This window comes from Heloderma suspectum, chromosome 2, assembly GCF_057233095.1.
Source record: "Heloderma suspectum isolate Gila_16-S chromosome 2, 16-S_ref, whole genome shotgun sequence".
Taxonomy (NCBI): domain Eukaryota; kingdom Metazoa; phylum Chordata; class Lepidosauria; order Squamata; family Helodermatidae; genus Heloderma; species Heloderma suspectum.
In genome coordinates this window covers 400,782,384-400,854,067 of record NC_139459.1, presented here as the reverse complement: position 1 = coordinate 400,854,067, position 71,684 = coordinate 400,782,384, and the positions used below count along the sequence as shown (strand labels likewise).

The following is a 71,684-nucleotide window of genomic DNA, read 5'->3' as shown; positions in this document are numbered from 1 at the left end:
AAGTATTTACGTAGCCTATCATGGCTAATGTACAGACGCCTTATGCATCCCTGCGGAGGCCGTGATAGGCTATGTAAATATTTACGTAGCCTATCATGGCAAAACAAGGGAATGCAAATGCCAGCCACCGTAGCCACCGACATTTGCGTTCCTGTGTTTTTGCTGTGATAGGCTAGGTTAATATTTACATAGCCTATCACGGTAAAAAAAAAAGGGGCGCAAATGGCATAGCGGCTGCCATTTGCACCCCTGTCTTTCGCCGTGATAGGCTATGTAAATATTTACATAGCCTATCACGGCCAAAAACATGAACGCAAATGGCGGCCACTGTAGCCACCGCCATTTGCATCCACAGGCTCCACACGCCTGCAAATGCACCCAGCTGGCGGCTGCACAGAGTTGCCACAGCACAGAGCCAGCCAGGTTAGGATTTCGGGGGGAGGGGCAGAGCGCCTCCCCCACACCACGAATCACCCCTGCGAAAAGGTAAGTGACTTTCGTACATCCCTAACTGGCATAATATGATCACATTGGCCATTTCCCATTAGCAGTCTAGCTGCCCTAGTTTGGATCAGCTGAAGTTCCTGGACCATTTGGAAAGGCAGCCCTACTACACATAAGGCATTGTGGTAATACAAATAAGAGGTTATCAGAGCATAGATAACTGTAGCTAAACTATCTCTGTCCAGATTAGGGGGGGATCTCCATGGCAACAGGTTTAGTTTGTTCTCCACTTTGTTGCGGTTTTTACTAGTGATGTACGAAAGGGACTTACCTGGTCCCGCAGCTTGCTTCGCAGTGGGGGGGAGGTGCTTCGGTTCTCCCCCCAAAGTTCAGGCCGGGGGGGGAGGCGCCCCGCCTCGCCCGGCCAAAATTCAGGCCTGGGAGAAGCGCCCCGTCTCCCCGGCCGCGAAAAAGTGAAAACAAACAAACAAACCCCCCTGATAGGCTACGTAACGATTTACGCAGCCTATCATGGCTAGATTCCCAAAGTCAGCTGTGATAGGCTACGTGAATCATTACATAGCCTATCATGGGTGACTTTGAAAAAAAAAAAAAGCACATATGCAAATGGCGGCGCCCATGGGCGCCGCCATTTACATTCCTTATTTGGTCCCGGTAGTTTACATAAAGATTTACGTAGACTATGGCGAAAATAAGGGAGGAGGTAAGTCCCATCCCGGGGGGGGGCGGGGGGGGCGGAGAATTTCACCGCCAATTTTGGGGGGCCGAATGCATTGGCATTCGGCCTCCCCAAGATTCGGGGAGAAATTCACGGCCATCCCTAGTTTTTACTGGAGTCAAATCTGCTCCATCTGGGGACACACGGGGCTTGAAAGCCTGGATTATCCCAGAGCTAGCCTGGGGCTCTTGGGAGGTCATGCAGCAGTTTACTGTGATTTTTTGGGGTGGCTACTGAGTGGGGTTTAGGGATGTACAAAATCCCCCTTACCTGGCTCCACCAGGTTCTGCTGGGGGGGGAGGCGCTCCGTCCCTCCCTCCGGAATCCTGGCCGGCCGGCTCCGCTCCGCGGGGATTCCACGGAGCCACCGGCCGGCTCCACCAGAAACCGGACATCTGGCCACTGGCTAGCAGGGACGCAAATGGTGACAGCTGTAGCCACCGCCGTTTGCGTCCCTGTAGTCAGCCATGACAGGCTACGTAAAGACCTACGTAGCCTATCATGTCTGGCTTAAAAAAACAAAACAAAAACGCGCATACGCAAATGGTGGCGGCTACGGCCACCGCCATTTGCGTTCCTTATTTTTGGCTGTCTTTGTCTATGTAAATATTTACGTAGACTAAGACGGCCAAAAATGAGGAATGCAAATGGCGGCGGCCGTAGCTGCCGCCATTTGCATACGCGTTTTTGGGGTGTTTTTTTTAAACCCAGGCATGATAGGCTACGTAAATCTTTATGTAGCCTGTCACGTCTTTTTTTTTTTTTAAACCCAGCCATGATAGGCTAAGTAAATCTTTATGTAGCCTATCATGTCGTTTTTGTTTGTTTGTTTGTTTTTACAAGACTGCAAATGGTGGCGGTGGCAGCCAGTCAGAAGACCAGCCGCCGAAGCCAACGCCCCCAAAAGACACCACCGGAGCTGCCACCGCCCGGAAGATCCGCCCCAGGTAAGTCTCATCCTGGAGGTGATCCACGGGGTGGGGGTGGGGGGCAGGCCATTCTGCCACGGAGTTCGGGGGGGCGAATGCACTGGCATTCGGCCTCACCAAGATCCGTGGTGGAATTGGAGGACAAACAAGTGAGATAAGGCTAGATAAAGCTATTCAGGCTGCTCAGCCAGGTCCCAACTGACAAGATGTTCTAAGGGGCACTGCGGATCTACATCAGAACTAGGGATTTGTCACTGTGGCCATCACTACAACTTGTGGTAGCAAATTCTGCAATTTAATTATGTGCTGTGTGAAGGACTTCCTTTTCATCTGTCCTGAATCTCCCAACATTAAGCTTCATGGAATGACCCAGGATTCTCGTATTATAGGAGAGGGAGCAAAACGTCTCCTATCCATGTTCTCCACACATAATTTTATGCTCCTCTATCATGCCTCCTCTTAGTCACATTTTTTTAAAGCTAAACAGCCTCAAACATTGCATTGTCTCCTTATAGGGATGTTGTTCCAGTACCATGATCATTTTTGCTGCCCCTTTCTGCCCTTTTCCCAACTCTAGGATATCCTGGTTGAGGTGTGGCCACCAGAACTGGACAGTGTTCCAAGTGTGGCCCCATCACAGATTTGCATAAGTGGAGGATGATCTTGGCAGCTTTATTTTCAATTCTCCTTCTAATTATACTCAGCATGGCATTTCCCCCTTTCCACAGCAGCTACACAAGGGGTTGACATTTCCATTGATACACACATCTGATGGCTCTTTGAAAAGTTGTGCATGACCCATTCCAGCACTCCAGTATAGGTATGCCCTGGTTTTGCTTTCAAATGGATTACAGTTATGGATCCTGGGACAAGGATATTGCCCCCAAGCACACAAACCATTCAGTGGGCACGACGGTTGTGCTTCTGGCTTGGGTCTAGGCTCGTAGTGGAATACGCATCATACTCCGTGGAACTGATAAGAATGCATTGTACTTTGGAGACATGACTAGTTGCATGTGTGGAAGGGTGCCCCTGGTGGGTTGATCAGGTACTGGAAGCAGCCAGATGCTGAGTTCAGCAGGGATGCCTTTCTCTAGGCATTGCGGGTGTCAGTGGCAGGCCGGGCTACACTGAGAACAGTGGGAATGGTGGCAAGACCCGTTCCGAAACTAAGGATGAGGTCATTGACTTCATGGGGGTCAGAAAGGACCAGGGTTTGATTTGCTTGGAAGAGAGATTGTGGGAGAACGAGAAACCTGCCATACATACCTAGGCTGGCTTTGTCCACCATGCATTCCATTTTGGTAAATACAAAACTTTGATAGTGACTGTTAGGTTGAGAGGAACCTGGGTTTTACCATGTTAACAATATGGCTGCTATTATTTTCATTTTACTTTTAGTGACAGTCACTTGTGCGTATTTAGGGACATTTGTAATGTGCCTCCTCCTAGCTAAAGCTTGTTATTCTCTGAGACTGTTGGGGGAATAAATATATATTCTTTAGTACCATATTTGTGTTGTCTAGGTTGAGAGAGGTTTCAGGGACCACTGCCCATACATTAAACCTTGAAGCCCTAAACACTTGGTAGAGGTTTGCAAATCTATCACGGAGTGGGGTCTATCCTTAAAGCTGTGGTATTCTCCCTTGATCTGGTGAATCTCAGAAGCACCCTTTCAAGTTTTGGAAATGAGCTAGTTAGATGGAGCAAGAAGAAGTTACTAGTCTCAGGATCAGATAGACTGATTATATGTATTGGCCCTTGGAACAAGGATACTCTATTCCCTGCCCCCCGGCTCCCCAGAATCCTCCCCTGACACACACAACCATGAACTAGAATTGGCTGTTGTGCTTCTGGCTTGGGTCATAAATCAGGGTTAGCATGGGGGAAGTTCTAGAATTGAATAAGGAGCTCTATGTTGTCTGGAAAGGCTTGTGGGGGGTCAAAGAACCAAGATCTGAATATATGCTTTCCTGTGTATATTATTTTCCCAAGCATTTTGCCAGAAAGTCCTGGAAGATCCTGTCCTTCCTCTTTGCCATTCAGGACATCAACCAAAACCCCAGGCTCTTACCCAACATCACGCTGGGCTACAACATCTATGACACCTATTTTGATGCAAAAATGACTTCGGATGCCTTGCTAGACCTGCTCTCTCCTGGGCAGGCGGATGTTCCCAACTACATCTGTGGAAGACGGAATCACCCATTGGCTGTTCTCGAAGAATCTGCCTCTGATATCTCCATCCAGATGTCAACCATGTTGGGCATTTACAAAATCCCACAGGTGGGAATAGAGAGGGTTGGGCCAAATGCAGTCCCTCCATAGAAGTGAAAATGTGGGCAGTGGATGTCCACAGTGAGTCTGGAGACATAAAGCCTATTCAGACAATCTGAAAGGATATTGTTTAAACATATGAGGAGAAGGTAATGTGGGGGGTAAGGAGTTGTCATGTGTGACCTGAGTGAGTAGGGAATCACTGAGCCCAGCAAAGTATCTTTCTTGCAATAGGTGGGACACCTCCCTCCATCACAATGACTAGTATCTCTCCTGTCATTATTAATAATTTTAGGGTAACACACATTTGAACTTGGCTCTGAAACAAAATAGACCATTCATTTCTTCCTTTCCTTGACAGGTCAGTTATGCTTTTATTTCTCGTCTTCTGAATGATAAGCATCAGTTCCCTTTTTTCTATCTGATGGTCCCCAAAGACCAAACCCCATACCAAGGGATTGTGGAACTGCTCCTGCATTTCAGATGGACGTGGGTCGGTCTCTTTTCTCCAGACACTGACAATGGAGAGAGGTTTATAAAGACACTGACGCCTGAGCTCACTGGAAATGGTGTTTGTGTGGTTTTCAGTCAAAGCATCACAGGACTGAATACGAACCAAATGGAGTTCCCTCTTGTTTCATACAGCCAATGGAGACTAGTTAATGTATATGTTTATTGTGCAGAGACGAGGTCCTTCTCCGATGGGATATTCATTATACAACTATATATTGAGTATGATATAGAACCCATTCCAGGGAAAATCTGGATTGCAACCTCTCTGTGGGACCTCACTATGGAGTTGAAAATTAATCATCTACCTTCTGAGCACAACCATGGGATTTTTTCCTTCTTGATTCAGACAAATGAAAGGCCGAAATATGATGATTTGCCAGGTTTTTCCAGTCATACCTTTCATTTTCTGTTGAAATCCTTTAAGAATTCCTATTCAAAGCATGCATTTTCTGTGAAAAGCTGGGCAAGATTATTACAGAAGGAGAACCTGGTAGCCCTGCCCAAAGAGGACATGAAGAGAATCCTGTCTCGAGACAGCTACATCGTTTACAACACTGTCCAGGCTGTGGCCCGTGCCTTGGATGCTGCTCATGCATCCAGATCCAAGAGGAGGGTGGTGGAGGGTGGAGGCAAGCTGGATGTTCAAAGGCTTCAGCCATGGCAGGTAGCTCCTTTCCTATTACAGATATCCCTGCTGAACATGATGACCAATTGTACAATTCCAGAATAGTTGTCTTGGAATTACACTCTGAGAAAACGCCCAATGTACTAATGAGGTGAAATGTTGTGTATGAATGCAGCCAACCCAGTGGATAAACTCTGTGTGCTGGTCCCACTTATTGCCCCCTTGCACTGTGCCTTACAGGGCACAGCCCAGCTGGCCATAGCCCTCAGCACTTGCCCAAGTCTTCTCTGTCTGCATTGCCCCATTCCTCTGCTCCCCCACTGGAGTCAGCCATCCTACTGGCTCTGTCTAAGCCTTCCTGTCTTTCTCTCTGGGCCATTACTTCGGCACCTTCCTGGCTTCAGTGTGGCATCTTCCTCCATCCCTCGACCAAGCTCCCTCTATTTCTTGTAGGAGTCTCTATAAGCAGGGTGGGGGAATTATGGGTCTTTGCTTAAATTCATGTGGCCCCTACTTTGCCTGTGGGAGTGTGTATGGTGTTGGGGGCTATAAAAGGTGTCTGGTTGGCTCATATGATGCATATTTGTTGTTTATTCGGTCAGTCGCTTCCGACTCTTCGTGACTTCATGGACCAGCCCATGCCAGAGCTTCCTGTCAGCTGTCGCCACCCCCAGCTCCCCCAAGGTCGAGTCCGTCACCTCCAGAATATCATCCATCCATCTTGCTCTTGGTCGGCCCCTCTTCCTTTTGCCTTCCACTTTCCCTAGCATCAGCATCTTCTCCAGGGTATCCTGTCTTCTCATTATGTGGCCAAAGTACTTCAGTTTTGCCTTTAGTATAGGGGTGGACGAAAGTCACTTACCTGTCCTCGAAGGACGTTCGCGGTGGGGGGGAGGCGCTTCGCTGGTCCCCCCACGAAGTTCAGGCCAGGGGGGGAGGCTTCCCGCCTCGCCCGGCCGTGAACGCGAAAGTTAAAAAAAAAAAAAACGCCCCCTGATAGGCTACGTGACGATTCATGTAGCCTATCACGGCTAGATCTGCAAAGTCAGCCGTGATAGGCTATGTGAATCGTCACGTAGCCTATCACGGGTGACTTTAAAAAAAAAAAGCGCATACGCTAATGGCGGCCCCCATAGGGAGCTGCCATTCACGTTCCTTATTTAGTCGCTGTAGTCTACGTAAATGTTTACGTAGACTACGGCGAAAATAAGGGCAACGCAAATAGCGTTGCCCTTATTTTCGCCGTAGTCTACGTGAATCTTTACGTAGACTACAGCGACCAAATAAGGAAGGGGAATGGCGGCTCCCTATGGGGGCCGCCATTATCCGTACACACTTTTTTTTTTCTTTTAAAGTCACCCGTGATAGGCTACGTGATGATTCACGTAGCCTATCACGGCTGACTTTGCAAATCTAGCCGTGAAAGGCTACATTAATCGTCACGTAGCCTATCAGGGGGCATTTTTTTTTTCTTTGATTGCAATGGCGGTGGCGGCAGCCGGTCAAAAGACTGGCTGCCGCTCCTGCCTCGCTCGAACACCTGCCGAACCGCCGGCCAGAACAGCCACCGGGAGGGACATTCGGTGAAGGTAAGTCCCGTCCCGGGGGGGGGGCGGGGGAAGGGGGGGCGGAGGATTTCTCCCCGAAACTTGTTCGGGGGGCTGAACACGTTGGCGCTCGGCCCTCCGAAGTTTCGGGGAGAAATTCTCCGCCAACCCTACTTTAGTATCATCCCCTCAAGTGAGCAGTCTGGCTTTATTTCCTGGAGTATGGACTGGTTTGATCTTCTTGCAGTCCAAGGCACTCTCAGAATTTTCCTCCAGCACCACAGTTCAAAAGCATCTATTTTCTTTCGCTCAGCTTTCCTTATGGTCAAGCTCTTGCAGCCATAGGTTACTAGGGGGAATACCATTGCTTTCACTATGCGGACCTTTGTTGTCAGTGTGATGTCTCTGTTCTTCACTATTTTATCAAGATTTGTCATTGCTCTCCTCCCAAGAAGTAAACGTCTTCTAATTTCCTGGCTGCAGTCAGCATCTGCAGTAATCTTTGCACCTAGAAAGACAAAGTCTGTCACTGCCTCCACGTTTTCTCCCTTGTTTTGCCAGTTATCAATCAAGCTGGTTGCCATAATCTTGGTTTTTTTGAGGTTTAACTGCAACCTAGCTTTTGCACTTTCTTCTTTCACCTTCATCATGAGGTTCCTCAGCTCCTCCTCACTTTCAGCCATCAAAGTGGTATCATCTGCATACCTGAGATTGTTAATGTTTCTTCCAGTGATTTTAACTCCAGCCTTGGCTTCATCAAGCCCAGCACATCGCATGATGTGTTCTGCATACAGGCTGAATAGGTAGGGTGAGAGTATACAACCCTGCTATACTCCTTTCCCAATCTTAAACCACTCCGTTGTTCCGTGTTCTGTTCTTACCGTTGCTACTTGGTCGTTATACAGATTCCTCAGGAGGCAGACAAGATGACTTGGTATCCCCATCCCACCAAGAACTTGCCACAATTTGTGATGATCCACACAGTCAATGGCTTTAGAATAGTCCATAAAACAGAAATAGATGTTTTTTTCTGAAACTCCCTGGCTTTCTCCATTCTCCAGCGGATATTGGCAATTTGGTCTCTAGTTCCTCTGCCTTTTCGAAACCCAGCTTGTACATCTGGCAATTCTCGTTCCATGAATTGCTGGAGTCTACCTTGCAAGATCTTGAGCATTACCTTACTGGCATGTGAAATAAGTGCCACCGTTCGATAGTTTGAACATTCTTTGGTGCTTCCCTTTTTTGGTATGGGGATATAAGTTGATCTTCTCCAATCTGTTGGCCATTCTTGTGTTTTCCAAATTTGCTGGCATATTGCATGCATCACCTTGACAGCATCATCTTGCAACATTTTAAACAGTTCAGCTGGGATATCGTCATCTCCTGCTGCCTTGTTATTAGCAATGCTTCTTAAGGCCCATTCAACTTCACTCTTCAGGATGTCTGGCTCTAGCTCACTAACCACACCATCATATCTATCCCCGATATTATTATCCTTCCTATACAGATCTTCTGTATATTTTTGCCACCTTTTCTTGATCTCTTCTGCTTCTGTTAGGTCCTTGCCATCTTTATTTTTGATCATACCCATTTTTGCCTGGAATTTACCTCTGATGTTTCTAATTGTCTGGAAGAGGTCTCTTGTCCTTCCTATTCTATTATCTTCTTCCGCTTCTGCACATTGCTTGTTTAAAAATAATTCCTTATCTCTTCTGGCTAACCTCTGGAATTTTGCATTTAATTGGGCATATCTCTCCCTATCACTGTTGCCTTTTGCTTTCCTTCTTTCTTGGGCTGTTTCCAGTGTCTCAGCAGACAGCCATCGTGCCTTCTTGATTTTCTTTTTCTTTGGGACGTTTTTTGTTGCCGCCTCCTGAACAATGTTGCGAACTTCTGTCCATAGTTCTTCTGGAACCCTATCTACTAAATCTAGTCCCTTAAATCTATTCTTCACCTCCACTGCATATTCATGAGGAATATTTGTGAGCTCATATCTAACTGATCTGTGGGTCTTCCCTATTCTCCTTAGTCTGATTCTAAATTGTGCAATAAGAAGTTCGTGATCTGAACTACAGTCAGCTCCAGGTCTTGTTTTCACCGACTGCATAGATGTCCGCCACCTTTAGCTACAAAGGATGTAGTCAATCTGATTTCGGTGTCGACCGTCTGGTGAAGTCCATGTATAAAGTCGTCTCTTAGGTTGTTGGAAGAAAGTGTTTGTTATGCACAGTGAGCTGTGTTGGCAAAATTCTATCAGCCTATGTCCTGCTTCATTTTGTTCTCCCAGACCATGCTTGCCTGTAATTCCAGGTGTCGTTTGACTACCCACCTTAGCATTCCAGTCTCCTGTAATGAAAATCACATCTTTGTTTGGCGTACTATCCAGTAGGTGCTGCAGATCCTCATAGAACCGATCTACTTCTGCTTCTTCAGCATCTGTGGCTGGGGCGTATATTTGGATCACTGTGATGTTAAATGGCTTACCCTGAATTCGAATTGAGATCATTCTGTCATTTTTTGGATTGTATCCAAGCACTGCTTTAGCCACTTTATTATTAATTATGAGGGCTACTCCATTTCTTCTGTGTTCCTCTTGTCCACAGTAGTAGATCTGGTGGTCATTTGATGTGAAGTGGCCCATTCCAGTCCATTTCAGTTCACTGACACCCAAAATGTCTATCTTTAATCTTGACATCTCTCCAGTAACCACATCCAATTTGCCCTGGCTCATAGATCTTACATTCCAGGTTCCTATGGTGTGTTGATCTTTAGAACATCGGATTCGTCGTTCACCACCAGCACCGTCGGCTGCTAGCCATCCTTTCGGCTTGGAGCTAGCTGCATCATCACATCTGGGGCTAGTTGAACTTATCCTCTGTTCCTCCCCAGTAGCATTTTGACCATCTTCCGACCTGGGAGTCTCATCTTCCAATGGTATACTGACATATCTCTGGTTGTACTGATCCATTGAGTTTTCATGGCAAGAATACTGGGGTGGGTTGCCGTTTCCTTCCCCAGGGATCGTATTTAGTCTGACCTCTCTGCCATGACCTTCCCGTCTTGGGTGTCCCTTCATGGTTTAGCTCATGACGTCATTGAGGTGCTCAAGCTCCAGCACCACGACAAGGTAACGATCTCCTTTGCTGATTAATTCCTGAGTGTCTTTTGATACTGCATCAACTGCCACTTTTCACCAGTCTTGTGTACTGAAATCACCTTTTTTTCACTCTGTGTAGCAGTGGTTCTTGTATCTGTTTGATATAGAGCAGATAACAGCAGGTAATGTCCTTGGAGCATATTTTTAAGATCAACAAGTACAATTTGGTGATGCCTGAGGTAAGAAATTCGTATGTCTCCCAAAGATATAGTTAAAATTACAATATTTACAGTGCAAACCTATGCATCATTCAGGTATGATATTTAATGGGATACTCAGGTATCCCATTAAATTCAGTGGAACGTATTCCCAGTTCAGTGTGTATAGTAACTTACTTCAGAATAATTGCATTGAATTCAATGGAGCTTATTTATATATTTATCACATTTATTTCTATTTCTGAGCAGACATGTTTGGATTGAACCCCAAACTGCATTACTGACAATTTGCTGTCTTCCAATGTTGCCCAAAAGATACCCCAGAAAATGCCCAGTTGGACTTTGCTTGAGGGTAAGACCAGCCCCAGTTTGCACAATTTTCTCCATAGGATACAAAGGATGTGAACAGAGATCTCTAATAGAATAGAAAATGCAAGTTTAACTTCAGCTTCTCAAGCTGTTAAAGCAGACCGAAGAGAGGTTCAGGAATGAAACCAGATTCCTTGTGAATGTGAAGAAGACACACAGCCTGGAATCAGTCCTGAGTCATGATTCAAGCATGAAATGGGTAGAACTGAGATGCTGAGTGTGGTTTGCTGCTCACGAAATGCTAGTGTTTCCTCTGCCCTTCTAGCTTGACCCTTTCCTGAGAAACCCACAGTTTTACAATACTTCCATCATGGACGGAATGTACTTGGATGAGAATGGAGACCTGGCAGCAGACTTTGACATCATGTACTGGGTAGTGCTTCCCAATCTGTCTGTCATTACAGAGAAATTTGGGAGTATAGAAAGACAGGGATCCACAGGCCTCAAGTTCACCATTGACCAGGATGCTATGGTGCTGCCCAAACAGCTCAACAAGGTTGGTGGGAAACCATCTGTTTTGTGTCATTGTACTGACCATCTGCTAAGTTCTAATAACTGTAACATGTTCTATGTGACTGTTAGCTAGGGATGTCGCAAGAGTCTGGTTGGGGCTCGAGCTCAGTGATGGCTCGGCCCCCCAGATGCCAGTCCACAGATCCCTGCTCTTGCCTGACACAGCGTGTGCCGAGTCGGGAGAGTGCGTGGATCCCTGCTTGTCTGGAAGCCGCCATTTTGTGTAAAAATGGCAGCTCAGTTATTTACGGAAATCATCATTTGCGTAAAATGGCAGCGGTAACTAGCTCCATTTATGCAAAATTTCAGGTGTGAATGGTCTAAATAAAAAAAAAAACAATAATAATGTCTCCCTGGGCTGTAACTGCTGGTGTGTTTTACCTGTTTTTTTTTTTTAAAAAAAAACTTTTAAATTTATATTTTTTTTTTGAATTGTATTTTATGGTTTTAATTGTGAACTGCCCAGAGACCCTCAGCTATTGGGCAGTATAACAATGTAATGTATAAAACTATAAATACAAATAAAAATAATACATTTGCACCTCTAATTCTGTGTAAATGGAGCTATTTATGGCCACCATTTTATGAAAATGGCGATTTCCATAAATAGCTGAGTGGCCATTTCTACACAAAATGGCAGTTTACAGGATGGAGTGATGTCACTATGACAGCGAAAATAAAGGGGAACGCAAATAGCGTAGTGGGCGCTGTTTGAGTCCCTTTTTGATTCACCATTTTAGCCTACGTAAATCTTTACGTAGGCTAAAACAGCAAATCAAAAGGGGACGCAAATAGCGCCCGCTACGCTATTTGCGTTCCCCTTTATTTTTGCTGTCGTAGTCTATGTAAATATTTACATAGATTAAGACAGTAAAAAGAAGGAACGCAAATGGCGGCGGCCATAGCCGCCACCATTTGCGTACGCAATTTTTTTTTTTTTAACCCACCCAAACATGATAGGCTACATAAAGATTTACGTAGCCTATCACGTCTTTTTTGTCTTTTTTTTTTAAACCTAGCCATGATAGGCTACGTAAATCTTTACGTAGCCTATCACGTCTCTCTTTTTTTTTTTTACACACAAGCCTGGAAATGGCGGTGACGGCAGCCGGTCGGAAGACCGGCCGCTGCCACCGCCTCCGAAGCCGCTGCTGGAGCCACTGCCGGAGCCGCCGCCGCCGGAGCCGCTGCCACCCAAAAGATCCACCCCAGGTGAGTCTTGTCCCAGGGGGGGATCCACGGGCGTGGCAGGGGGGGTGGCAGGCCGTTCTGCCATGGAGTTCGGGGGGCCGAATGTACTGGCATTCGGCCTCACCGAGATCCGTGGCGGAATTCTCTGACATCCCTACTTTATTTACTGTATTTGCACCCTGCCTTTCTAACAACGGATGGCACTCACAGTGGTTGTTCTCATGCAGAGCACAGCACTCACTCCTTGCAGACCTGGCATGATTTGATCCTGGGGTGTCAGGACTCAGGACTGAACTTGAGATCTGCAGTATGCCAGGAGAGGATGCCATGCATCCTTCAATGCAACTAGTGTTTCTAGGATGGAGCTGCTCAATGTATAGGGAAAACCCTCCATCCATGCTCTGGCATAATATGGTTTGGTATGAAATGTTGCTAGGGAAAGTGGAAGACAAAAGGAAGAGGGGCTGACCAAGGGCAAGATGGAAGGATGATATTCTGGAGGTGATGGACTCGACCTTGGGGGAGCTGGGGGTGGCGACGGCTGACAGGAAGCTCTGGCATGGGCTGGTCCATGAAGTCACCAAGAGTCGGAAGCAACTGAATGAATAAACAACAACAAACATGCAATATCACATGGAATGTAGGAACAAAGCCAACAAGATATGCAAGAGATTCTTTTTCTACTTCCTTCACAAGAAAGCAACGATGTTTAACAGCTTTTTACTCTATGCATCACCCAGCTGCACGCAGCGCTGACAGGACCCCAGAGAATTGTGGCTCTGCTCTGTGATGCTGCCTGCTTTGGGGGCTGGACCCAGAGTAGAAAGTTCTCAAATGAAGATAGGAAGCTGCCTTGGAATGGATCAGACCGTCGCTCCACCGAGGCCACCTCTGTCGCTCCCAGCTAGCGGCACTCTTGCAAAATCAACACAGAGAACTTGTCAGGGCTGTCTTACCCAGCTATCTGTCAAAAGGCTACTGCCTTCAGACTAGGGATGTATGAAAGGTACTTACCTTTCTGTGGATTATGCTGATGCTGGGGGGGAGGCGTTCCGTCCCTCCCCCCGGAATCCTGGCCAGGGGGGGAGGCGCTCCGTTCCTCCCCCCCCCGGAATCCTGGCCGGCCAGCTCCGCTCCGCAGGGATTCTGCGGAGCCGCCGGCCGGCTCCGCCAGCAGCTGGACATCTGTCCACTAGCTAGCAAGGATGCAAATGGCGACGGCCGTAGCCGCTGCCGTTTGCGTCCCTGCAGTCAGCCGTGATAGGCTACGTAAATGTTTACGTAGCCTATCACGGCTGATTATAAAAACAAAACAAAATGCGCATATGCAAATGGCGACGCCCATGGGCACCGCCATTTGCGTTCCTTATTTTGGCACGTCTTAGTCTACGTAAACATTTACGTAGACTAAGACAGTGAAAATAAGGGGAACGCAAACAGTGTAGATGCTACGCTATTTGCGTTCCCCTTATTTTCGCCGTCTTAGTCTACGTCAATGTTTACGTAGACTAAGACGTGCCAATATAAGGAACGCAAATGGCGGTGCCCATGGGCGCCGCCATTTGCGTATTCGTGTTTTGTTTTGTTTTTAATCAGCCATGATAGGCTATGTAAACATTTACGTAGCCTATTGCGTTTTTTTTTTAAAAAAAAAAACCTAGCTGTGATAGGCTACATAAATCTTTACGTAGCCTATCACTTTTTTTTTTTACCTGGAAATGGCGGCGGTAGGGATGGGCGAAAGTCCCTTACCTGTTCTTGAATGTTGCTTCGTGGTGGGGGGGGAGATGCTTCGGTTCTCCCCCCGAAGTTCAGGTGAGGGGGGGAGGTGCCCTGCCTCACCAGGCCGAAATTCAGGCCGGGTAGAAGCGCCCCGTCTACCTGGCCGCGAAAAAAAAAGTAATTAAAAAAAACGCCCCCGTGATAGGCTATGTAACGATTAACATAGCCTATCACGGCTGACTTTGGAGATCTAGCCGTGATAGGCTACGTTAATCGTTACGTAGCCTATCACGGGTTGTTGTTTGTTTTTACTTTCCTTGTAATGGCGGCGGCGGCAGCCGGTTGAAAGACCGGCTGCTGCCCCCGCCCCTGACGAAGACCCACCGAACCGCTGCCATGACCTGCCGCCGGGAGGGACATTCGTCAAAGGTAAGTCCCATCCCGGGGGGGGGGCGGGGGGCAGAGAATTTCACCACCGATTTTGGGGGGCCGAATGCGTTGGCACTCAGCCCCCCGAAGTTTCGGGGAGAAATTCTCCCCCATCCCTAGGCAGCGGCAGCAGCCAGTCGGAAGACCGGCTGCCGCAGCCGCCACCGCCACACCACCTAAGGTAAATCCTGTCCCGGGAGGTGCGGGGGGCCATTCTGCCACCGAGATCCATAGTGGAACTTTCGTACATCCCTACTTCAGACACACACTTGGTGTGTGAATAAATTATGTATTCATTTATGCAGTGCCCTCAGTGTGCAAGGCACTTTACTTAGTATAAGAAGACAGGTCCCTGCTCTAAGAGGATTGAATTAAAACTGGGAGGAAACAAGAATGAGTGTGGAGGCCCTGAGCACAAACAGGAGACCAGTAGGAAGTTGTTTCAGTAGCAAGTTTTTCTAATTGCTTGCTGGTCTCAAGTTAAACCTGGTGCTAAAGGTCTTTTTGGTTGCTTTCCAGTTTGATGACTCCTTTCTATAGATACATAATTTCTATAAATTTCCCTTGATGCTTGCTATCTTTATGTTTAGCCCCTGCCTCATTCCAGGTGTGTGGAAAGCTGTCGCCCTGGATTCGTCAAGGTGGTTCAGGAAGGAAGGCCAGGTTGCTGCTATGACTGTGTTCCCTGCAAGGAAGGGACCATCTCCACTCAGGAAGGTGGGTGACTCCAGAGAAAAGTGCCACTTGTGGGAGGAAGGGAAAGACTCACCTAGGCGCAATCTACATGGAAACTGAATGAGAGGTGTTTTTTGGGTATATCTGGATTTTCATGAAATCACTGTAGTCCATTGGGGTGCAGAAAGCAAGGAAAGCAGAGTATACACTACCTAAAAACCCACTTTCCTGGGTCAGACAGCACTTGAAACCTTCATACTTCTTGGGTGGGTGGGTGGAGTAGAACTGAATGTCATCAACCCCTTAGGGGTTAGGTGCTGCTCAGCGAAAGAGAGAGGATTGTTCCCCACCCCTGTCCAGGCTCCCCTGCTCAGGGAGGTTTACTGGAGGTGCTGAATTAAGCCCCTGTAGTTTTCCCCACACCTCTCCCCTCTCATCCACCATTGGGATATTGTGAAAGATTAAAAGATACTGCGCTATTGTGAATGGGAAAAACAGGCGACATAATCTGAACGTGTGAAGGAGCTACTGAGCTACTGTGAATGCTTGAAACTGCACTACTGCACTTTTATGCATGGAACAACAGACTGCATACTATGAATGGGGAAAGCAGCTATGGCGCTATTGTGGAACAGCACTACTGTGTCTTCATGAATGGGAGAAACAGGCGACATACTGTGAATGTGGAAAGCAGCTACTCCACTATTGTGAATGAATGAAACAGTGCTACTGCACTATTCTGAATGGGGAAAAGAGGCTAGATGTTGTGAATGGGAAAGCAGTGGTACTTCAAATGGGGGAAAAGAAGAATGGAGGGAAAAGAGGGGATGGCCCCAGCCCTTGGCCAGCTCACTACCAGGTCACAGTCAAGTCACAGAAATAGGCATGCTCAGGATTGAATGTGTGTGTGGGGGGGCAGGGCACATGGAGCAGAACCATGCTGGAGATGTGTTTAAGGAAAGAAGACACATTAAAGGACTTTCGGAAAATGTGCCTTTTCCAGAGGGAAGCTGTGGGGTCACTGTGGGTTAGCAACAGCATCATCTGTGGTGAACGGCCCTGATGTGCTGCCGCTCTGCTAAATCAGCTGTGTAGATTGGGCCCCAGACATGTTTTCTGAAGGATTTATAAGGACATTTCTAAACATGGTGCAAGATGGAAGATGGACTGAAGTGAGGGGGACAGTGGATGGGCTGGGATCAGCACCACCAGCCGACTGAATGCCCCTTGGGCAGCTAAAAATCACATGCAAGTCCTCTGTGTTGAATACAGTCACTTGATAAGCCCTTTGTTTCAACACACAAAACACAAAGTGTGGCTTGTTCACACACGGTAATAGTGGGGGCAAATAGACCTGACTGCACCACTCATAAAGTGACCATGTGCATTAAACTATATCCGAGAACAGCAAGAATCATATATGCAAAGAAATTGAAATCATTCATCATTCCTACAGTGAGTGAATGGATGGGGAGGGGAAGGGAATTTATTATTCTGGCTATATTAATGCATTATATGAGAACAAAAGAAAAGAAAAAAAGCACAGCAACAGGACCATTTCATTTATTTTGTTTTTCGATGTTCTGAATCAAGTGATTACTTTTTAAAAAGATGTTTACTTATTACTTATTCTGGGTATTTGATTTCTAATAGAATATAACTTAATTTAGGTTTAGTTTGCTATGATTTAACTTTTTAAAGGATTACTTCATCTCTCTCAAGTTATACAAATAATTTTATTGGATTGTACACTTTTTAAAAACTTTTTTGAAATGCCCCTGTAAGTTTCCCTAGCAATGGAGGTTCAAGAGATTCTTTAAAAAAACAACAACACTTCTATAGACTTAACCCCAGCTTCAGATGAGAAACAGAATACATTCTCACTTCTGCTTTGATTTGCTCTCCATTCCTTTAATAAAATCAATCTTAAACCCATCATGCAGTTTAAGGTTGGTACAATTCATGAAGAATGCCTGATTCTGCAGTCAAATGTTTGTTCCATGACCCACGAGGCCGCTAGGAACTCATTAGCAGGATGAAGAAGTCCCTCCAAGTAGTCTTGGATTGGGGAGACCTGAGTTCTGAGTTTAGGACTGGGTGGGTTTAGGCCATTCAATATTTCTCACCCTAACGATCTCACAGAGTGACTGCCAGGATAATATGGGATAGCCACAGGTTCACCACCCAGCCAGACCATCTTGGAGGAAGTGTAGAATTCACATTTAATAACCAATATTCTGGCCCTGTTCTCTTGTGGGTTCAATTTACATGCACCTCACTAAAATTTGAACAACACATACAAGCAGCCTTATACTGATCCACTTCCCTGGTCCATCCAGCCCAAACCTATCCCATGGTCCTGGCAGAGATTCCTTAGTGAACATGTCCTCACTGCCTTAATACAAATGGTCAGTTCCCAACCCCTCCACCTCACATCTCCACTTCGCCCTTCTTCCTCTTAGATATTGGCCTTTGCCACCAACAGTATATTTGATGGAATGAAAAAGAACAGAGACTACTACAGATGTATAAAGTAGATGCTACTGTTGTTCTTTGCAGATTCAGACCATTGCATGAAGTGTCCAGAAGATCAGCATCCAAACAAGGACAGAGATGAATGTATCCCAAAGGGTATAGACTTCCTTTCCTATGAAGAAAGTTTGGGGATTATCCTGGCTTCCCTTGCCCTATTCTTGTCTTTAATCACAGGCTTTGTGGTAGGAATTTTCATAAAATACCTTGACACTCCGGTAGTCAAAGCAAACAACCGGGACCTCTCCTACATTCTCCTCGTCTCCCTCCTGCTTTCCTTCTTGTCCTCTTTCCTCTTCGTTGGCCAGCCAAGGAAAGCAACCTGCCTTCTACGACAAACAGCTTTCAGCATCATCTTCTCAGTTGCCATCTCTTCTCTGTTGGCCAAAACAATCACTGTGGTGCTGGCCTTCCTGGCCACAAAACCGGGGAACAGGGTGAGGAGATGGTTGGGGAAGAGTTTGACCAAGTCCATTGTCATTTCCTGTTCCAGTGTCCAAGTTGTCATCTGTACCATCTGGTTGGCAATCACTCCCCCATTCCCTGATTCTGACACATATTCCCAGCCTGGAAAGATCATCCTGCAATGCAATGAAGGGTCTGTTACCACATTTTATGCCATTCTTGGCTATATGGGCTTCCTGGCTTCTACCTGCTTCCTGGTGGCTTTCCTAGCCAGGAAGCTGCCTGGGGCCTTCAATGAAGCCAAGCTGATTACCTTCAGCATGCTGGTCTTCTGCAGCGTTTGGGTGTCTTTTATCCCCACCTACCTGAGCACAAAGGGGAAATACATGGTAGCCGTGCAGGTCTTCTCTATCTTGGCCTCCAGTGCTGGGTTACTGGGCTGCATCTTTCTTCCCAAGTGCTACATTATTATACTGAGGCCTGATCTGAATACAAAGGAGCATCTAACAACAAAAAAATAAAGACGGCATCTGATTCTTATGGAATTCTTCTGCAGGATTATTATTTAGCAAGCATCTGCCTCGCCACATGAGTACTTCAGAAAATATAAAATTATTCTTCAGGCAAACTTGTATCTCTGGCTATTTTACTCATTCTTGGCATTGAATAATTGTATTTCGTATCTAAAACTGCACCCAGAAGATACATTATATTATTCAAGCCATTACATAAATTGGGGGATCCCTCTTTAATCAATGAAAGCTATATTACAAATAAAAACAATTGATTAATTCAAACACACCAATCACTGGCAAAATGGGTTTTCAAAAACATGGCTGCTCAGGTGAATTGTATGTTACCCTTACCTACACACGAGTGTGGATGGTACATATATGGGATGTACACATGGAAAAAGTGCAATACCTCCTGAAGTGTGGAAACTCTACTGCAATTCTGTTAGTATCTTAAAAGCTCTAGGGGTACCTGTCTGGAAGAACCTTCAGTCTCCTGATAATGTGGACAGATGGTTTGCATTGGTTTAGAGATGGGGCAAGATACTTAGAAGTGCTACACTCGCATGCTGGCCTGGGACTGTGGTGGGTGCAGAAGAGTGAGGGGGGAAGCTGGCCCATCAGCCAGGGAAGGAGCAGTGAAGAACAAAAGAACATAACAAGAGCCATGCTGTCTCTTCATGCAGCCCACGATGAAACCCAAGCAACATCCAGGGCTTTTGAATAGGGATGGCAGAGAATTCTGCCACGGATTCCAGTGAGGCCGGATTCTAAAGAAAAGATTCTAAAGAATCCAGCCCCCAGAATCCGTGGCGGAATGGCATCCTGCCCCCCCACCCCCCGTGGAATCCCCCGAGGATGGCACTTACCTGAGGCAGATGCAGTGGATTTGGCAGCGGCGGCAGCTCTGGCAGCGGCGGCGGCAGCTCCGGCAGCAGCAGCTCCAGCAGCTGGTCTCCAGGCTGGCCGCAGCCAGGCTGCTGCAGCCGCCATTGCCATCCTTGCATCTGTGATAGGCTATGTAAGTATTTACGTAGCCTATCATGGCTTAACTGCCCCCCCAAAAAACCAGCGTATGCAAATGGCGGGGGCTACGGCGGCCGTCATTTGCGTTCCCTATTTTTCGCCGTTCTAGCCTACGTAAATATTTACATAGGCTATTATGGCAAAAAAAAAGGGGGGGAATGCAAATAGCGTAGTGAGCGCTATTTGCGTTTCTTTATTTTTCGTACTTCTAGCCTACGTAAATATTTACATAGGCTAGAATGGTGAAAAATAAAGGAACGCAAATAGCGCCCACTACGCTATTTGCGTTCCCCTTTTTTTCGCCGTAATAGCCTATGTAAATATTTACTTAGGCTAGAATGGCGAAAAATAGGGAACGCAAATGGCGGCCACTGTAGCCACTGCCATTTGTGTATGCTGGGGTTTGGAGGGGGGTTAGCCATGATAGGTTACGTAAATACTTACGTAGCCTATCACAGCAGCCTGGCTGGACGCAAATGGCGGCTGCTACGGCAGCCGCCATTTGCGTCTGCACCAGCCTGTCCGCAGCTGGAAATCTGGCTGAAGACAGCCCTGGCTGGCTGCTCCACGGAGCCGCTGTGGAGTGGAGCCGGCCAGGCAAGATTCCGGGGGGGAGGACCGGATCACCTCCCCCCATCGAGGATTCTGGAGAGAGGGATGGAGCGCCTCCCCCCCCCACTGCCCCTGCTGCTGCCATCGCCATTTCCAGTAAAAACAAAAAAAAAACGTGATAGGCTACATAAATGTTTACGTAGCCTGTCACGGCTGAGTTGAAAACAAAACAAAACACCACGCGTACGCAAATGGCGGCGCCCATGGGCGCCGCCATTTGCGTTCCTTATTTTGGCAAGTCTAGTCTACGTAAACATTTACGTAGACTACGGCGAAAATAAGGGGAATGCAAATAGCGTAGACGCTACGCTATTTGCGTTCCCCTTATTTTCGCCGTAGTCTATGTAAATGTTTAAGTAGACTAGATGTGCCAAAATAAGGAACGCAAATGGCGGTGCCCATGGGCGTGTGGTGTTTTGTTTTTGTTTTAACTCAGTAAACATTTATGTAGCCTATCACAGTATTTTTATTTTTTTTTACTGGAAACGGCGACGGCGGCAGCCGGTCGGAAGACCGGCCGCTGCTGCCGCTGAACCACCGCCAAACCGCCGCCGAACCGCCGCCAGAGCCACCGCTGCCAGGAAGATTCGCCCAAGGTAAGTCCCGTCCCGGGGGTGGCGGGGGGTAGACTGTTTCTGGCATTCAGCCTCCCTGAGATTTGTGGCGAAATTCTCTGACACCCCTAGCTCTGAGATGTCAGGTTTTGTGGAAAATTAATTTGTCTGCTTTTGGCTGGTCAGAACAAATCTGTTGCATATCAAGTTTCATCTGTTTGCAAAGTTTCCTTTTAAGGAAAATCAGAATGATGTAAAATATATACTAGGGCTGTGCACAGCCCCCCAGCTTTGCTTTGGATGCCGCTTTGGACCTTCCGATGTGGCCCTGCTTCACTTCGGACTTATTCGATCCCATCCACTTTGACTCAGATTCTAATCCGAAGCGAGATTTGGATATCCAAATCACTCATTTGTATTTTTAGTTTTGCATTTTTCCACTGACTTGCACGGGAAAACACAAACAGCCATAACATTTTCAGTTATCATGATACATACATGAAATGTGGGAAACTTTCAGTGCCCATTGAGGGGTATCCCCCTTTCAAATTTCAGACAATTTGGCTCAGTAGGTTTTGTCCTAGGTGCAGGCGAAATTTGATTTTTCATCAGAAACTCTCAAAGGAAAAAGCTATAACTTTTCACTCACCCAGAACTGTATGAAATTCAAGGAACTCTCACCCCCCCCCCCCGGAGAGGATCCCACCTGCCAATTTTCAAACAGTTTGGCCAAGTAGGTTGAGTGCTAGGTGCAGGTAAAATGTGCTGTTCTCAGAAACTCTAACCAAACTCAGAGTAATGAGAGAAGTTGGGTCTTGAAGCAGAGGAGGTCACTACTATCCCAAATCTTTGCTGTCAGTTTATGACCTAAGGCTCTCAGCTGTTTTCTGTGATAGAGGCAGGAAGACACAGCAAGCAATCCTACCAGGTAGGCACATCATGTGGAACTGAGAGCAACGACAGTGGTCTTGTCTGGCAGAGGACTATCTGGAGGAGGACCTGTAGCATTGCCATGGCAAAGAGGAGAGCACTGCACCTTCCCTGCAGTGAGAAGGAGGACACAGAAGGGAGGCCCGGAAGCAACTGTGTGCCTGCTTGCACCCAGGGTGGGAAAAACAAGGCTCCCTGGTGAATTGATTGTCTGGAGCTCCTCATTGATTGTGTTTTGCCCCTCCTCGCCCTTCCTCCTGCCCTTTTTTTTTCTACAGATTCAAAACAGCAAATACAGATTCAAAACAGCAAAGCTAAAAGTCTAGAAAGCTAAAATGCTAAAATGCCTGGGACAATATACAGGTCTTCACCTGGCACCGGAAGGAATACGATGAGGGTGCCAGGGGAGCCTCACTAGGCAGCTCATTCTAGAGTGCCACTGAGTACACCTGTGCTCCAAGTGACAGTTCTGGGTCCAAGAGTACCCCCAAACTATGAACCTGATTCTTTAGGGGGAGTGCAACCCCCTCCAGAACAGGTTGAATATCACCTAGCCAGACAGATGAACCACCCACTAACAGTACCTCCATCTTGTCTGGACTCAGTTTCGGTTTATTGTAGGGATGGCGGAGAATTCTGCCACAGATCTCGGTGAGGTCGAATGCACTGGCATTCAGCCCCCTGAAATCCATGGCGGAATGAAGCCCTGCCCCCCCAACCCATGAAAGATGCATGGAAAGGAGCCCCCAACCCATGAAAGGTGCACAAAACAGAGCACTTCCCTGCTTCTGTCCATGCTGACTTGTGAATGGCGCCCGACCTGCGGCCGCCATTCACTTCTTCTTCATAGCCGTGATAGGCTACATAAATACTTATGTAGCCTATCATGGCTAATGCAGGGACACCTTTTGCATCCAAGCGGAGGCCGTGATAGGCTACATAAGTATTTACGTAGCCTATCATGGCAAGCAAAAAAAAAAATGCATACGCAAATGGCAGTGGCTATGGCGGCCGCCATTTGCGTTCCCTATTTTTCGCTGTTTTAGCTAGGCGTGTCAAAGAATTTCTCGCCGAAACTTTGGGGGGCCGAGTGCCAACGGGGAGAAATTCTCCGCCCCCCTGCCCCCCGCCCCCCCCCCCAGGATGGGACTTACCTTTCCCGAATGTCGCTCCCAGCAACGGGTCCCAGTGGTGGTTCGGCAGGGCTTCGACAGGGGCGGGGGCGGCAGCCGGTCCTTCGACTGGCTGCCGCCGCCTCCATTCCAAGAAAAGTAAAAAAACAAAAAAAACGCCCCTGTGATAGGCTACGTGACAATTAACGTAGCCTATCACAGCTAGATTTGCAAAGTCAGCCGTGATAGGCTACGTAAATCGTCACGTAGCCTATCACGGGTGACTTTAAACAACAACAAAAAAGCCCGTACGGCTGATGGTGGCCCCCATAGGGAGCCACCATTTGTGTTCCTTATTTGGTCACTGTAGTCTACGTAAAGATTACGTAGACTACGGCGAAAATAAGGGCAATGCTATTTGCGTTGCCCTTATTTTCGCTGTAGTCTACATAAATCTTTACGTAGACTACAGGGACCAAATAAGGAACGCGAATGGTGGCTCCCGATGGGGGCCGCCATTAGCCGTACGCGCTTTTTTTTTTTAAGTCACCCGTGATAGTCTACGTGACGATTAACGTAGCCTATCACGGCTGACTTTGCAGATCTAGCCGTGATAGGCTATGTAAATCATTACATAGCCTATCACGGGGCTTTTTCTTTTTGTTTTACTTTTCTTTTGAAGTTCGCGGCCAGGGGCAAGGCGGGAAGCCTCCCCCACGGCCTGAATTTCAGCCGGGCGAGGCGGGAAGACACCCCCCACTCGCATGAACTTCAGGGGGAGAAGCGAAGCGCCTCCCCCCCACCGCGAAAAAAGCTGCGGGACAAGGTAAGTCCCTTTCGTACTTCCCTAGTTTTAGCCTACATAAATATTTACGTAGGCTATTATGGCGAAAAAAAAGGGGAACGCAAATAGCGTAGTGGGTGCCATTTGCATTCTTTTTCCCCACCGTTTTAGGCTACGTAAATATTTACGTAAGCTATTACGGCGGGAAAAAAAGGAATGCAAATAACACCCACTACGCTATTTGCGTTCCCCTTTTTTTTCACCGTAATAGCCTACGTAAATATTTATGTAGGCTAAAATGGTGAAAAATAGGGAACGCAAATGGCAGCCACCGTAGCCGCCGCCATTTGCGTATGCTCTTTTTTGTGTGTGGGGGGGTTGGCTTGCTGCGATAGGCTATGTAAATACTTACATAACCTATCACGGCAGCTTCGCAGGATGCAAATGGCGGCCGCTACGGCTGGAACTCCAGCTGTGGACGGTCCTGGCTGGCGGCTCCGTGGAGCCGCCATGGAGTGGAGCCAGCCAGGGAGGATTCCGGGGGGAGGAACGGATGGCCTCCCCCCCCAGCGGATGCCCCTACCAGAACCAGGTAAGGGATTTGTACATCCCTAGTTTATTGGCCCTCATCCAGTCCATTATCATGCCCAGCCACTGATTCAGAACAGGCACCTGAGTTTGATGAGAAAGAGAGGTAGAGCTGGGTGTCATCCGCATATTGATGGCACCTCTGCCCACACCTCTGGATAACCTCCCCTAGCAGTTTCATGTTGATGTTAAATAGCATGGGGGATAAAATAGAGCCCTGTGGAACCCCGTGGCACAATTGCCATGGCACAGAGCAGTAATGCCCCAGCACCACCTTCTGGAATCGGCCATCTAAGGAGTGGAACCACTGCAGTGCAGTGCCTCCAACTCTCAACCCAGACAACCTATCCAGAAGGATACCTTGGTCGATGGTATTGAAAGCTGCTTAGAGGTCCAGGAGAATCAACAGGGTCACACTCCCCCTGTCCCTCTGCCAGTAGAGGTCATCCCACAGGGTGACCAAGGCAGTTTCCCTTCCAAAACCAGGCCTGAAGCCCGATTGAAATGGATCTAGATAATTCATTTCATTCAACAGTGCCTGGAGCTGTCCTACAACCACCCACTCAAGCACCTTGCCCAGGAAGGGGATGTTGGCCACTGACCTATAACTGTTAACATCCTCTGGGTCCAGGTTAGGCTTTTTCAGGAGTGGTCTGATTTCCACCTCTTTTAAAGAGGCCAGCACCACTCCCTCTCTCAAGGAGGAATTTACAACCTCCTGGACCCAGCCAGACATCCCCTCCTTGTTTGATGTAATATGCCATGAAGGGCAAATGTCAAGCACACAAGCGGTCTAAGGCAGATATTGACTTTAGGCAAAGCTCAGCCAGGTCTACCTGGCATCACCATTCAATGTGTGAAGAAGCCAAATTCTGTGTTTCATGTGTTGAAACAGAAGACTATTACACAATTATATTTAACACGGAGGGTATGTATTTGCAGGGTGAATGTTTGGGCTGCTGGTGGCACTGATTCCTGCCCAATCCACTGCCTGCCCCTACCCCAGCCCATCTTCCAACATTATTATTTGCACCATGTTTAGAAAAGTCTTTACAAATCCTTGACACAAAACATCTGGGTGAATCTTTGCCCTCCACCTCAGGGGCAAGATGACCTTCTGAGTCACCCACCTTCCTGAGTGGAGATGGTTCCTTCTGCACAGGGGATGCAGTCACAGCAGCAAGGCGGCTCTCTTTCCTGAACTGCCTTCATGAACCTGGGGCAACAGCTTTCCACAAGTCTGGAATGTGGCAGGGGCCAAGCAGAAACAAGAAGGACTATCAAGGCACATAGGGAGGAGTAATTTTTCAATGGGGACACAGAATTGGAAAGGACCCAAGAGGGCCTCTGGCCCAAGTTCAACTTGAAGCCCATCAATAACCCTATGCATTTGAAGCTGCAACAATGGCGTCCACTATGCCATTTGCATCCCCGCTCTTTGCCATGACACGTAAATATACATAAATATTTACATAGCCTATCATGGCAAAAGACAGGGACGCAAATGGCGTCCCCTACGATCGATGCCATTTGCGGCTGCAGGGATGCAAATGGCATAGCTGCCACCATTTGCGTCTGTGTCTTTAGCCATGATAGGCATATATTTACATAGCCTATCATGGCTAAAGACACGGATGCAAATGGCGATGGCTATGGCGGCCACCATTTGCGTCCCTGTGCAGCCAAGCAGCTAGATGTCCGGCTGCGGGTGGCCCCGGCTGGCAGCTCTGCGGAGTCGCCGTGGAGCGGAGCCGGATGGGGGGGATTCTGGGGGGAGGGACGGAGTGCCTCCCCCCCACCGCGGATTGTCTGGTGTGGAGCCAGGTAAGAGTTTCGTACATCCCTAGTCAAAACTTTTTGCAGACAGTGAGAGTGAGAAGCAGATGAGGGGACTGGACACATGAAAGGAAGTCCGTATTCACACTTTGTTCATAGTTCCTCTATGGAAATCACTTCCACAAGACATAGTGATCAGAAGCGGTTTGGATGGTTCCAAAGGGGATTGGATAAATCCCTGGAGGTTAAGGGATCAATGGCTAATAGTCATGATGACTCTATGCATCTTGCAGTATCAGGGGCAGTCTGCTCATGTGCACCAGTGGCTGTGAACACAAGTGGGAGGGTGCTGTTGCACTCATGTCCTACTTGTGGGTTTCCCACAGGCAGCTGGTTGGCCACTGTGTGATCAGAATGCTAAATTCGATGGGCCCTTGGTCTGATCTGGCATCAGGGCTCTTCTTAGGTTCAGAAAGTGTTCCATGTAGGGATGTACAAAAGTTCCGCCACGGATCTCGGGGAGGCTGAATGCCAGCGCATTCGGCCCCCCGAAATCGGTGGCAGGACGGCCCGCCCCCTGCCCCCCCGGGATGGGACTTGCAGACTTTGTGTGAAATAGAGTGGCCGTCTTTTGGTGTAGAGCCTACTAAAGGCTCTTTAGAGCCCAGCAAAATCAAAATTGTGGTTGGGAGACCTGGGCACCCCGACCAATTTCCCTACATAAACGCGTGAGATTCCATAGTCCGCGCTTCTCCTCCATGGCTAAAGAAATGCCTAGAATCTCAGGCAAACGTTTTGGTGCTCAGAAAAGAAAAATTGGCCAAAAAGAAATTACAACCAGTGTTAGAAGTCTCGTGTAAAGATCTGGCAGAGCTAACGGCATTTCCACCTGCTTATGCCCTGCTTCCACCACAGGCCCATGTTACTGTAAGACGGCCCCGTCGAGATTCAGATCCTGTGGCTCCTGAGCCCCTGCCATCCCCCCTACAGAGGCATTGCCCCTCGCTTTGACTTAGAACTGTCGCCATCAGTTTCAAGCCCCACCGGCAGTAATTCGCCGATTTCAGCTACGGTCCTCAACTCCCAGATATTGTCTGCCGAGACTTTCATCTCTACGGGATCGGGAGGTTCCCCTCTTACACCTCAATCAGCATTAATAAAAGAAACTGAAGAATTGAAGTGTTGGGCAGAGGATTTAATAAAATCGGCAGTGACCCTTAAAAAGGTGTGTTCTCACAAAAAAGGGGAGGCGAGCTCGTCTACTGCTCAAGACTTGCACCCCCTTGAGATGTATGTCAAACAAAGAAGGAAAAGGGTTAAAAAAAAAAAAGATTCAGAATATAGAGAAAAAACAGCAAAAAGCTCAAGGTCGAGCTGAGAGAAAAAAAAGAACAAGATCTGAGGCTGTTAATTAGAGAAATGTTGCAGGACAGTCTGGCTTTTAACAAAGCGTGGGAGCGTAAGGCCGAAGAAGTAGCTGTTAGCCTAGCGCGCCGAGAGAGAGGGGGCAGGAAAATTGCCCACAACGTTCTGAGTTGTGCAACATCATCACCTCGCCTAATTGAGATGAAATCCCTAAGAAATGGAAACTGAAAATGAAGACCCAGAAGATGAAGGCAAAATAGAAAATAAAGGTGAAGAATCAGCCCCAGAGCACAGGCTAGACCCCTCTTCGAGTGAAAAGTGTGCCATAAGACTGTCCCAAAGCAGAATGAAGCGGAAAGACCATGATGAAGATCTCTGTCAAGGTAGCCGTGTTTAGCTTTGAACTGTGTTAGAATTGCATAGAGCCTGTAGCTCGGCTATATGATTTCTGAAGAGCGTAACCATTAAGCTTTTGCCGTGGGATTCCCTGCAATGAAGAAATCTCACTGATTCGAGTGTCCAGTGTTACACTGCCTGAGTGTGTGCGCTGAAGGGACCGAGAAACCAGACAGCATGTTCCTGGCCAAGCCAAAATCGCGCTACTACCATGCTCCTGGAAGCTGCAATAAACTGTGTAAGCTGGGAGACCCAACCTGATTGAGAAGAAAAGAAGATATTGGTGTAACTGTCTTAAAAAACAGTGAAATCTGTGTAGCTGGCTGGCTGACACTGTCAGTGATGTTACAACTTTAAATTAAGACTGTTTTCCTGTTTGAGACCCCAGCGAAGAAAGCTGACCCGAGTTATTTGTTGCCTGTGCCAAAGCAAAGATTTAGCTGCCCTGTACCTCATCATCTCCTGTTTTGAGCTTGGGATTTACAAATACAAACAAACTGGGAAGCTTGCCTTTAAAGTCCTGCAAATCACCCCACCGCCTCCCCGAAGATTAATGGCTGCCTGAAAAATGCAAGTATAAGGCGATGCCCATCACCCCCCAGCGTCCTGAGTTTCGGCACTCAGTGTTACAGTGCTTTCGTGTACCAGGTTAGAAGAGAAAAGAAAACAGTAAGTTTTTAAAATGTCTGTGAGAACCTGACAGAAGTAAAATAAAATTTACAGAGGAGTTGCCCAAGTTAAAGCGTCACGGCTAGAGAGCTGAGCTGTGCCGCTCTGTTTAGACAGAGGCCTTGCTAAAAAGTTAAAGGCCCTTGTCTGTCAGAAGGGGTGTAGGGCCACACTTCCCCTTTTTAAACTGATGCAAAAGTGGAGAGCCTTTGCTGGAAACATCTCATCTTCATTGCCCAGAGCCTTCTCTGTTTGCCTCCATCATCATCTGGGCTTTTTAGAGACACTCTGCACATGGACTAAAATTTTAAATTGTCAAAGACATCCATGGACAGTGCTGTGAAGCTTTTGATAAACTTGAACTCTCATCGCTGTGGACCGTGTGTCTGTGTTTGTAGTCAGCTCAGTGTACAGCAGGCTGAGTTTGATCTATGACTTTTAGATTACCTTCTGCTAGAACTCATGCAGCATAGAGTTGCCGATGCAAAAATGGTGACCTAGAACTCTTTGCGTATGTGGGTATGCCCGTCCCTTGATTTTAATGGGCCCTGAGCTTTCAGCCAGAAGAGCAGTATGATTGCTGGATCTGCTCCATCATGCCTTACCGTGCAAAAAGTGTTTTCCATTCATTGTGTTAAATTGCAGATAAAGTTTGTTGTGTATATTTTATGATTTCTTAAATATCATAAAATATATATGATATTTGCAGATTAGTGTTAGTTGCAACTCCAAATGATACTAAGTGTGGTTCCCAATGGATGGCAAGGAGAAAAGACAAAGTCAAGTAGAGAAAAGACAAAAGCAAGTAAAAAAAAAAAAGGAATAGAGAAAGTAGAAGACAGATAGAGAGAAAAAAAAAAGAAAGAAAAGGCAAGAGGCAAAGAAAAAAAACATTTGTAAAAAAGAAGCGGGGCCATAGTTGCCCCCAGGATAAATTAAAAGCAGCTAATTGTGCCTGAAGCTTATTACCTGGGGTAAAGTAGCCACAATAATGTAATAGTTCTTTAAGATAAAGAAAATGTAACTAGAAAGAGAAGAAGAGCCTATCCCAAATGTGTGTCATTGGGACTAGTGTAAGGCAGAAAGGTTTAAGTAAGTGAGTTTAACTTGAAAAAGACAAATAAAGAAACAAGGCTGGTGCATGGATCAGAAAGTTTTATATAAAAAGTTTGAAACATGATCTGCAATACAGGCAGATCAGCAAAGAAAAAGAAAGCAAAAGAAAGAGAAAAAATTTGTCTTCCCATACTAATAAATAAAAGTGTTATCAAGCACCTTGGGAAGCGAAGTTGTTTACAGGAAGCTGTGCCTGAGAACCAAACACTTCTGTTGTTGTTGTTGTTTAGTCGTTCAGTCGTGTCCGACTCTTCGTGACCCCATGGACCATAGCACGCCAGGCCTTCCTGTCCTGCGTTCTCTCCCGGAGCGTGCTCAAGTTCATATTCATTGCATCAGTGATGCTATCTAGCCATCTCATCCTCTGCCGTCCCCTTCTCCTTTTGCCTTCAGTCTTTCCCAGCATCAGGGTCTTTTCCAGGGAGTTTTCTCTTCGCATTAGGTGGCCAAAATATTGGAGCTTCAGCTTCATTATCTGTCCTTCCAATGAGCACTCAGGGTTGATTTCCTTTAGGATGGACTGATTTGACCTCCTTGCAGTCCAGGGGACTCGTAAGAGTCTTCTCCAGCACCACAGTTCGAAAGCATCAATTCTTCGGCGCTCAGCCTTCCTTATAGTCCAGCTCTCACAGCCATACATTACTACTGGGAAAACCATAGCTTTGATTAGACGGACCTTTGTCGGCAAGGTGATGTCTCTGCTTCTTACTATGCTGTCTAGGTTGGCCATAGCTTTCCTCCCAAGGAGCAAGCGTCTTTTAATTTCATGGCTACAGTCACCGTCTGCGGTGATCTTGGAGCCCAAGAAAGTAAAATCTGTCACTGCTTCCATTTCTTCCCCTTCTATATGCCAGGAAGTGATGGGGCCAGATGCCATGATCTTAGTTTTTTTAATGTTGAGTTTCAAACCAGCTTTTGCACTCTCCTCTTTCACCCTCAACAAGAGGCTCTTGAGATCCTCTTCGCTTTTTGCCATTAGGGTGGTATCGTCTGCATATCGGAGGTTGTTGATAATTCTCCCGGCAATCTTAATTCCGACCTGTGATTCATCCAACCCGGCATTTCTCATGATGTACTCTGCATATAAGTTAAATAAGCAGGGTGACAATATACAGCCTTGTCGTACTCCTTTCCCAATTTTGAACCAATCGGTTATTCCATGTCTGGTTCTGACTGTTGCTTCTTGTCCCTCGTACAGGTTTCTCAGGAGACGGGTAAGGTGGTCTGGTACTCCCATCACTTTCAGAATTTGCCACAGTTTGTTGTGATCCACACAATCAAAGGCTTTAGCGTAGTCAATGAAGCAGAAATAGACGTTTTTCTGGAATTCTCTTGCTTTCTCCATGATGCAGCGAATGTTGGCGATTTGATCTCTAGTTCCTCTGCCTCTTCGAAACCCAGCTTGTACTTCCGGTAGTTCTCGGTTCGCATACTGCTGAAGCCTAGCTTGTAGGATTTTGAGCATCACCTTGCTGGCATGTGAAATGAGCGCAATGGTGCGGTAGTTTGAACACTCTTTGGCGTTGCCCTTCTTTGGAATTGGAATGTAAACTGACCTTTTCCAGTCTTGTGGCCACTGTTGAGTGTTCCAGATTTGTTGGCATATTGAATGCAGCACTTTAACAGCATCATCTTTTAGGATTTTAAATAGCTCGGCTGGAATACTGTCATCTCCGCTAGCTTTGTTGTTACTAATGCTTCCTAAGGCCCACTTGACTTCACTCTCTAGGATGTCCGGCTCAAGTTCAGTGACCGCACTATCATGGCTATCAGGGACATTCAGATCTTTCCTGTATAGTTCTTCTGTGTATTCTTGCCACCTCTTCTTAATCTCATCTGCTTCTGTTAGGTCCCTGCCTTCTTTGTCCTTTATCATGCCCGTCTTTGCACAAAACGTTCCCTTGAGATCTCCAATTTTCTTGAAGAGATCTCTAGTCTTTCCCATTCTGTTGTTTTCCTCGATTTCTTTGCATTGTTCATTTAAGAAGGCCTTCTTGTCTCTCCTTGCTATTCTCTGGAACTCTGCATTCAGTTGGGTATATCTTCCCCTTTCTCCCTTGCTTTTCGCTTCCCTTCTTTCGTGAGCTACTTGTAAAGCCTCATCAGACAGCCACTTGGCTTTCTTGCATTTCTTTTTCTTTGGGACGGATTTCGTTGCTGCCTCCTGAACAATGTTACGGACCTCCGTCCATAGTTCCTCAGGCACTCTGTCTGTCAGGTCTAATCCCTGAAATCTATTCCTCACCTCCACTGTATATTCAGAAGGGATATGACTGAGGTCATACCTGAACGGTTTAGTGGTTTTCCCGACGTTCTTCAATTTAAGCCGAAATTTTGCAAGAAGCAGCTCATGATCTGAGCCACAGTCAGCTCCAGGTCTTGTTTTTACTGACTGTATAGAGCTTCTCCATCTTTGCCTGCAAAGGACATCATCAATCTGATTTCGATATTGACCATCTGGTGACGTCCATGTGTAGAGTCGCCTCTTGTGCTGTTGGAAAAGAGTGTTTGCTATGATCAGCATGTTCTCTTGGCAAAACTCTATTAGCTTTTGTCCTGCTTCATTTTGTACACCAAGGCCATGCCTGCCTGTTATCCCGGTGATTTCTTGACTTCCTACTTTAGCATTCCAATCCCCTATGATGAAGAGGACATCTTTTTTTGGTGTTAGTTCTAGAAGGTGTTGTAGGTCTTCATAGAACCGATCAACCTCAGCTTCTTCGGCATCAGTGGTTGGGGCATAGACTTGAATTACTGTGATGTTGAATGGTTTGCCTTGGATTCGTACTGAGATCATTCTATCATTTTTAAGATTGTACCCCAGTACTGCTTTTCCCACCCTTTTGTTGACTATGAGTGCTACTCCATTTCTTCTAAGGGATTCTTGCCCACAATAGTAGATATGATGGTCACCTGAATTAAATTCACCCATGCCTGTCCATTTGAGTTCGCTGATTCCCAAGATGTCGATGTTCAATCTTGCCATCTCATGTTTGACCACCTCCAGCTTACCTTGATTCATTGATCTGACATTCCAGGTTCCTAAACAATATTGTTCTTTACAGCATCGGATTTTCTTTTCACCGCCAGACACATCCACAGCTGAGTGTCCTTTCGGGTTTGGCCCAGCTGCTTCACTCTTTCTGGCGCTACTTGGAAATACCCTCTGCTCTTCCCCAGTAGCATATTGGACACCTTCCGACCTGAGGGGCTCATCTTCCGGCGTCATATCTTTTAGCCTTGTGATACGTTCCATGGGGTTTTCTTGGCAAGAATACTGGAGTGGGTTGCCATTTCCTTCTCCAGTGGACCACATTTTGTCAGAACCCTCTGCCCTGACCTGTCCATCTTGGGTGGCCCTGCACGGCATAGCTTATGGCTTCACTGAGTTACGCAAGCCCCTTCGCCACAACAAGGCAGTGATCCATGAAGGGGAAACACTTCTAGCCTATGCTGAAAATGCTTGCTAGTGTTGTGCTGCCTCATGTGTAACATGTATGGTATAAAACCCATTTAGCCCAATAGTTCGTGGTTCAGAGAATGATCCAACCATTAAGTACGCCTGTGTGCTGTAAGTTACCCAATAAAGTCTCCTTGTAAGTAAATCCCCCCCTCGCTGGAATCCCAAAACACAAGTGGGGCTAGAGCGCCTCACCCAGTATCAAACCCTGCTGTTAAAAGCCATGAAAGCAGGTATGAAAAAGTCAATTAATATGACCAAAGTGTCTAAAGTGCTGCAAGGTGCCACTGAGGCCCCAGAGCGCACTTGGAGCGTCTTTCAAATGCCTATCGCCAGTACACCTCCCTCAACCCAGAGGCCCAAGAAGACGTGGACGAAAGAAAAAAGAAGAAGACCCGGCAGAGGCAGAAGATTCTTAAAAAAGAACCAGTGTGCCCAGTGTGGACAAGATGGACATTAGTGGCATGAATGCCCAAATAAAATAAATCAAATACACAAAGGAGAAAACCAAAGGGGCCAGAATGGGCGAAGAGGGAGACAGCTTGAGAAGGGCCGTGACATTGACTTCATAATTGACACTGGAGCAGCATCAAAAGCAAGCAAATGTTAGCCTTAAACAAGAAGTTCAAACACTTAGGGATGGCGGAGAATTTCTCCCCGAAACTTCGGGGGGCCGAGCGCCAACTTGTTTGGCCCCCCGAACAAGTTTCGGGGAGAAATCCTCCGCCCCCCCCGCCCCCCGCCCGCCCCCTGGGATGGGACTTACCTTCCCTGAATGTCCCTCCCGGCGGCGGGTCCGGCCGGCGGTTCGTCCGGTGTTTGAGCGGGGCGGGAGCGGCAGCCGGTCTTTCGACCGGCTGCCGCCCCCGCCATTGCAATGAAAGAAAAAAAAAAAAAACGTCCCCTGATAGGCTACGTGACGATTCACGTAGCCTATCACGGCAAGATTTGCAAAGTCAGCCGTGATAGGCTACGTGAATCGTCACGTAGCCTATCACGGGTGACTTAAAAAAAAAAAAAGTGTGTACGGATAATGGCGGCCCCCATAGGGAGCCGCCATTCCCCTTTCTTATTTGGTCGCTGTAGTCTACGTCAATGTTTACATAGACTACGGCAAAAATAAGGGCAACGTGCTTTTTTTTTTTTTTTAAGTCTTTTTTTTTTTTTTAAAGTCAGCCTATCACAGCTGACTTTCCAGATCTAGCCATGATAAGCTACGTGAATCGTCACGTAGCCTATCAGGGGACGTGTTGTTGTGTTTTTTTTTTACTTTCGAGTTCGCGGCCGGGCGAGGCGGGAAGCCTCCTCCCTGGCCTGAATTTTGGCCGGGCGAGGCGGGAAGCCTCCCCCCCCGGCCTGAACTTCGCGGGGGGAGCAGCGAAGCGCTCCCCCCCACCGCGAAAAAGCTTCGGCGAAAGGTAAGGGACTTTCGTCCACCCCTACAAACACTGAGCAAAGGTCTTCAAGCCCAGCGTCGCTTTGTCTTAAAAAAATAAGCCATTCCCATCACAGAAGCTCATCCTTTCCAACCAAGAGTTAAAGTATGAGTTAAAGAGAGAAAAATAACCCTTTGACTCCCAGATAGAGAGGACTGAAAACTGTCATACTTTCCACCCCCGCAGCTATGAAAGCAGCTAGAATTAAACCCTAGATACATTGGACACGAGTCAAGAGAGCGGGAGGGGGAAAGTAGACTATAAACAGAAATCCTGAAAATCCTTTAAAAATCATTCTGAAAAAGCAGTAAGAAGACTCAGGCTAGACCTTACTGTGGACACACCGGGAAACTGTCCCCCTGCATACGGTCAGACCTGCAACTGGAGAATTGAAGAAGGGGACTAGACCCTACTGCAGCCTGCCAGGTGAATAGCTGCCCAGCGTACGGTCAGATCCCAAAGAAGATCAAACATGCGTGTTGTAGTGTTAGTAGTGTTGCATTGTGTCTCCTTAATAAGGTGCAAAAAGGGGGGCCAGCCCCTGAAAAGAAAAGTTTGTCCCAGTGATTTGCTGATAATTACTAGCTTCACCTGGCTAACATCACGAGAGTAAAACATTTTTGTTTGCCAAGAGGTATACCTGCAAACAGGCTTATTAGCTCTTGCCTAATACCTGTCTGTAGACATCCTGGGAAAATTCAAAAAGATACCATGTTAAGAGTTTATGGTGTAAGTTTAACTTATTCTCCAAATGCTAATTGGGGCATGGTTGCAAAGATCCTACCCCCTACAGAGTTCACTCTACGCACCCCCATCGTTGCTGAAACAAATGCTACGTGTGCACGAATGCTTAATTGTCAAAAATTTTCCAGAAAATATAAAGCTATCCCTGGCCCCCTTCCACTGTAATAAAATTCAAAACATATCTTTTAATGATGCCCACATACTTTTGCCTCATGGATGGTTTTAGACATGTAGTTCCCGCACTTGGTCATTCATTCCTGCCAACTTGTCTAATAACCACCCATGTTGCCTCAGCCGCCAATTAAATTGGTGCCAATTCTTCCCCTGTAGCCCGAGAAAATCCGTCAACGGCAGCCTCGAGCACTCCAACTAACTAAAAATTGTAATAGTCATGTGCAGTTATATTCTGACTCAGAAAAATTGGCCTTAACAATGTCACTAGTTGGGGTTCCAGGTTTAGCCTTGGCTAATAGTCTGGAAATCAACTGGTTAGCTTGCAGATTAGCCAAAAGCATAAATGCCACCTCACAAGCATTGTCATTGTTAAATAAAGAGTTGCGTGATCTAAGAGGTGCAGTTCTAGAAAACAGAGCCGGTATAGATTACCTCTTCCTTCTTCATCATTTAAGTTGTGAGACACACCAAAAGCTCTGTTGTTTTAACTTAACTGATAATGGCAATGCTGTAGATGAACAGATCAACAAGCTGCACAATATAGTAGCTAACAAAACAATAAGACAAAACAATTAGCTAAATTAGTTAACCCCTTGGCTTCCAGATCTTAGCTGGCTTGAAAGCATTGTTCATCCTAATTCTACCAGTGTTGTTCATAAAGATACTGTTATGTCTCTGCGTTCCTTGTCTTATGCGCTGTTTAACCAATCTGTTTTATGTCTCAGCTAGTAAAACTGCTGCCCTCTACGCTCTAATAGCCCAACAAAAGGCTAAGTAATATGTATGTCACAAAAAGCTTTGTATAGTTATCAGAAATGCTATAATTGTAATGAAATTATGCATTTAAGGGGGGAATGTAGCAGCCATATCGGGGGTCAGACTAAGTAGCCTCATGCAGTCTCATGCTTCATGTTCTTGCTGAGCTCTTTCTCCCTTGAATATATTGTTGTAAGCTGACGAGACACAGGAATTCCTTATCTTGTCAAAGGTCATACAGTTGTATATCTTGTTCTCTGCTGTTCTCTTCTGTTCTCCCCTTATCATGGCTACCCTATAACCCAGTTCTTGTATTATAAACAATAGTGCTAGGAGAAGAAATGTTGAGGACTGCAACCCCACGCGGGAGGGGGAAGAGGAGCCGTTTCATATGTGTCACAATGTCTATAAAACCAATGTGCTGATGTAAATCGGGGCTTCTGGCTCTTTGGAAATGATTCCAGCCTTAAGCCCGCGCGTTAAATAAAGAATCTCTTTTTCCTTCACTCCGTGGTCTCTCTGACTCTGGGTTCTGCAACAAGATGATCATCTTCCAATGTCAGTTTCATTCTGCCTTCTGTCCTGCAGCAACAAGCCCCATTGCTAGCTGCCAGATGTACATGAGGATTACAAAGCAATGAGCAGGATCACAAAAAATATGCAAAATTCTTGGCAGAGTGGTAGAATGGAGGGGACATTTGCATGAACCTCATGGCATAGCAGTAAAACAGGGGCAAAATTTGGATAAATTTCACAGCAGGGCAATGAAATGGAGAGGCTTCTTCACCTCTCAGCTGGCTAGCTGTTGAGCTGTTCCAGACAACTCATATGGAAATAAACCTTGCAGGTCTGACATCACGCTAAGCCACCCTAAACAACCCTATGGCTAAGCCACCCTAAACAACCCGGTTCTCGGGGTTGCTTTGTCATGCTAAACTACCCATAATGTGAAAAATGCTCTGGGTTCTGAGGCCACACTAAGCTACACTGCAACCACTAATAATAACAACCCAATGAGGCTTAGCATGACATCTGAACCCAGCCAGGATCTCAGTTCTGCCCATTTCACACTTTAATCTCCAATGACTCAGGACTGGTTCCAGACTCAAGGGCTGGCTTGTGTGTTATCATTCACAAGGTTTCATTCCACTGCCTGATCTCCATTCTCATCCAAATACATTCCTCCTCTGATGATTGTATCGCAGCACTTGGAAGTTGTCAGGGAAGGGTCAAACAATTAAACACACCAGCCATTAGTGAACATGCAACAACATTGGATAGCTTAGTTCTGCCGAACAATATCATGCGTGAATCTCCAGGGACTCAGGACTAGTTCCCGACTCAAGTGCATAGATGTCTTCTCAACTTTCTCCAGGAATCTGATTGAATATCCCCTCTGTCTGCTTTAACAGTCTTCCGAGGAGCTACAGTTAATCTTCAATTGGCCCTTGTGTCAGACATGACCATTAGGCACTCTTCCAGCACAGGGAATTTACATCTGCATTTGCTCCAGAAATACACAACATTTCACTTTGCTACAACATTTGACATTTTCTCATTTTCCACCTCCAAGGTAATGATTCTGAACATCATGTTCACCTGAATATCTGGGATGGAAAAGGGAATACCTGCCATGGCTGTAACCTCTGACCATCCTGCCTGCCTTTACACTCCAGCACCCTCCTCTTGGATCTGGATGCATGAGCAGCATCTAAGGCACGGGCCACAGCTTGGACAGTGTTGTAATTCGTGTAGCTGTCTGCAGACAGGATTATCTCCATATCCTCTTTGGACTGGCCCTTCGGTTTAGGTTTCTCCATGCATCTTGTCCAGCCTTTCACAGATGTTCCATGCTTTGCATAAGTGCAATTCAATGCTTTTTTCCTAAATGTCAAGATACGAACTTTAAGGCGTGACACACCATCATTTTGTACCCTTTGTTTTGGCTCAGTGAGGAAGGAAAATATATAAATGGGTTTCCTCTTCTTTATATAAAACCCCAAATCCACATTGATGTCCCACACAGCTGTGGTGATCCAGACTTTCCCTGCTTTACTTTGAATAAAATGATCACTGTATGCTTGTGTGACATAAATTCCACATAAGAAGAACCTGCTCTCTGCACCATAAATGAAAACATTGACGTCTCCTGACGTGCAGAGTGAAGCCTTCTGGACATGTACTTGGTGTGAAAACATTCTTGAGATGCTTTGCATGAAAACAACACAAATACCACTCCTGGTAAGGAGTGGTGTCAAGGTCCTCTTGAATGTCTCTCCATAGTCAGTGTCCTGAGTGACAAGACCAACCAATGTCCATCTGAAATGCAAGAGCAGTTGGACAATCCTCGCATATGGGTTTTTTTCTTTGGGGACTAATGGATAGAAAAACGGGAACTGAGCTTCATTCTTCTGAACTTGAGAAACAAAAGCATGATTGACCTGCAAGGAAAGGAAGAGTTGTAATTTGTTTCAGATGAAAACTCAAGTATTGGCTACCCTAACATTATTAAGAATGACTGGTGTGTGGGGATGGCGGAGAATTCTTCCACAGATTTCAGTGAGGCTGAATGCACTGGCATTTGGCTCCCCGAAACCTGTGGCAGAAGGGCCTCCCACCCTCCGCCACCCCGCAGAAACCCCCAGAACAAAACTTACCTGGGGGGGGGTGGAGGCTAGTCTTTCGGCATGCCAGGCTGCCATGATAGGCTACGTAAGTATTTATATAGCCTACCACGGCAAAGAGCAGGGATAAAAATGGCGTCCGCTATGCCATTTGCGTGGCTGCCTTTACCATGATAGGCTATGTAAATACTTACGTAGCCTATCACGAAAACAGCAGTGGCGCAAATGGTGTAGCAGCCACCATTTGCGTTCCTGCTCTTTGCCATGATAGGCTACGTAAATACTTAGGTAGTCTACCACGGCAGCCTGGCAGGACATAAGCGGCGGCCACTACGGCGGCTGCCATTTGCTTCCGGAGCAGCCCGGCCATGGCCGGAACTCCAGCTGCGGACGGCCCTGGCCGGCGGCTCCATGGAGCCACCGCAAAGCAGAGCCGGCCAGGGCGGATTCCAGGAGGAGGGACGGAGCGCCTCCCCCCCACCGTGAATCACACCTGTGAAAAGGTAAGTGACTTTTGTACATCCCTACCAGTGTGTCAGATTTGTCCTTGTCTTCAGGGTGTTTTGATTTGGGATTCTGCATTTAGCTTGATCAAGGATCAGCTTACAGAGCCCATGCCATCTTCCAGAGCAAAGTGTCTCTAAGGAAATTCTCATTTTACAAAATTCCATTTTACACTAGGGATGTACGGATTCCCCACCATCTGTTCCTCCCCCCCCCCAATCCACCAGAGCTGTTCCGCTCTGCTCAGATTCTGGGGGGAGGGGATGGCTTGGGGCTGCTTACCTTCCCTCCTTCCAGCCACAGCTGTTTGCCCCCTTCCTGTCCCTGCCGATTGCCATGTGTGAAAAAAACGAAAATAAAGAAAATGGCGATTTGGAGGACATGCTCATAGACTTACACGCAAAAAGAGTCATGAATCTTGTGTATAAGCCTATGGACACATAGACTTACATGAAAGATTCATGACTCTGCGTATAGATAAGTCTATGGGCACATCCTCCCGATTGCCTTTTTTTTTTTTAAAGACATGGCAATCGGCAGGGACAGGGAGGAGGCGAACGGCTCTGGCTGGAGGAAGCAGCCGAGTGCCGTTCCATCTCCAGTCCTCCTGGGTAAGTGGTCCCGATGCGCTGAGGATTACTAAGGCCAGATTCCAAAGAATCCGTCCTCGTTTGAATCCGCAGCAGATTTCTCTGACATCCCTATTTTACACACAAGATTTTTTAATTGGGACTCTTGAGATCAGGCATGTCTTTTCCTTTCTTTCTGTTTTACATTTTTACTACAAAATATTAAGCAGTGTCTGGATTTCATGACATAACAGCATTGAACATACAAATATACAAAGTGGTTGCCAGACAATAGCCTTCCCTATATATGTGTTGCATTTTGAACTGCTGACATATGTTTCCCATATAATAGGATGTTTCTAGCAATTTGTTGTTATTTTTTTCAAAGTTGTTAGCTATGATTTAGATTGATGTATTTAGTTCAGAACTTGTCAGGTTTGCTGAGCTACACATTTCCATGAACACAGGTTGCCCCCCATTTCTTTTCCTTGGGTCTGTTTACTTCTTACGATGCTGCATGCTCAGTGAAATGTACATGTTCAGCTTACGACAGAATTCTCTAATATGCTATTATCGTTTTCCCAACTGTCTTAAATGTTAAATATTTCTCCTGATTGTCAATTGAACCCCTTGCTTTTCTGAGTTGATTCAACTTCACAGGCTGAGAGTTTAGTGAAAAGTTTGCAAAGACAAGGAAAAGTCTGTAAGGACAAATGTGTCTGCTGAAAACAAGCTGAATCAAACTCTAAACCATAATACAGTTTAATACATCCTTTGTTTCCCTATGAAAAGTTAACACCTGTGAGAGAAGTATGTGGAAGATCCATACTCTTCCTTTTGAATGAATATTTGCAAGGTAGCTTATAATGCAGGTTGGTGCAGGAGTCTTGCCGAAAGTGGAGAGTGCAAAGACTTCTGTGGAGAGATGCTGGGCATCATGATGCAGGGAACCATCCCATCCGGTGCCAGGAGATCCCTGCTTGCTTTGCTCACACCTATCGAACCTATTCCAGTAGGGCCCCTATTAGCAGATGTCCATGAAAAATGGGAAAGCTTGTTTAACTCTGCCATTCTTCATCTGATATTTCAGAAATCTGGTCAGATTATACCACTTTCCAGGTAGATTGTCTGCACCAGGTTTCATGGAGATGGAGCAGTTGGTCCTAATTTTATGACGAATCACATTTCCAGGCATCATTACAAGAGAACTCTGAAACAGTAAGGTGCCAGTTAGGACAAATGGGAAATTCATTCAGTTCATTTTTAACCAGGGTTTAGCCAGTTCACACCTCCCAAGCTCCCAAGGTGTTGTGTATATCCAAAAAAGTATGTGGCACAGCATACTTACTTTTCAAAATGCACCCAACTCCACTTTAATCAGTGGGAGAAGAATCTGTAGATTTGAAAGATGTGCACAATTGATGCACATTAAAAAAAAGCAGAGAAATGTGCACAGCGTTCATGCAAAAAGAAAAGAGCAAAACGCAATGCGTTACGGGCTTGTGTTGGAAGAAGCTTGGAGTTAGAATTTGGAGGACTTCAGCAGTCAGAAGCTCTTCTGATTCACACATTCCTATGCACCAGCCATTCAGTGGTCCAGCTGGTATTCTGTGGCCCCAGCATACAAAGGGTAAAGTATGCCTTTGATAGAATGGGAAGGAACGATGGGCAGACACTCCAATATATCACATTACATTTGCAGTCTCACTGTGGATGGCCACTGCTGACTTTTTCAGTTCTTTGGAGAAAATGCAAAGTGGAATTAGATTCAGCCTGCAAACAGCCCACCACCCTCACCGGTGGGATTTTGTAGATGCCCAAAATGTTTGAAATCTGCATGGAGACGTCAGAATGGCATCCTTCCAGAACAACCGATGGTTCATTCCATCTCCCACAGTTGTAGTTGGGAACATTTGCCTGCCCAGTAGAAAGCATGTCTAATAAGGCATCAGAAGTCATTCTGCCATCGTAATAGCCCTCATAGATGCTGTAGCCCAAGGTGATGTTGGGTAACAGGCTGGGATTCTGGTTGATGTTCTGAATGGCAAACTGGATAGACAGAATATTCCAGTATCTTGTCCCTTTTTCCCTGCAAGAACATAGAAAGGGAAATACCATGTTCAGATGTTCCTTCTTTGATCCCAGAAACTATTCCAGGCAATAAAGACCACTGGATTCCCTTGAATTTTAGTCATGAGAGCACTGATTCAAAGTGCAACTTAGACCCAAACCCCCAATCATACTTAATTGTTTGTGTATTAGTGCAGTATGTCTTTCGTGCTACATATCCTTATTCCAGGGTCAACAATCCAGTTTCTGAAGGGTGTGGGTGGAAAAGAAACATCACCCGCTCCCAGACTGTATTGGTTCCAATATTAAAGAAAGGAAAGTAGACTCCTCCCAACAAAAAATGTGTTTTATTTCATCTTTAAGAAAACAATGCAGTATTTTTTTCTAGTTAATGCAAAAGGAAGGTGCACTGTCACAATTTCTATAACTCAAGGCACAGAAGGACAACTTGAGTGACAGTTTTTGGTGGAAAGGTGCAAAACAAACATTTTTTTTGGTGCAAAACAAACAAATGCACAAATAACGCCTCCTTCCTGCAGATGAGAAGGATTCTCTGCCACAGAAATGATCTGTCTATTGAGACAAAGTCTGCTCAGCATTTGACAGGGAGGACTTTACATGAACAAACCCATTTGCAGTCACTCTTCTCTTGTCCGTTGTCCAAGCTCTGTTAGCCTTTCCTCCCCCACCCACCCACCTTCTCCTGCAGAACAAAAAGATTGAAATGGGTCTCCAACACCTTTGGAAGTACCTGGTTGCCCTGAAAGAAGTTGAGGATATCTTAGGGATCTCAGAGAATGCCATCACAGATCTTGGTGAGGCCGAATGCCAGTGCATTTGGCCCCCCGAACTCTGTGGCGGAATGGTCTGCCACCCCCCCGCAGATCCCCCCCGGGATGAGACTTACCTGGGGCAGATGTTCCGGGCGGCTGCCACAGGCCATTTGCAGCCTTGTGGGTTTTTTTTTTTTACAAGACGTCATAGGCTACGTAAAGATTTACGTAGCCTATCATGGCTGGGTAAAACAAAAAACAAAACAACCCGTGTACTCAAATGGCAGCGGCTACGGCCGCCACCATTTGGGTTCCTTATTTTTGGCCGACTTAGTCTACGTAAATATTTACGTAGACTAAGATGGCCAAAAATAAGGAACGCAAATGGCAGCGGCCGTAGCCGCTGCCATTTGCGTACGCGGTTTGTTTGTTTCCCCCAGAGCCCTCCACGGCCGGAAATCCTGCTGTGGACGGCTCTGGCCTGGGCTGGGCCTGGCCAGCTGCTCCATGGAGCTGCCGCAGAGCACAGCCGGCCGTGGAGGATTCCGGGGGGGAGGAACGGATCGCCTCCCCCTTGTCGAGGATTCCAGGGGGAGGGACAGAGCACCTCCCCCCCCACTACGGATTGCCCAGTGCGGAGCCAGGTAGGTGTTTCCTACATGATCCCTAGATGGGTGAAGGGATGGTATGATTTGAAAACAAAACCAGGGTATCTGGACATTCCAGGGCTGGAATAAGGCATGCACAACCTTCGAAAGAGAAATCAGATATGTGGTGGATAGCTCAATGAAAATGTCTAATTCTTCCCAAATTACACTTTGGGCATGATTAGAAAAGGAACTGCGAGTTAAACTTCCAAGACCGTACTCCCCTCATACCAACCTGTGATGTGACCACACTTGGAATACTGTCTACACCTCTGTTCACCATACCTCAAAAAAGAATTCTAGAGTCAGAGAAAGGGCAGAAAAGGGCAACTACAATGATTAAGGGGCTGGACCTCTGTGGTAAGCTTTTAGAGAAAAGGCAACCAAGGGGAGGCTTGACAGAGGTATAGAGAACTAAGCATTTGTTGTTGTTCAGTCGTTCAGTCGTGTCCGACTCTTCGTGACCCCATGGACCATAGCACGCCAGGCCTTCCTGTCCTCCGCTCTCTCCCGGAGCGTGCTCAAGTTCATATTCATTGCATCCGTGATGCTATCTAGCCATCTCATCCTCTGCCGTCCCCTTCTCCTTTTGCCTTCAGTCTTTCCCAGCATCAGGGTCTTTTCCAGGGAGTTTTCTCTTCGCATTAGGTAGCCAAAATATTGGAGCTTCAGCTTCATTATCTGTCCTTCCAATGAGCACTCGGGGTTGATTTCCTTTAGGATGGACTGATTTGACCTCCTTGCAGTCCAGGGGACTCGTAAGAGTCTTCTCCAGCACCACAGTTCGAAAGCATCAATTCTTCGGCGCTCAGCCTTCCTTATAGTCCAGCTCTCACAGCCATACATTACTACTGGGAAAACCATAGCTTTGATTAGACGGACCTTTGTCGGCAAGGGGATGTCTCTGCTTCTTACTATGCTGTCTAGGTTTGCCATAGCTTTCCTCCCAAGGAGCAAGCGTCTTTTAATTTCATGGCTACAGTCACCGTCTGCGGTGATCTTGGAGCCCAAGAAAGTAAAATCTGTCACTGCTTCCATTTCTTCCCCTTCTATATGCCAGGAAGTGATAGGGCCAGATGACATGATCTTCGTTTTTTTAATGTTGAGTTTCAAGCCAGCTTTTGCACTCTCCTCTTTCACCCTCAACAAGAGCCTCTTGAGATCCTCTTCGCTTTCTGCCATTAGGGTGGTATCGTCTGCATATCGGAGGTTGTTGATAATTCTCCCGGCAATCTTAATTCCGACCTCTGATTCATCCAACCCGGCATTTCTCATGATGTACCCTGCATATAAGTTAAATAAGTAGGGTGACAATATGCAGCCTTGTCGTACTCCTTCCCCAATTTTGAACCACTCGGTTGTTCCATGTCTGGTTCTTACTGTTGCTTCTTGTCCCTCGTACAGGTTTCTCAGGAGACAGGTAAGGTGGTCTGGTACTCCCATCACTTTAAGAATTTGCCACAGGAACTAAGCATAGTGTGGAGAAAATGGATAGGGAGACATTTTCCTCATTCTCTCATCATACTAGAACCTGGGGTCATCCTATGAAGCTGAGTGGTGGGAGATGAAGGAGGGATAAAAGGAAAGGCTTCTTCACACAGCACATAGTTGAACTATGCAGTTCGCTACCATGAGATGCAGTGATGGCCGCCAGTTGAGTTAGTGGTGACTGACCAAGAAAGAGACCTTGGGGTTGTGGTGGGCAGCTCACTGACAAGATTGACCCAGTGTCCTCCTGCTGTGAAAATGCAAATTCCACGTTGTACTTCAGTGAAAAGGGAACTACATGCATTAAAACAAAATAATGTATAAAATAATTTGAGATAGAGTTATTCAATGGAAAGCTTGTATATACTGTAGAAGTTACATTTCATGCTAACCGGTGTATATTTTCCGGATCCAGTTTTCTTTCTTTTTTTTATAGCTGGAATGACTGAAATACAGTCCCACTCATAAGGAAACCTACCAGTTATATTTATGCATGCAAATGGTCTTGCAAGGAAATAATTTTCCACTTAGCACTTCTCCCACACTTGAACAAGATAGGTGAAGGTGCAGAAAAAGAAGGAGGAGGAGGAGGAAGAAGAGGTGGAAGAAGAGGAAGAAGCACATGGCCAAAGGGGTTTGGGGAAAAATGGCAGACCACATCCACATCCTGCCCTTTGCATCTATTTCTCTCACAAACACATACAGCAGCTAATAACACTCTTCCTCCCATTTTTAATAGTTGAAGATAGTAATAGCCCCTGTTCCTTGTCTCCCACCGCTGGTCACTGCTGGTTCTGTTCTGCCTGCCTTCCCTGTGTTGGATTTGTTTGCTGTACAGCAGCCTGCCCTGCTCTTGCTACACAGGCACGTCCGCAGACCAAAATACAACCCTTTCCATCTTCGAGAGCAACACATCCATCCATATTTGCCATCTTACTAGGGAGTTACAGATGGGAGGAGCAGTGATATGGCCTTTTCCACTTGGAAAACAAAGAATGAGTCACTTCAGCCACAGGTTTCCTGCCTCCCCTCCTAAGGCTTACAAGAAAACTGGATATTCCTTGTCCTTATTAAAGTTATGGCCCGAAGAGCCCACTGTCCTACAATGTGTAGCTACACTTTTCAAAAGGAACCTGGTCAGCTGCAGCACGTGTCAGGGCAGGCTGTGCATGGGATGGGGCCTGCCTGTTGAGACAGACCCCAAAGGTTCACCAAAAGACAATCTAGGAAAAGCTCTTTGCCTGCCCTGGATCAGGCAGGAGAGAATGGGAGAAGTCCCTGGAAGTGCCGGGATAATTGGAGCTCATGAAATCAGTAGAAAGTGAAGTAGCAATAAACATGGTTACCACAAAATTACTTGCCGAGGGAAAAGAATGAGGGATGGTTGCTTGTTGAAACTCTTGCCATCGAAGCGATCTGGGAATGCTACAGAAATGAATCCATTAATGAGGATGTCCCCTGGCTTGTAAAAACTCCATGGCTCAATTTTATCTCTTTACAGAGTCAAGGGGCATTTGGCATTGAACATCCCACAGGTGGCCTGAGGCAGCAGCAGCAGCAGGAAAAGCAGAATCATTCTCAGTATGGCTACTACAGCCACCCCCTTGAACCTCTCAACTAACTGGAAGAATGATTAGAAGAAGCCAGAGTCCCCTTGCAACACCAAGGGTTCCCTTGTTTTCCCAATACAGATGGAGCCCAGCCAAGCTAACACATCTGATGGGAGTGAGAAGAAGCAAACCTGACCCCCACAGAGTCCCCCTCACCTGCCTTCAGCCTCAGCCCAAGAGTTCAGTGTTGCAGAAGATATTTATATGCCATCCTTTTCGGCTCACATCCAAGATGTCACCCACAACTGCTCTTGATTCTGATATTAGTGGCGATGGCAATACAGGGAAAATCCCTGGAGGTTTGGCAAGAAAATACATCACCATGGTGTTGATAATTATGAGAAGACACATGACCTCTGCAATAAGCTGAACTCTCTCTGCACCTACGGCCTAGGAAAGCTAGGTGTGGATGAGAGAAGATGGCCCACCCTTAAACCCACCTCCCCCGAGGGAGGGGAAAGCTAGTTGTGAGTGGAAGATAACAGAAATACTGTTATACTGGGAAGAGACGAAGAATGCTCACACCGCCCAGTACCACTTACATGTGTGTCTGTACCCTCCTTGTATGTAATGACAGAACAGGGCAATGGAGCATCCCAAACTGGGAACAAGGAACCAACTTCAGCCTTCCCCTTGGTTAGCCAGTGACCCCTTTTTCCATGCATGTATGCCTGAATGTGCATCTTCAGACATGCAACCTGGACACCTGAAGGGGACCTTCACGCAGAGCATCAAAAAGCTCAGCACCTAAGGCATTGAGGGGATTTGGAAACTGAAGACACAGTTGCTTCATCCAGGCCTATTTTACTGAGAGGAAATAACAAGTGTATTCAAAAGATGACAACGAGGCAATCGGTTTCTTTTATAGAAGTTACATTTCATTTGTAGAGGATAACAGTTCTAATGATTAAGACAGACACATCAAAAGCAATAGTTTTGTGCTGTTGACTAGCAGGTGGGGTTGGGGGAGAGGTCATGGCAGTGAGGAGAAGGAGGTGGGAGATGGATGTGGACAATGGCTAGGGAGGAACTAAGCTGAGAATGGATGAGCAGAGCTTGTGAGCAAGGAGAGGGAGTGAGCAAGCTGCTTACCTCTGGAAGTCCACAAGCCTAGAGAAGAGACAGAACAAGAGAAGCAAGGAACAGCTGACTGGGAGCTTTTCTGCATGAAGCTGTTATTCTCCTGTATCTACTTTTGGTTTCATCTGAGAATTGAGATGCATGCATTCCATGAGGAGTGCTTCTTTTCCTGCTTTCCACCACATAACCTCTAGGTGGCATCCTGGTATGGCTGAGAAGCACAAATACAGAAGTGGAAAAAGAGGTTTCTTTGACTTTTACAATTCAATACCACATTTCTTTTCCTCCTTTCAAATGTGCTGAAAGGGCTCTTATGATGCAGAAGCAAAATTAGAGGGTCACAGTGTCATCTAAAGAAACTAAAAAAAGTAGGGAATGACACGTGCACCCTAAATGCTTCCTGTAGAAAAACTCTGGGTCCTCCAGAAAAGTGGGAATGATGAAGGAGGGGGATCTGGCAATCTAATGGACTTGCAGTGGAGGGAATAGGAAAGGGAGGAGTATTTCAAATCTGCATCAGTGCAGTGCAGGGTGCCCTGAAGTTGGAGGCGGTGGGGTGCCTCTGCTTCACCCAAGACAGAGGAAGAGGGGAAGAGGGAGAGGGAAGCGAGGTTTATGTGATTCCTCTAGTGTGTGAAAGAGTGAGGCTCCTTTGGCACAAAGAGACCTAACCATGGGCTGCCTGGGTGTCGCTAATAGGACCAAAAATTTAATGTAATTGTTAAAATAATGTGTGGAAAAAATGATGTCTCCTTGAACTCATTGAAATTATCCTCTATGCTGGTGTGGGAATAAACTCGCCACTTTCCATATTTCCAACTTAAGCAATTTAGGGATGTACAAAAGTCACTTACCTTTCGCGGATTATGTTTATGGGGGGGGAGGTGTTCCGTTCCTCCCCCCCGGAATCCTTGACAGCCGGCTGTGCTCCGCGGCAGCTCCGCGGAGCAGCCGTCCAGGCCCAGCCCAGGTCAGAGCCATCCACAGCCGGATTTCCTGCCGCGGAGGGGTCTGGGTAAAAAAAAAAAAAAAAACACGTACGCAAATGGTGGCGGCTACGGACACTGCCATTTGCATTCCTTATTTTTCACCATCTTAGTCTACGTAAATATTTACGTAGACTATTACGGCGAAAATAAAGGGGAATGCAAATAGCGTAGCGAGTGCTATTTGCGTCCCTTTTTGATTCACCATTTTAGCCTACATAAATATTTACGTAGGCTAAAACGGCGAATCAGAAAGGAATGCAAATAGCGCCCGCTACGCTATTTGCGTTCCCCTTTGTTTTTGCCATAATAGTCTACGTAAATATTTACGTAGACTAAGACGGTGAAAAATAAGGAACGCAAATGGCGGCGGCCATAGCCGCTGCCATTTGCGTACGCTTTTTTTTTTTAACCCAACCATGATAGGCTACGTAAATCTTTACGTAGCCTATCACATCCCTTTAAAAAAAAAAAGAAAAACCCTCCAGACTGCAAATGGCGGCGGCGGTAGCCAGTCGGAAGACCAGCCCATGTCAAAAACAGCAGAATATTGGGGGTGGGGTCTGGCAACACCTTGACAATGAAGCCTGAAATGCAGGGCCTTGACTCATACAGATGGAGTCCCACCATGGCTTCAGACCCCAAGGGAATGATATTAAACCTCACCCTGGCACAGTTTCTCCAATCCCCCCCCCCCATCTGCCAAAAATCTCAGCCAAGGGTATCATTGTCATTGGAGTTGTTTGGACACAAACTTTGTAAGACATTCTCCATATGTAAGAAGTGCAATATGTTGAGTCATCATGCTTTTGATTCTGATGTTGATGTTTTTGGACTCCGGGTAACTGGGGGTGGGGGGGCTCTTTGGCAAGAAGAATAAGAATGAATCACTATGATTTAGATAATTATAAGGTGAAGAACCCTGTTCTCTGCAAGATCCTGAACTCCATGTGGCTCCAAGAGCAAGTGCACGGCTGGAGAAAAACACGTCTGTGCAAACTCATTACTGAAGCTGATCAATATCCTGATGAGGTGTCAGCAAATTTTCAGCAACAAATATTCAAGAAGAACACATCCATGAAGTCTTAGAAGCACAGAGACCAAATACAGTTTGCCAGTAATCATCCCTAAACCCAACTAACTACTGCCAATGGAAGGAAGGGAAGGCATTTAACCGAAGAACTGCTGGATGAAACCATGGTGGTTTCATCCAGTCGCTCTTTCTGTGCCCAAGTGCAGCCCATAGAAGGCTTCCAGACACCCATAAGGAGGCAGTGAAAGCAATGGCCAGTCCATCTCAGTGGTCAAAACATCTTGCAGACAGTGAGAGTGTACATATTGACACATTAAGCATAGTAGCACTATGGAAATCACTTTCACAAGACAAAGTGATGAGATGCAGTTTGGATGGATCCAAAGGGGATTGGATGAATTCCTGGAGGATAAGGCGATCAATGGTTAATAGACATGAATACTCTATGCTACTTGCCGTATCAGGGGCAGTCTGCCCATGTGCACCAGTGGCCATGCACATAAGTGGGAGGGTGCTGTTGCACTCATGTCCTTCTTGCTGGTTTCCCACAGGCAGCTGGTTGGTCACTGTGTGATCAGAATGCTAAATTCGATGGGCCCTTGGCCTGATCTTTCATCATGGCTCTTCTTAGATTGTTAAAGTCTCCATGGTTTGAGAATAGGGGAAGTCAGGAGTGCTCATCTTCTCAGGAACCTGTGTGTACACTGCAATCTTCATTGGATGCCCTTTTCCTGTTCCATCCACTGTCCAAGGTTTTACCAGGGGTTATGAGAGAAAAGGCCTTCTCTGGGGTGGCACCCAACTTCAGGGATTCACTTCCTTCACCCCTTAGCTTGTCTAGATAGTTGTGTCCCCCCCCCATTCTGGATCTGATTTTCCTTTGGTTGTGTGTGTGTGTGTGTGTGTGCGTGTATGTGTATGTGTGCTGTGTGTGTGCAGCATACACATTACTGAGCACAAGAAGAAAAGAGTGTGTGGCCAAAGGACAACAAAGCAGTGTGTGGTCCCGCTAAAGGTAAAGGTGTCCCTAACCAGTCGTGTCCGACTCTAGGATGCAGTGCTTATCCCCGTTTCTAAGCCGAAGAGCCAGCGCTGTCCGAAGACGCTTCCATGGTCATGTGGCTGGCATGACTGAACACCGAGGTGCACGGAACGCTGTTACCTTTCCCGCCGAGGTGGTACCTATTTACCTACTTGCAATTTCTTGCTTTCAAACTACTAGGTTGGCAGAACCTGGGACTGAAGACGGGAGCTCACTCCGTCACGCAGCACTCGGGTCTCGAACTGCTGACCTGCCGACCTTCCAGTGGTCTTAACCACTAAGCCACCGCAGCCCGTGGTCCCGCTAGGGATGTACAAAAGTCACTTACCTTTTCAAAGGGTGACATTTACGGTGGGGGGGAGGCTCTCCATCCCTCCCCCCGAAATTCTCTATGGCTGGCTCCACTCTGCGGCGATTCTGCTAGGGATGGCAGAGAATTTCTCCCCAAATCTTCGGCGGGCCGAGCGCCAACGAATTCGGCCCCCCGAAATCGGTGGTGAAATTCTCTGCCCCCCCGGCCCCCCCGGGATGGGACTTACCTTTGGCGAATGCCAAAGGCTGACATAAAAAAAAGCCTATCAAGGCTGACTTAAAACAACAACAACAACAACAACAACAACGTGTGTATGCAAATGGCGGCGGCCACGCCCGGCGCTATTTGCGTTCCTTATTTTGGTATGTCTTCGTCTACGTCAAGATTTACGTAGACTAAGACGGCGAAAATAAGGGGGACGCAAATAGCGTAGCAGACGCTACGCTATTTGCGTCCCCCTTATATTCGCCATGTTAGTCTACGTAAATGTTTACGTAGACTAAGACGTGTCAAAATAAGGAATGCAAATGGTGGCACCCATGGGCGCCGCCATTTGCATATGCGCGTATTTTTTTTCCTTTTAATCAGCCGTGATAGGCTACGTAAACATTTATGTAGCCTATCACGGTATTTTTTAAAAATCTAGCCGTGATAGGCTACGTAAAGATTTACATAGCCTATCACGCTTTTTTTTTTTTACTGGAAATGGTGGCGGTGGCAGCCGGTCAGAAGACCGGCCGCCACAGCTGCTGCCGCCGAACCGCCGCCGAACCGCCGCCGAACCGCTGCAGGAGCCACCGGCGCCAGGAGGATTCACCCAAGGTAAGTCCCGTCCCGGGGGGGCGGGGGGGTGGCAGACCATTTTGCCACCAATTTCGGGGGGCCGAATGTGCTGGTATTCGGCCTCCTCAAGATTCGTGGCGAAATTCTCTGACATCCCTAGTATTTTACCATGGTAGGCTATGTAAATACTTATTTGTTTGTTTGTTTGTTTCATTTCTATACCGCCCAATAGCCAAAGCTCTCTGGGCGGTTCACAAAAATTAAAACCAAACAACACACAATAAAACAATTTAAAATATACAGAACATTAAAACCACAATTTACATAGCCTATCACAGCAAAAACCCCAAATAAACAGCGAACGCAAATGGCAGCGGCTACGGTGGCTGCCATTTGCGTTCCTTTTTTTTTTTGGCAGTGATAGTGCATTTGCGTACACCGTTTTTTTTGGGGGGGTTGATGGCTTGCCGTGATAGGGTATGTAAAGACTTATGTAGCCTATCACGGCAAAGACCAGGATGTAACTGGCTGCCATGGCAGCTGTTCGAAAGACCAGCCACCGCTGCCGCCGCCGCCATCGGACCCGCTGCTGGACCTGCCACCAGACCCGCCGCCACCTGGAACATCCGCTCCAGGTAAGCCTCATCCCGGGAGGAATCCATGGGGGGGTGGGGGGCAGGCCATTCCACCACGGATTTTGGGGGGCCGAATGCCAGTGCATTCGGCCTCACTGAAATCCGTGGAGGAATTCTCCGCCATCCCTAATAATACGTACATTTGCCCTGTGTTGAGAGCCTCAAGTTGGGAGATTCTGGCAAAAAAAAATGTTGTTAAAAGCTTGTGACGCAGTCTCCTTCGCTGCCACCCTATCTTGCAGCTCGTTAACCTTTGCCTCCATTTTTTGCCAAGAAGTGTTAATTAAGTCACACCCCCTTGAATTTTGAAATGTATCCAGCCTCTTAGCCTGTTCAGCAAATTGCAAGGACAAGGTTTTTATCAGAGCAAGTAACTCCTCTGTATTTGCACTTCTCGGAGCCTTTGCCACAAGAGGTATGGGCGGGCGGGGGGTAGATGGAGATCCTGCTCCTTTTTTCCTCCTTGATGTAGCCATCCTTCTCTTCAAACAGATCTTGCGGATCCTCAAATATTCTTGGTTTTTCTTAATCCATCAACTACATTGGAGCACATCAGCCCTTATTTCTCCTAATTAGATAGGAGTTTCAAAACAACTTCGAGCGATGACTAACCTCAGGCAGGCTACCCCCGGAGCCCAGCCCCCCCTGCTGCTTCGCAAAGGGTGCTATTCTTCCAAGACTTCATCCAGATGCTGCTCTTGCCTTGCCTTTTCATTCCAGGGGAAGATGAAAAGGTTTGTCAACCTTTTATAAGCTGTTTGGGATAGCATCCATGGAGGCTCCGCGGAATGCTGCCAGGGCGACATTGACTCTGACCGGAGGTCACCATTAGGGATGTCAGAGAATTCTGCCACAGATCTCTGTGAGGCCAAATGCCAGTGCATTCGGCTCCCTGAACTCTGTGGTGGAACGGCCTGCCCCCCCCACCCCCTGCGGATCCCCCCCCCGGGACGAGACTTACCTGGGGAGGATGTTCCAGGCAGTGGTGGCTTGATGGATGTTCCGGCTACCGCCGCCATTTGCAGTCTTGTCTTCTTCTTTTTTTTTTTTTTACAGAGTCGTGATAGGCTACGTAAGTTTTTACGTAGCCTATCACGTCTCAGTAAAAAAAAAAAGACGAAGAAAAATAAGGAACGCAAATGGCGGCGGCCGTAGCTGCCACCATTTGTGTATGCGTTTTTTTGTGGGTTTTTTGCCCAGGAGTGATAGGCTACATAAGTTTTTATGTAGCCTAAAACACCTGGGGGGGGGGGAAAGGCGTATGCAAATGGCAGCGGCTACAGCCGCTGCCATTTGCATTCCTTATTTTTCTTCGTCTTAGTCTACGTAAATATTTATTTAGACTAAGACGAAGAAAAATAAGGAATGCAAATGGCGGCGGCCGTAGCCGCCAACATTTATGTACGTGTGTTTTTTTTTCCTTACCGAGACCCCTCCGTGGCCGGAAATCCGGCTGCGGACAGGCCTGGCCTGGGCCTGGCCGGCTGCTCTGCGGAGCTGCCGCGGAGCACAGCCAGCTTTCGAGGATTCCGGGGGGGAGGACCGGATCGCTTCCCCCCCCGACGAGGATTCCAGGGGGAGGGATGGAGCACCTTTCCAACAAAGCACACATCATTTCCAAGGGGGAGTTATGCTATTCCTTTCCTTCTCTCTGGTTTTTGCATCATTCTAAAATGATGAAATGCACTGCACATTCAGTGGGCCGCAAGAAACTCCAGCCATGCCCTGCAATTCTCCCTTGTCATGAAGGTCTTCCAGCTGTATCCTAGGAGATAACAGGATCCTTGTTTTTTTGGGGGGGAGGGGGTCTGATGGGTTCTACACTGCAACAGACACACAGAAATGCAAGAAGCAGAAATACGGAAATGAGGTTTGTGCACATTTCACCACGACTGACAGAACTGCCACAAGCTTAATTGTAGGGATGTACGAAAGTGACTTACCTTTCGTGGATTATGTTGATGGTGGTGGGGGAGGCGTTCTGTCCCTCCCCCCGGAATCCTCGAATGGCCGGCTGTGCTCTGTGGCAGCTCCGCAGAGCAGCTGGCCACACCCAGCCCGGCCAGGCCAGAGCCGACCGCAGCCGGATTTCCGGCCGCGGAGTGCTCTGAGTAAAAAAACAAACACCCGTGTATGAAAATGGTGGCGGCTACGGCCGCCGCCATTTGCGTTCCTCCTTTTTGGCCGTCTTAATCTACGTAAATATTTACGTAGACTATGATGGCAAAAATCAAGAGGAATGCAAATAGAGTAGCAGGCGCTATTTGCGTTCCTTTTTCATTCACCGTTTTAGCCTACATAAATCTTTACGTCGGCTAAAATGGCGAATCAAAAGGAGACGCAAATAGCACCCGCTACGCTATTTGCATTCCCCTTGATTTTCGCCATCATAGCCTACGTAAATATTTATGTAGATTAAGACGGTAAAAAGAAGGAATGCAAATGGTGGCGGCCATAGCCGCCGCCACTTGCATACGCATTTTTTTTTAAAAAAAACCCACCCCAACCATGATAGGCTACGTAAATATTTATGTAGCCTATCACGTTTTTTTTTTTTCCCCCACAAGCCTGGAAATGGTGGCGGCGGCGGCAAAGCTGCCGCCGGAGCCGCCGCCGGAGCCGCCGCCGCCCGGAAGATCCGCCCCAGGTTATATTCACCCTGGGGGGGATCCACGGGGTGGCGGGGGGGTGGCAGGCCATTCAGCCACAGATTTTGGGGGGCCAAATGCGCTGGCATTCGGCCTCACCGAGATCCGTGGCGGAATTCTCTGACATCCCTACTTAATTGCGGAAAATGCGGTTTGTGTGCATTTCCAGTCTGCATGACTGGGAAAGAGGCACTGGAGGAAAGAATTTCGTAGGTATGTCAGTCTGCTCCTGCTCCAGAGCCTAGCACCATGCCTGCTGTAGCTGGAAAGGGGAGTTCCCATTTTTCCATATATATATATATATATATATATATATATATATATATATAGTATATAATTCCTGCTTTTGTGACAGTGGCATCACCCTCATGGGCATATCTCTTGGGCTGTCCTTTTGGGTTTCTCACAGCCCAATGGTCACACCAGCCAAGCCAAAACACAAACACACAAAATGCCACCACAACCAAGAGACCAAGACCACACTGCCCTTTTTATTATCTATCTATCTATCTATCTATCTATCTATCTATCTATCTATCTATCTATCATCTATCTACTTCCTTTCTTTTCCACCCAATAGCTGAAGCTCTCTGGGCTGCCGTTCACAAACATTACAGCCCAAAAGCTTCTTGCTTGGTGGCTCGGTCAACTTGCAAGTGTTAAGGAATAGTGCTTCCCAACTGTTATGCAGAACTTGATGGCCATAGCCCATTTCAATCTGAATGAAACGACTGTCATTCAGGTAGGAAGGCCCATTCAGGTACATGTGCTCTCCTCTTTTTCTATTCCCTTCCTTGATGTCTCACCACCCCCCACAACAGCTGGATCTCTCTGTGGCTGTGGCATTTCTCAGTTCATGGAATGTGCAAAAACAGAACAGGCTAGGTTAAGAACAGACCAAAATTGTGCATATATGGAATCAACGAAAAGCACAAAATCAGAAGGACCCTGGTAACTGCGCATTATTATTATTTTTTGCCCAGAAAATGCACATGTATGGAAGCAATATGCACATTTGCTGGTTGAAAAAAAATGCGCAGTTACCAAGGTCCTTCTGATTTTGCGCATTTCTTTGATTCCATATATGCACAACGTTTTTGCACAGAAAATGGGCATATTTTGACATGCATGCATCAGGGCAAATACGCAAAAAAAAGAAGGGATAGCCACCAGCGCCATTCGCCAAGCAGGAGCTCGGTGAGAGCAGGGGAAAGGGTACAAACAGGATCGCCATAGCGCCCGAGATTTTGGGGGATTGCTTGACTGAAGCCAAGCAGGGTGGGGCCAGAGGGAGGGTTTGTGAACTCCAGTTTGGGTGCCGAACTGAGAGAAGATCATCGATAACGAAGCAGGAAATGAACGTCCATGACATCCCTAGGTGAAAATGGATGAGCTGAGCTTGTGATCAAGGAGCAGAAGTGAGCAAGCTGCTTCCCCCAGAGATGCACAACTCTAGAGAAGAGATGGGAAAAAAGAAGTAAGGAAAAGCTGACTGGGAGCTTTTGTACATGAGGCTGTTAATCTCCTGTATCTACTTTTGGTTTCATCCCAGAACTGAGAGACAAGCATTACAAGAGGAATGTTTCTTTTCCTGCTTTCCACCACATAACCAAAGTGGCATCTTGGCATAGCTGAATAGCACAAATTTGTTGTTGTTCAGTTGTTCAGTCGTGTCCGACTCTTCGTGACCCCATGGACCATAGCACGCCAGGCCTTCCTGTCCTGCGCTCTCTCCCAGAGCGTGCTCAAGTTCATATTCATTGCATCCGTGATGCTATCTAGCCATCTCATCCTCTGCCGTCCCCTTCTCCTTTTGCCTTCAGTCTTTCCCAGCATCAGGGTCTTTTCCAGGGAGTTTTCTCTTTGCATTAGATGGCCAAAATATTGGAGCTTCAGCTTCATTATCTGTCCTTCCAATGAGCACTCAGGGTTGATTTCCTTTAGGATGGACTGATTTGACCTCCTTGCAGTCCAGGGGACTCGTAAGAGTCTTCTCCAGCACCACAGTTTGAAAGCATCAATTCTTCGGTGCTCAGCCTTCCTTATAGTCCAGCTCTCACAGCCATACATTACTACTGGGAAAACCATAGCTTTGATTAGACGGACCTTTGTCGGCAAGGTGATGTCTCTGCTTCTTACTATGCTGTCTAGGTTGGCCATAGCTTTCCTCCCCAGGAGCAAGCGTCTTTTAATTTCATGGCTACAGTCACCGTCTGCGGTGATCTTGGAGCCCAAGAAAGTAAAATCTGTCACTGCTTCCATTTCTTCCCCTTCTATATGCCAGGAAGTGATGGGGCCAGATGCCATGATCTTAGTTTTTTTAATGTTGAGTTTCAAACCAGCTTTTGCACTCTCCTCTTTCACCCTCAACAAGAGGCTCTTGAGATCCTCTTCGCTTTCTGCCATTAGGGTGGTATCGTCTGCATATCGGAGGTTGTTGATAATTCTCCCAGCAATCTTAATTCCGACCTCTGATTCATCCAACCCGGCATTTCTCATGATGTACTCTGCATATAAGTTAAATAAGCAGGGTGACAATATGCAGCCTTGTCGTACTCCTTCCCCAATTTTGAACCAATCGGTTGTTCCATGTCTGGTTCTTACTGTTGCTTCTTGACCCTCGTACAGGTTTCTCAGGAGACAGGTAAGGTGGTCTGGTACTCCCATCACTTTAAGAATTTGCCACAGTTTGTTGTGATCCACACAATCAAAGGCTTTAGCGTAGTCAATGAAGCAGAAATAGATGTGTTTCTGGAATTCTCTTGCTTTCTCCATGATGCAGCGAATGTTGGCGATTTGATCTTAATCTTAATCTTAATCTTAATCTTAATTCCGACCTGTGATTCATCCAACCCGGCATTTCTCATGACGTACTCTGCATATAAATTAAATAAGCAGGGCGACAATATCCAGCCTTGTCGTACTCCTTTCCGAATTTTGAACCACTCGGTTGTTCCATGTCTGGTTCTTACTGTTGCTTCTTGACCCTTGTACAGGTTTCTCAGGTAAGGTGGTCTGGTACTCCCATCTCTTGAAGAATTTGCCACAGTTTGTTGTGATCCACACAATCAAAGGCTTTAGCGTAGTCAGTGAAGCAGAAATAGATGTTTTTCTGGAATTCTCTTGCTTTCTCCATGATGCAGCGAATGTTGGCGATTTGATCTCTAGTTCCTCTGCCTCTTCTAAATCCAGCTTGTACTTCCGGTAGTTCTCGGTTCGCATACTGCTGAAGCCTAGCTTGTAGGATTTTGAGCATCACCTTGCTGGCATGTGAAATGAGCGCAATGGTGCGGTAGTTTGAACACTCTTTGGCGTTGCCCTTCTTTGGAATTGGAATGTAAACTGACCTTTTCCAGTCTTGTGGCCACTGCTGAGTGTTCCAGATTTGTTGGCATATTGAATGCAGCACTTTAACAGCATCATCTTTTAGGATTTTAAATAGCTCGGCTGTAATACTGTCATCTCCGCTAGCTTTGTTGTTACTAATGCTTCCTAAGGCCCACTTGACTTCACTCTCGAGGATGTCCGGCTCAAGTTCAGTGACCGCACTATCATGGCTATCAGGGACAATAGCACAAATACAGAGGTGGAAAAGGAGTCTCTTCTGCGTGTACAATACCATATTTCCTCTGCTCTGTTCAAATGTGCTGAATGCGGCCTTTCGGTTCAGAAGCAAAACTGGAGGGTCACGATGTCATATAAAGAACCTGTGAAAAAATGGGGTATGACAAGTGCACCCTTAATGCCTCATGAAGAAGAACTCTGGATTTTCAAGAAAAGTGAGAATGCTGAAGGAAGGGGATCTGGCAATCTAATGGACTTGTAGTGGAGAGGATAGTGAAGGAAGGAGTATTTTGTATCCGCATCAGTGTAGTGTTGGGTGTCATGAAGCTGGAGGCGGTGGGTGCCTCTGCTTCAACCAAGACAGCAGAAGAGGGGAAGTGGGAGAGGGAAGGGAGGTTTATAAAATTTTAGCCTGAACTATTGGGCTGCCTGATGATCAGTAAAAGGGCCAACATCTGTGTTTAATTGTTAAAACACAAAGCATGGCACAAATGCTGTCTCTCTTGGCTCATTGAAACTGTGATGTGTGCTGGTTTGGGAATAAACTGACCATCTTTCCCTCTTTCCAACATGAATGGGTATGCTCAACATACCTATTAGCTGAGAAAAGAGCCCCGTTGACTTTTCCTGAGCTGACATTTTGGAATCTAGAAGTAAATGGAAAATAGTGCCCAAGGAGGGTAAGGGGTCAAAGGATTTAGTCTGGATGACAATGGCCATTGCAGACAGTGTAGTGTGATGGGGCTGATGGATTTCTCGCACATACACCAATCTGCTTTGAGTGTCACACCTGGCTTCTGCAACGCCAAGCTTCTCCTGTACTTTCCCAAGCAACTATGCAACCTTCCTTTCCAGGTCAAAAGCAGCAGAATATTGGGGTGTCTGGCACCAAACTGACACCGTTGCCTGAACTGCAGGGCCTTTACTCATACACATGGAGTCCATCCATGGTGTCAGATCCCAAGGGAATGACAATAAACCCCATGTTACCAGAGTCTCTAAACCCCCTGCCCCGCCGCTCAATATGCCCTCAATCTCTCAGTTGCACTGGACCCATTGAGGCACAAATGCTATAAGAAGTTTTTCACACGTAACAAGTTCAACACATTGCATCATCATGCTGCTCTTGAGTCTGATGTTGATGCTCTTGGACTCCCAGGTAACCTTGTGGTGGTCAGGAGGGCGGTGACATATGGCAAGAAGAAGAACAAACCACTCTGATTTAGATAATGACAGGGAGGAAAACCAAGATCTCTGCATCATCCTGAACTCTGCATGGCTCCAAGCACAAATGAACAGCAAGAGAAAAAAATGTATTTGTGCAAACTCATTCTTGAAGCTGCTCAATATTGTGATGAGGTGTCACCAAATTTTTAACAACACAGTTTTATTTAAAAGAAAAAGTGCATGAAGTCTTAGAAGCAAGAAACCAAATACCATTTGCCAAGAATCATACATAAGCCCGACTCACTACTCCCAATTAAAGGCAAGAAAGGCATTTGACCGAGAACTGCTGGATCAGGCCAAAGAGGGTCCATCCATTACATCCCTCTGTGCCCAAGAGCAGCCCATTGAAGGCCACCGGACGCACGTCAGATAGGCATGAAAGCAATGGCCAATTCACCTCAGTGTCAAAACATTTGGCAGACAGTGAGAGTGAGAAGCAGATTAGGTGGCTGGACACATAAAAGGCTGTGCTTATTCAAGCAGTGCGTATCTAAACTATGGAGCTCACTTCCAAAAGACATATGGATGACCATCAATTGAAAAGGGGACTGTACGAATGGCGCATAAAGAGACCAATGGCCAATGGTCCTGATGGGTGTCTGCTACCTCCACTATCAGAGGTGGTATGCCCAGGCACACCACTTGCTGAGCACACAAGTAGGAGGGTGCAACTGCACTCATGCCCAACTTGTGGGTTTCCCTTTCCCAAGGGAAGGTGGTTGGCCACTCTTTGCTCAGAATTCTATACCTATGGACCCTTGATCTGATCTGGCCTCAGGGCTCTTCTTATGTTCTTAAAGCCCTCCATGGTTTGGGATCAGGGGACTGAAGGACTGCTCATGTCCTAAGGAACTGTCTGTACACTGCAATCTTCATCAGATGCCCCTTTCTAGGTACCTCCATAGAAGCTACCAGATCCCCAATTCCGTGCACTCCTGTGGAAATACACACACACACACACACACACACACACATATATATATATATATATATATAGAGAGAGAGAGAGAGAGAGAGAGAGTTGCTATGACAGATTTTCTGGAAAATAGTGAAATTTACCTGTGCCTAGCACAGAAACCTTTGGACCGATCTGTCTAAAACATTGCAAATTCAATCATTTCCCTATACTCTTCCAGAACTCCAAATGTTATGAATTTATCTGGACAACCAAAAAGGTTATGGCCATTTCTATTTTCCCATGCAAGACAAGGGGAAAATGCAAAATTTAAATTACGTATTTATTTATCGTATGGCACATTCACATGGCGTTACAATAAAAAACATAGAGCATAATAAATATAAAATATAGACAGGAAGATCACAAACGTACGTCTAGGTTACAGATAAAGTTTTTTGCTTCAGTTGTCACAGCCAGGAAATCAGCAAAGTCTCCACTGTAGGCTCAGTTTTGACACTATGTCACTATGTGTTGGATAGTTTGTTTTTCAGCCCCACCATCACAACTTGATGATGTTATTTTGCCCCATTTATAAAAGGCATCTGCGCATCTACCATGACCCATGCGAATTCGGTTCAAGGTTGTCCATATCACATCGGGCTGGTCAAATCCAGGTGGTTTTTCCAAGATGCAGGGCAAGCTTCAGCATTGTGGAGGACAGTTTCCTAGCCAACATTGTTTCCACATGTTGTGGATATTGAAATCATCTTCTAGAAGAGCTTTAGTGGTAGAAATGGCTGGATGTCATTTGGCTGGATGTCTCGTGTGCGGACTATTAAGCCACACTGGGGCACAATACTCTGCTGCTGAGTAAACCAGACTGAGTGTGGTCGTCCTCAGCATATCCACTGTCGAGCCCCAGCTAGTGCCGCACAGTTTGTGTAGAATTTAATTTCTTCTTCTCAGTTTGGCAGCAGTCTTCATCACATGTTCTTTATAGGAAAGTGTCCTATCCAGTGTAACCCCAAGATATTTGGGATGCATGTTATGATTGAGCCGGTATCCCTTAAATTGAACTAGGGATGTTGGAGAATTCCACCACGGACACCAAGAATCCACCCCCCCCCCCGGATTCCGTGACAGAATGGCCTCCCCCAGAACCCACAGAATCCCCCCCCCCCCAGAACGGACCTACCTGGCAGTGGATGTGGCGGCGATTGTGGATGCGGCGGTGGCAGAGGCGGATGCGGTGGCAGCGGATGCAGCGGCGGTGGCAGCTCCGGCTCCTATAATCACAGAGAAAGTTCTTCCAGCAAGTATATTATCAATAAGTAGGGGAGATTTTCAGCATGAGGTTACTTGTATTAATTTATAAAGTAGTCCATGTCTCCACACTGTATCATATGCTGCACTTCAACCTATGAAGGCAACTGACATTTTTTTAGGGATGTACAGAAGTCACTTACCTTTTAATGAAATTGATTCGCGGTGGGGGGGAGGCGCTCTGTCCCTCCCCCCGAAATTCTGGCCGGGGGGGAGGCACTCTGTCACTGCCCCCCCAAATTCTGGCCGGGGGGGAGGTGCTCTGTCCCTCCCCCCCAAATCCTGGCCGGCCAGGTCCGCAAATGGCGGCAGCTGTAGCCGCCACCGTTTGCTTCCCTGCAGCCAGCTGTGATACCATGGCTGATTTAAAATAAAAAAACGCTCATACGCAAAGGGCGGCGCCCATGGGTGCCGCCACTTGCGTTCCTTATTTTGACACATCTTAGTCTATGTAAACATTTACGTAGACTAAGACGGCGAAAATAAGGGGAACGGAAATAGCGTAGCGTCTACGCTATTTGCGTTCCCCTTATTTTCGCCGTCTTAGTCTATGTGAATGTTTACATAGACTAAGACGTGTTAAAATAAGGAATGCAAAAGGTGGTGCCCATGGGCGCCGCCATTTGCGTACGAGCACGTGTTTTTTCTTTTAAATCAGCCATCATAGGCTACGTAAAGATTTACGTAGCCTATCACGGTATTTTTTTAAAATCTAGCCGTGATAGGCTACATAAATCTTTACGTAGCCTATCACTTTTTTTTTTTTTACTGGAAATGGCGGCAGTGGCAGCCGGTTGAAAGACTGGCCGCCACAGCCGCCGCCCGCGCCAGGAGGATTTGCCCAAGGTAAGTCCCATCATGAGGGGGGCAGGGGGGCAGACCGTTTCGCCACCGATTTCGGGGGGCTGAATGCGCTGGCATTCGGCCTCCCCGACATTCGTGGCGAAATTCTCTGACATCCCTACTTTTTTTGCTTCATCTGGTATCCTGCTTCTATATAGGTTGTTAGTGAAAGCACTAGGGATGTCAGAGAATTTCGCCACGGATCTCGGGGAGGCCAAATGCCAGTGCATTCGGCCCCCTGAAATCGGTGGCAAAATGGTCTGCCCCCCCACCCCCCTGGGACAGGACTTACCTTCAGCAAATCTTCCTGGCGGCAGCGGCTCCAGCAGCGGCTCTGGTGGCGGTTCGGCCGCAGCCACGGCTGTGGCGGTCGGTGTTCTGACCGGCTGCCGCCGTTGCCACCATTTCCAAGTTTTAAAAAAAAAACGTGATAGGCTACATAAAGATTTACGTAGCCTACCACGGCTAAATTAAAAAAAAAACACCGTGATAGGCTACGTAAATATTTACGTAGTCTAAAACGGCTGAGTAAAACAAAAAACAAAAAATGTGCGTATGCAAATGGCGGCGCCCATGCGCGCCGCCATTTGCGTTCCTTATTTTGGCACGTCTTAGTCTACGTAAACATTTACATAGACTACGGCGAAAATAAGGGGAACGCAAATAGCGTAGATACTACGCTTTTTGCGTTCCCCTTATTTTCGCTGTAGTCTACATAAATGTTTACGTAGACTAAGACATGCCAAAATAAGGAACACAAATGGCGGCGCCTATGTGCGCCGCCATTTGTGTACGTGCGGGTTTTTGTTTTTTGTTTTACTGAGCCATGATAGGCTACGTACACATTTACGTAGCCTATCACGGCTGACTGCAGGCATGCAAACAGCGGTGGCTACGGCAGCCGCCATTTGTGTCCCTGCTAGCCAGCGGCTGGATGTCCGGCCACTGGCTGAGCCGGCCGGTGGCTCCGCACAATACCTGTGGAGCGGAGCCGGTCAGCCAGGATTTGGGGGGTGGAGGGACGGAGTGCCTCCCCCCCCGGCCAGAATTTCAGGGGGAGGGACGGAGCACTTCCCCCCCAGCATCAGCATAATCCGCGAACAGGTAAGTGACTTTCATACATCCCTAGAAAGCACTTGGTCAGCACAGCTTTCTGCGGGGCGAAATCCAGCTTGTTCCACTGGAATTATCTGCAGCATCTTCTGGCTGATTCTCTTATGCAGAAGCCTTTTGAGAAACTTATAGACAGTGCTTAGCAGGGCAATATTCGGATTGTTCAGGACAAGTAGTTTTGAGAGCACTACGTTTTTGTCTAATTTGTCTTGTATGGACTTTGTCCCTTGTAGCTGTAGATGTAGACAATATATGTGCTGCGATCTTATTGGCTGAGATGTGTGTCTTATTGTTTATTTTCTTCTTGCTTCCCCCTAATTTCCGTAGCAATGACCATGCTTCTCTACTAGATGTTTTAAAATTGAGTGATTCAACTGTCTCCATCAATTTCTCTCGTCGTGCTGTATCGAGGCTATGTAACAAGTCATCTGCGATATCATGGTGTCCATTTTTTAAAAAAATTAGGTACAGATTCTTGCAGGTATCATTCCACCCTGGAATATATTGCTTGCTGTATCCTCTAGGAATCAGTCCATCCTAAAGGAAATCAACCCTGAATGCTCATTGGAAGGACAGATACTGAAGCTGAAGCTCAAATATTTTGGCCACCTAATGCGAAGAGAAAACTCCCCCGAAAAGACCCTGATGCTGGGAAAGACTGAAGGCAAAAGGAGAAGGGGACGGCAGAGGATGAGATGGCTGGATAGCATCACCGATGCAATGAATATGAACTTGAGCATGCTTCAGGAAAGAGCGGACGACAGGAAGCCCTGGCGTGCTATGGTCCATGGGGTCACGAAGAGTCGGACACGACTGAGCGACTGAACAACAACAATCCTCTAGGAATAGCCTTTCTTGCTGCCCATATAAATGTGCCTGTAAGTCTCTCATAATTGTTGGATTTGGGGGAGATCCAGCCCAAGCATTTGTCTCGATTTACAGTAAAAACATCCCATTTCGCCTTCTTGAAATTCTACCTTGGGCGGGGAAAAGATGACACCAGAGGTATACTTGTGCCAATTTCAATCAGGATTGGGCAGTGCTGGCTATGGGGGAAGTCTGCTAATACCAGTTGAGAGGTTTTCACTGGCAGTGTTTCCTTGTTGGTAGTCAGAAAACACAAGTCAGGACTGTATTCCTTTCTCCAAGCTGCCAACTTATATGTTCCTCTGTCCTTTGCATCGGATATCAAATACAAGCTGTTGTCATCTGCCCAATTTACAAGCGCCCCACCTTTTTCGTCAGTTTCACTGTACTTCCACTGAGTATGATGACTATTAAAATCTCCAAGGTAAACAGCTGGATGTGGAGACAGAGGTATAACTTGTGGGGACCAATTAGTAGCCGGGGGTTTATATATGTTAAAGGTAAAGGTAAAGGTGTCCCCAACCAGTCGTGTCCGACTCTAGGGTGCAGTGCTCATCCCCGTTTCTAAGCCGAAAAGCCAGCGCTGTCCGAAGACGCTTCCGTGGTCATGTGGCCGGCATGACTGAACACCAAGGTGCACGGAACGCTGTTACCTTTCCCGCCGAGGCGGTACCTATTTATCTACTTGCAATTTCTTGCTTTCGAACTGCTAGGTTGGCAGAACCTGGGACTGAAGACGGGAGCTCACTCCGTCATGCAGCACTCGGGTCTCGAACTGCTGTCCTGTCGACCTTCCAGTCTGCAGTTCAGCGTCTTAACCACTAAGCCACCGCGGCCCCTTATATATGTTAGTTATTGTTAATTCTCCTATTCTTACAGTTACCTGATGTATATTGTTGAGATTAGAGGCTGAGCACAGTTGGGCATTTTCAATTGATGACCTTACATATGTTGCCACTCCATAAGGATGGTGGTATGTTGCTCCCAGCAAGTCGTAGCCAGGGATCCTGGCTCTGTCTGATTTGGTCCTCATTTTCAGCATGAGTTTCCTGAACTGCAACTACATTGATGTCATTATCTGCTAAAATCTGTTGTAGAACTTGGCACTTAGACCTACTTATTCCTTCTATATTGATCTGGCAAATCTTGGTAACAGGACCAAGATTCTTTCTCATGGGGTCCTGAAAAGGACCATTTATGTTCATGCCTGGAGGCATAATTTGGTGCCATGTGATATAGCCAGGAGATCACTAGGATTAACTGGCTGCCGTAACTTCAAAGCTTCAGGTGTTTGCTTCGAAGTGACTGTTCTTTAGCACCACCCAGGAGACACTTGTGACTTAAGGAATGTCACGGATGCAAACAGTCACTGTCTCCACAAAATTTAAATAATTCAGATTTCCAAATCTTTCTTATGATAGAAGGTCCAAATGAGGTCAGATCAGGTACAAATCAGCCTGAGAGGGATCAGGGCTGAATCAGGATTGTGAATTGGGTGTGGGGGGGTACCTATTCATGGCCCTACTTGTAACAACAAGCAACAAGTAGAATTTAAATTGAGTTTCCACATCTCACTAGGTATTGTACTTTCCTATGTACATATCCTACTACTTTCCAATCACACAAATGGGAAGGGAAGAATGTGGTCAGAATCTCCTGAGCAATCACATCTTTTGAACAACCTCTGCCCCCCCATTGGTCTTATGCCAATTGGTCAATTGGTCAATGCCCCCCCATTTTAGTTAATCAGTTATGTTTTTCTATCAGAAAAGTACAACTTTCATCCCATGTCAAGAACCAGCAAAGCAGTCAGAGATATAGGTTTTCCTGAAGTATCCTCATATATGATCTGAAACACTCATGGAAGGAAGCAGATTCTTGCTAAATAACATCCCTAAACAAGAACTCCATACAAATTGTATACCACTATTAGTTTTTTGTTGTTAGATGCTCCTTCATATTCAGATCAGGCCTCAAGACAATAATGTAGCACTTGGGAAGAAAGATGCATGCCAGTAACCCAGCACTGGAGGCCATGATAGAGAAGACCTGCACGGCTACCATGTATTTTCCCTTGGTGCTCAGGTAACTGGGCACAAAGGACACCCAAACACTACAGAAGACCAGCATGCTGAAGGTGATCAGCTTGGCTTCATTGAAGGCGCCAGGCAGCTTCCTGGCTAGGAAAGCCACCGTGAAGCAGATGGCAGCCAGGAAGCCCATGTAGCCAAGGGCACCATAAAACATGGCAACAGACCCTTCATTACACTGCAGTAGGATTTCTCCTGGCTGGGAGTGCATGTCAGAATCTGGGAATGGGCTAGAAATTCCCAACCAGATGGTGCAGATGGCCACTTGAATGCTGGAACAGGAAATGAGAACGGAGTTGGCCAACCTCTTCCCCAGCCATCTCTTCACTCTGTTCCCTGGCTTTGTGGCCAGGAAGGCCAATACCACAGTGATCGTTTTGGCCAAGAGTGAAGAGATGGCAACTGAGAAAATGATGCTATAGGCTGTTTGTTGGAGCAGGCAGGTTGCTTTCATTGGCTGGCCAATGAACAGGAAGGAGGACAAGAAGGAAAGCAGGAGTGTGATGAGGAGAATGTAGGAGAGGTCCCGGTTGTTGGCTTTGACTATTGGGGTTTTGTGGAATTTTATGAAGATTCCTAACACAAAGCCTGTGGTTAAGGACAAGAATAGGGCTAAGGAAGCCAGGATGATCCCTAAATATTCTCCATAGGAGAGGAAGGTGATAGCCTTGGGGATACACAGATCACGGTCCTTGTTTGGATGCTGATGGTCTGGACACCTGTTGCAATGCTCTGCATCTGCAAAGAAAAGGAGAAAGATTAACTTTATACAACTCTAATGGTCTCTTTTCTTTTTCATTCCATGAAAGATATATTTGAGGGTGAACATTTCCACCCAAGGGCCAGACGTTTGTACTGGGGGTCAGGAACTGTGAAGGGGAGGGCATGTTCATTGGTGTGTGTGTGGGGGGGGTTGCTTGGATGGCAGAAGCCCCAGCTTCTCTATTGCACATCTGCACATAAGCTGTTGCAGTAAAAGTGCATGGGCGTGTAATGTCCCAGCCGTGGCCTTTGAGCTCTTAGGTTAGACATGCCAAAATAGTGATAAATCAGATCCAGGTTTACTTACATGGAGTACTTTATTGAGTAACTGACAGTACATAGATGTACCCAATGGTTGGATCAGACAGCTTCTCTGAACCCAGAGCCATGGGGTACAATGGGTTTTATACTATACAAGTTAGCAGTGAGGCAGGATGACTCCAGCAAGTACCAGCTAGCATTCATTCCCAGCAGAGACTAGAAGTGTTTGGTTCTCAGCAAAGTCACTTGCAGCTTTAACACAAACAGAATTCACCTCATAGGCACATCTTGATATTGGCCTTTGACTAGGGATGGGCGCATTCCCTCCGGTTCCTCCATTTGGGAATCCGCCCGCGGGGGGAGGAAATCCATCCATCCCCCCAGAATCCTCTCTGGCCAGCTCCACTCCATGGAGCTCTGCTACAGAGCCAGCAGCCAGCTCCAGAGCGCCAGTGATATGGCTGCCATTGCCATATCGCTGGCTGTGCTGAATGACTCCAGATGCAAATGGCGTAGAAGATGCCATTTGCTGCCGGAAAGCAATTAGATTAACCTAAATGCAGCTCTAAATAGCTGCATTTAGCTTAAACCAAGGGCTTTACGGCCACAAATGGCATAGTGGACACCATTTAGGTCTCTGGTTTTTCACACGATAGGCGGCATTTAGCTTAATCTACTTGCTTTCCAGCTGCAAATGGCATTTGCTACGCCATTTGCACCTGGAGTCAGTCAGCACAGCCAGCAATATGGCAACGGTGGCTGTATAGCTGGTGCTCCAGAGCTGGCCGGCAAGGAGGATCCAGTCAGGGAGGACTCCTCAGGGAGGTGGAGGAAAGCAATCCGTTCCTCCACAGACTCCGGAGTCTAGATTCTTTTGAATCTTGTCTGTGGAGGAATTCTCTGCCATCCTTGCCTTTGACTCATCTCAACATGCTCAGCCAGTCGCCCCTCCCCCCAAAAGATCAGTGTCTCCCTATCCAGCTGCCTCTTATCTCTTTCTTTCTTTGATGAGACCAAGGAAAGGGGGGGGAGAGAGAGCACAAATTCACACAACAACTTGTTGGGCCTCGCCCCAGTGTCACTGTGGGCGCTACGAGTTCAGAGCTGGAATCTGATTCAGAGATTGAGGGGGATGAGTTAGAACCCGGTCCAGTCATGGGAAGCTGGACGCCTGGAATGTTGGCTCTGCTGATACTCCCTATCAGCCACAGCTGACAACGCGGCCTTGAAGGAGACCTTTGAATTAGACTTCTGGACTGGGAGAGCCAAGCAGGGGGAACATTCTCCCAGGGAGGTGGCTTTGGGGGCATCACCTAATTTGAGGTGTCCATTCAAGATGGCAGAAAATATGTCTCTCTGAGACATAGTGCTTGTTTACCGGCAGATGCCCCTGTCAGGAGAGAACGTCAGAAGGGGACCTTTACCAGCAGTTCCCTCTCTTTAACTGGTGCTCTGGCTGAAGAGCCTTTGCTGGGAACACTTTAAAAGCCTGCAATGCATTCTGGCCTGGACTTATCAGGACTCTTGGACTCTTCCCTGCCTTGTAATGCTAATAACAGTACCCACTACCACTAAGTTTCTGACCTGCAGTATATTGCTGGGACTATGACTCTGCTTGATTTTGAGCCTCGAGGCTGCCTCTTGAAGAAAACAGTGTGCAGATAGCTTCTGCATTGGCCATGTGATTTATTGAGGATAATAAAGGCCACGAGCTCTGGAAAGATGAACTGCATAAGCTCACAAATAAAGACCTTGGGTGTGATCTGTGTCAATTTGCCAGATCGTGTCGGATAGCCGAGCCTGACACAATTGGGGGGGGGGAGTACACCTTAAGAGTGCAATTTTGAACAGCTTTTGTGCCTGGAATTCGCACAAGGCAAACAGAGCTGCTTCTCTCCTGACACACTTGCTGCAACCTTGCTGCTGCTCTCCTCCTTCCTGCCTCCCTGCACTTCACAGGCCATGGTGGTCAGAGACAGATTGGCTTTCTGTGCACCCCCAATCTAAGCCATGCATTCACTTTAGGCAGGGCTCAGCCAGGTCAACATGGTGTCACCATTCATGGGCTGCTGGTGGCACTGATCCCTGCCCAATCCACTGCCTGCCCCCACCCCAGTCCATCCTCCAAGGTTATTATTTGCACCATGTTTAGAAATGTCTTTACAAATCCTGGACACAAAACGTCTGGGTGAATCTTTGCCCTCCACCTCAGGGGCAAGATGACCTTCTGAGTCACCCACCTTCCTGAGTGGAGATGGTTCCTTCTGCACAGGGGACACAGTCATAGCAGCAAGACGGTTTTCCTTCTTGAACCGCCTTCATGAACCCTGGGCGACAGCTTTCCACACATCTGGAATGTGGCAGGGGCTACGGACAAAAACAAGGACTATCAAGGGATGTGGGTAGGACTAATTTCTCAGTGGAGACACAGAATTGAAAAGGACATGAGGGCCTCTAGCCGAAGTTCAACTTGAAGCCCATCAATAACCCTACGCATTTGAAGCTGTAACAACGGCATATTGGTTACCTGTTTAGCGTTGGTTCCACCATGTCCCTGCACTTCCTTGCTGGCTTCCTCTGTATCCTATTTTAGATTATAAGCTCCTTAGGGCAGCCACCTAAGAGCCACCTCTGAATGAAGAGTCATGCATATTCTGGGGTCTATCTATGAATGCATAATTGACTTCCTAAGGTCTGTTTGACCACAGACCTTTTGCTGGATGCTTGGGCAGGTGGTCAGGGAAAATCCTTCCCAATCTTGAAGGAGCGCTGCTGGTTGGCAGTGTCACCCCTGCACTAGATGGAGCATGGATACCTTCCAAGGCAACATCCTGACTGTATTGGAGAACTTAATGCCCATGAACTGGTCGATGTGAGGAGATTATCGCTTCCTGGTGGCGGAAGTAGAAAATCTTGCTGGTTTTGTTCCTACATTCCATACAACAGTTCATAGAAAATCACATTATGCCAGAGCACGTACAGAATGCTACTCACAAACACTCATAACATCAAAGAGAAACATGGCTTCCTCCCATGGCATAGGGTAGAGCTCCAGTACAGTCCTGAATCCTGGCATCCCAGAAGCAGAATCACAGGCAGGTCTGCTCTGCAAAGAAACCACTGTTTCACATTGCAAAGGGAAGACTGGAGCCCACTCAGGAGATGCAGGCAGGGAGGGGTCTGCATGTTGGGGCACTGGTGGCTGTTCACAGGTAGGGATGTACGAAAGTCACTTACCTTTTCGAAGGGGGACATTCGTGGTTGGGGGAGGCCTCCCTCCCCCCGAAGTTCTCTCTGGCCTGCTCCACTCCACTGAGATTCCGCAAATGGCATCCCTGCATTAGCCGTGACAGGCTACATAAGTATTTATGTAGCCTATCATGGCTATATGGAAGCAGCACGGACAGCAGCAGGTAGGTGCTCCATTCCGGGCCCATTTTGCGGGGTGGGAGGAGGGGGGCTTCATTCTGCCATGGATTTTGGGGGGGCCGAATGCACTGGCATTTGGCCTCACCGAGATCCATGGCGGGATTCTCTGACATCCCTATTCACAGATGCCTCTACACATGGACCCTCCCCTGCCGGCATCTCCTGAGTGGATTCCAGCCTTGCCTTCACCATGTGTGTGATGTCAAACACCCACTGACTGTGGAGGATCAGAAGGAGCTATGGAGACCACACACAGGTGGTCAGCGA

General features: G+C 47.0%; 1 protein-coding gene and 1 long non-coding RNA gene across 4 annotated transcripts; both read left to right on the top strand.

The window, feature by feature from the left end:
* The first annotated feature begins 6,982 nt into the window (after window positions 1–6,982).
* LOC146356634 (vomeronasal type-2 receptor 26-like) lies at window positions 6,983–18,858 on the top strand. Of its 3 annotated transcripts, none has more exons than XM_084832649.1 (4): window positions 6,983–7,116; window positions 11,163–11,254; window positions 15,221–15,330; window positions 17,848–18,844. In XM_084832649.1, exons 2-4 carry the CDS (start codon window positions 11,223–11,225, stop codon window positions 18,744–18,746), a joined length of 1,041 nt encoding a protein of 346 aa, XP_084688775.1. In that variant the 5' UTR covers window positions 6,983–7,116; window positions 11,163–11,222; the 3' UTR covers window positions 18,747–18,844. The 3 variants fall into 3 exon arrangements, with proteins under 3 accessions (XP_084688775.1, XP_084688774.1, XP_084688773.1); XM_084832648.1 differs by having other exon boundaries at window positions 6,984–7,116; window positions 15,204–15,330; window positions 17,848–18,858; XM_084832647.1 differs by lacking the exons at window positions 6,983–7,116; window positions 11,163–11,254 and adding an exon at window positions 14,495–14,613 and having other exon boundaries at window positions 15,204–15,330.
* A 20,116-nt stretch (window positions 18,859–38,974) lies between these two features.
* LOC146356633 (uncharacterized) lies at window positions 38,975–65,301 on the top strand. The gene is made up of 3 exons (XR_014787464.1): window positions 38,975–39,362; window positions 50,671–50,794; window positions 64,336–65,301. It is a non-coding gene; the product is annotated as an uncharacterized LOC146356633 (long non-coding RNA).
* Window positions 65,302–71,684: the final 6,383 nt, after the last annotated feature.

What these genes read in the sequence shown, in the direction of transcription:
- LOC146356634 (XM_084832647.1), top strand. Translation starts at nt 14,581, where the DNA reads ATGACCTGCCGCCGGGAGGGACATTCGTCAAAG. An exon ending in GGGAGGGACATTCGTCAAAG is followed by an intron (nt 14,614 to 15,203) that starts GTAAGTCCCATC and finishes CTTTATGTTTAG; the next exon opens with CCCCTGCCTCATTCCAGGTG. An exon ending in GACCATCTCCACTCAGGAAG is followed by an intron (nt 15,331 to 17,847) that starts GTGGGTGACTCC and finishes TGTTCTTTGCAG; the next exon opens with ATTCAGACCATTGCATGAAG.